General features: G+C 47.3%; 1 protein-coding gene, 2 long non-coding RNA genes and 1 pseudogene across 3 annotated transcripts; 3 read left to right on the top strand and 1 right to left on the bottom strand.

Moving 5' to 3' along the window:
- Window positions 1-7,314: 7,314 nt before the first annotated feature.
- LOC118009977 lies at window positions 7,315-18,985 on the bottom strand. The gene is made up of 3 exons (XR_004679066.1): window positions 18,881-18,985; window positions 10,402-10,506; window positions 7,315-9,840 (listed from the first exon to the last, which is right to left on the bottom strand). It is a non-coding gene; the product is annotated as an uncharacterized LOC118009977 (long non-coding RNA).
- An 18,012-nt stretch (window positions 18,986-36,997) lies between these two features.
- Window positions 36,998-38,353, top strand: LOC118009835 (annotated as a pseudogene).
- Window positions 38,354-43,034: 4,681 nt separating this feature from the next.
- Window positions 43,035-48,080, top strand: LOC118009976. The gene is made up of 4 exons (XR_004679065.1): window positions 43,035-43,086; window positions 43,925-45,319; window positions 46,867-47,018; window positions 47,181-48,080. It is a non-coding gene; the product is annotated as an uncharacterized LOC118009976 (long non-coding RNA).
- Window positions 48,081-57,942: 9,862 nt separating this feature from the next.
- ZNF703 (zinc finger protein 703) lies at window positions 57,943-61,059 on the top strand. The gene is made up of 2 exons (XM_035004056.1): window positions 57,943-58,459; window positions 59,477-61,059. The coding sequence occupies exons 1-2, from the start codon at window positions 58,217-58,219 to the stop codon at window positions 61,007-61,009; spliced, it is 1,776 nt and encodes a 591-aa protein (XP_034859947.1). The 5' UTR covers window positions 57,943-58,216; the 3' UTR covers window positions 61,010-61,059.
- The last annotated feature ends 5,299 nt before the right edge of the window (window positions 61,060-66,358 follow it).

The following is a 66,358-nucleotide window of genomic DNA, read 5'->3' as shown; positions in this document are numbered from 1 at the left end:
ATGGATGGGTGCATGGATGGATGGATGGGTGCATGGATGGATGGATGGGTGCATGGATGGATGGATGGGTGTGTGCATGCACCGACTGGTGCCTTCACTGACTGGCAGGATTGGAACAACAATTTGTGGGCTCCAGAGTTATACTGGGGTTGTTACCCTATACTTGGCGTTTGGGTGGGGTACTGGGCTCCAGGGCCCTGCCCTGGACACCCTATTCTGGCTCCCAGCCAGAGGGGCTGTGCCAAGGATCCGCCTGGCGGCCACACACAAACTGGAAACGGGTGGTCTAAGAGGCCCGTGACTCCAAAGAGTTCCGATGCCCTCATCCATAGAGGGCAGGGGCTTGGGATTTGAGAACCAAGAATAAACGTCTGAGGAAAGTTCCAGAACAGCCTTAGGTCACACTTTGAGAATCGGAGTAAAGAACTTATTCGTTTGTATTTTAATTTTAAACCTCTTTCTGATTATAAAAGTAGTCATAGAAAATACCAAAAGGCAAAGGCAAATATAGGTGTAACTAGTATGCGTATGTGTGTGTGGGTGGGGGGTGTGTGTGACTACTGTTAACTGTCCCCACTTGTTTATCTTAACATAGTTGAGATCAACCTGTATAAAACATTTTACATCTGTTTTCCAGTTAATGTTACATATTATTATACAATTAATTTCCCATATCATTAAAAACTTCGTTAATGACATCACCTTTATTGACTCCATAAACACTCCCTCAGTTGGAGACCACTAATTTATTTAACCATTCTACTCTTGGCCATTTAGGTTGTAACCGCTTTCAACCCCAACAAACTCTGAAGCACCTTGAGGTACAGTGCCCCTGCCCAGAGGTGAGGACTCCGCAGACTAGGGATCTCAGGTGTCTCTGCCCCCACCCCAGCTTCACGATGGGGCCATGCTGTAATTACAGGATGACGGGCAGGAAGCTGCCTCCAAGCCACCCCTTTGCCCACTTTTCCAGAATTAACATCTTCACGGCGAAAGAGCAGCGCCACGATTCTCACGGACATAATTCTAGTCGATAAGATAGGCTATCTAAATTGTAAGGGAATCAGTTTTTACTAGAATTCTATAAAGTTTATTGAATGAAATACAGCCCATAAATCTTTTCTTTTCTTTTTGTCTCACCTTTGATCTGGACTATCTTAGTCCCAAACTCTTCTGATTGCAAGGATCAGAAACCACTCAAACAAGCTCAAATAAAAGGTTGGGGTTATTGCAAGGGTACACGGAGGCCCTGAGGGAAACCAGGAAGTATTGAATCAGACCTCAAGAAGGACAGGAACCAGGGATTTGCTCTCCAGCTCTCTTTAATCGCCCATGATTTCTCTGCTCGTCTGGGTGCCCCCACCCTCCCCCTCTCCCTCCTGACTGGCTTCTCTGAGTCCCAGTTCCTTATACACTCAGCAAGTACATAGTCCCAAAATGGCTGCCCTTACCCCACCTCTACGTGGCCTTTCAGTACACGTGCCCAGCATCAGCCCACAACGCCCTTCTCATCCCTGGTTCAGATTCCCCAAAGAAGGAATCTTATTGGCTGAGAAGAACATTGTGTCCCAATCCACAGAAGCTGCTGATTGGCCAGCCCCTAGTCAGGCTACTCCTGGCTCCCATGTCAACATCTGGCCCAATCATTGGTGACAAGGGAAGAAGGGTGACATGAACCCTGCTCACTCAGCAAGGCCTTGGGAGGACCACAGATTCCCTGAGAGGGGCCAACAAGAAGCTCCCGTGTCTAATTCCTATACCAAGGACCATAAACCGAGTCAGATATTTTATTTCCACAGAGGTTCTAGAAACATAGTCTTCAGGAAACTGCCAACTAATGCTATCTCTTCCCATAATCAGGACAACAAATAACATGGTCCCTGGAAATCATAAGCCCTGGGTACCGTTAAGTGAGCCCCTGATTCCAGTCAGGAGCCTTGATCCGCCAGCAGGGTCTTCAAGTCAGCCAGAGCCTGTCTTACCTGCAAGCTCAGGGGCACTCCACACGCATCTTGGGATTGGACTGGGGGTGTCCTGACAGGCACACGGCTATCTTGAGTCTTCCCCAGGATGCTCATCACGCACCCCAAAGATTTCATAAGTCCCACACAAAAAAAGGCATGAACAATAAGAGAAAGTGTTGATAGATTGAACTATGTTAAAATTAGAAACTTCTGTTCGTGATAATATAATAGTAAGAGGGTGAAAATGCAAGCCACAGAGTAGGAGAAGGCGGGTACAATAAATATATCCAGGGGTGCCTGGGTGGCTCAGTTGGTTAAGCGACTGCCTTCGGCTCAGGTCATGATCCTGGAGTCCCTGGATCGAGTCCCGCATCGGGCTCCCTGCTTGGCGGGGAGTCTGCTTCTCCCTCTGATCCTCCCCCCTCTCATGCTCTCTATCTCATTCTCTCTCTCAAGTAAATAAATAAAATCTTTTTTAAAATAAATAAATAAATAAATAAATAAATAAATATATCCAACAATCTATTGCAGTTAAAATATAAGAAGAACTCTCACAGATTTTTCTCAGTGCAACAGAAAAATGACCAAAAGACTTAAACCAGCACTTCACAAAAGAGGATTTTTAAATGGCTTACGAATGTACAGAAATGTGCTTAACCTCAGCAGCCACCGGGGAAATGCGAATGAGAAAACACCATGAGACAGCACTGTGCTTCATCAGAGAGGCAAAAAGAAAAGACCGCCAGGACCCAGTGTGGGAAGACGGGAGACGCAGAAGCTTGCGCACTGCTGGCTGGGGGAGGAAGTTATATAAAATTCCATGACAATGCCTATGAAAGCGGAGCCATATACTTTCTATAGGACTTGGCAATTCCACCCTTAAGTGTGTGCCAGAGAGAGATCCAGGCAACAGAACACCAGGCAGAACACCAAAAACTAGAAACAACCCAAATCTCCATCAGTAGCAGGTGGACACATCAGGCTATAATCGTACCGTGAAATAGTATATAGTAAAGCAAATAGATACACAACCACTACGTGCGGCAACAGGGATGAATCTCACGAGCCAAACAAGCCAGACACCAAAAAAGTACATGTTGTATGATTTCGTTTTCTAAAGTACAACAACGGGCAAAACTAATCTATGGTGCTGGTAGACAGGATCATGGTCGTTTTGGAGGAGGAGACTGGGGAGTGGCAGGGAGAAGGCAAAGGGGTTTCTGGGCTTCTGGTGATATTCTAGTTCTTCATCTGGGTGGTGGTTACATGAGTGGGTTCCCGTTGGGATAGTTCATCAAGCTCTATGCTTATGCTCTGGGCAGTTTTCTGAATGCATATTACACATCAGTTTTTTTAAATATTCATTGTTTAAAAGGTAATTACTGTACAATGTGATACACGCAACTATCCCCAAACCTTATTGTCTTCCATACATGTATATGACTCCTGTGGACCAGAGAGGTTAAGTGATTTCCACAAAGTCACACAGGTAGTTAGTTAGTGGTGTGCAAGTTCACCCAGATTTTAAGACTCCAAGGTCAGTAGTCTTTTCTATGATACTCTGATGCTTCCATCTATGTATCAAAACCTCAACGCTACCCCCTTTCCTGGCAAGACTGATAAAATATGCCTCCCACCTCACAGAAAGAAGAAACAACTGATATTCAAGACATCCTTTGAGTCATGAACTAACCTTGTTGTAATGACAGCTCTCTAGTGGGCATTAGCCAAACTCAACACTCAATTCTTTTGCCTTGCGTATATAAGTCATTCCTGCAGCAACACCTCTTCAAGAAGGCACCAAACCCAGGCGGCCCCCCTTCCAACAGCCTGCCCAGACAGCTCTTGTGCTGCTGACCTCATGTCTGATTATTGAGGCTTGGGGCCCTGTCCCATAACTGCTCTTCCCAGAGCCACTGTCGCTTTAAGGATTGGTTAGGTTCAACTTAAAACAAAAACAACAAAAACAAAGGGAAGAAAGAGAGAGAGAAAATGTAAAATTGCACTGAATCAAAAAAGGACAGAGCGTCAACTCACTGGGTTGCACCTGGACTCCATGTACCTCTTGAGTTTGTGGTATCCCATGGGAAAAAAAGAACAGAGAGCTTTGTCCCAAGAAGAGTTTAACATCACAGAATTCATCGCGGTTGAAAAAGACTTTTAAAGTTCATCTTCTAAGAGCAGAGAATGATAAAGACGACACATGGAGAGCATTTTACAGGCTCTAAAGTCTTTTCACATGTCTGTCTTGATTCTCCGGGCAATCATTTTAGGAAAGGTACTATTATCCACCCCCTCTCCCCCTTTGAGAGACAAGGAAATCAAAACTCAGGCCATTTGCCCAGGGGCTAAGTGGTGGCCTCCTGTTACTGGTCTCGGGTTGGTTGAGTCCAAATCCCAAGCTCTTCCCACCCCATCACACTCCGCCCCATAAACCACACAATGCTCTGTCAGAACACCTGAAATGTGTCCTCAAGATTCTCGAGAAACCTTGGAGCCAGAGAGCAATAGGGTTCCAAGACAGCCAACTAAAGGACACGTTAACCCAAGTCTGGTTGCTTCCATGCTGAACGTCGGTGGATTTTTGCAGAGCTGTCCGTGCATCCGTAACACACTGTGCTTGGACAGAGTATCCGTCAGTCAGCTCTCCCAGTCAGTAAGGTTTAACCCCTTCAGAGGACTTACCCAGTTTGGTTGCGGCCCAGGTTTGCATTAAGAACATTACAAAGTTAATGGAGAGCAAGTGGGCTCTGCATAAAGGATGCAACCCTAACATCCTTTGTTACTTCTCCCCGTAGACGCAAATGCTGCCCCCAGGAAGCCAATATCTGCAGCTAACAAAGGAGCCACTGTGCTCTTGAGCGAAGCCACAGGGCACAGCAGTCAGAAGGCATGTTCCAGAAGATGGGCAGTGAGCACACACACCCCACAGGTCCAGGATGAAGGCCTGTCCAGAAAAGGGATGGGAAGGTCCCACGAATTCCCCACTGCTCCCCCAGAGCACCTCAGAGCTCTGCCTCAGACCAGAAAATTCTCTGCCCAGATTTCTCCGCAGCAGAAAAGCAAAACCACCAGGAGCCCATTAAGAGTTCCCTCACCCCCCATCACCATGCACCCTCCAGGGGCAGGAGCCTGCCCTGGGATGAGGGAGGCCTACAGTGTATTTATAATACGTGGGGTGTGGATCAATGCAAAAAGCAATTGCTTTTTAACAGTGAGCTTTCTTGTTCACAGTCTAGCCCTAAACAACAACCAAGGTGAAAGAGACTGCTGTTTACACAGAGGAAGGGGGACTCAGAACACTGTCCCTTGTGTTACAAAGCCGGCAGCTATAAAGAACATCCTGTTTCCAGGATTGCCTTGCGTGGCCCACATGGTCCGACTGCCCAGGACCAACTCTCTTCACTGGGCGAATTGGAGACAGGCAACGTTTTAAATATTGCTGCAGCTGCTGCTGGGCTGCCCCCACGACCCAGGAAAGAGGGCCCGCGGAGTCAGTGTGCTGGGCATGGCCGGCTGGCTGGAGGCAGGTCAGGCCAGGAGCCAAACCCCAAGTAGCCACTCACGGCCTTTCCCTCACTGAGTTTCTGAAGTTCTGATTGTGCTCCAGAGGCCCCAGCTCTTCCTGGATGGATCCTGAACTCACCCAACAGCCCTGGGCATGCCACGGGCTTGGCAGAAGGGGCCCCGGTGAACTAGTGGGCCTGCTCCCGTGGCCAGGAGAACTGGGCCAGGCTGGCTTTCAAAGGAGCTTGGGTTCCAACCCTTTGAAAATCTTCCCTATAGCAAAGTGACCGTGGGCTGGTGATTCCCTTGCCACCTCTGCCTTTGCAATCAAAAGGAATGAAAATGTGGGCCTAGAAAAGTAGTTGCTGTGGGGTCCAGCCCAGCCCAGGACGGCAGACACCCAGACCTCTGTCAGGAGCGAGTATTGACATTTATTGACTGTCTGCAGACAGAGGCTGGATCAGGAGCTCCAGGGGTGATCGACGATCAGCCAGCTGATCGGCGATCAGCCCCAAAGAAAGGCCCAGGAATACCACATTACCTGCGCAGAACATTCTTCAAACCCTAGCCTGTGCCGGGCTTGAGCCTAAAACTTCCAGTCTTACCAGACACAGCACATATCCATCAGCCAACAGAAACACGTACCACCATCAGGCAGGGGTTCCCTGGTCCAGGGTTCTCAACCAAAGCCATGCCCACCCCCTCCTGGGCCATTTGGAAACTCGGAGAATAGAGTCTGGGTTGTCAGAGTACCTGAGGGATGCAACTGGCCTTTAGAGAGTAAGCACCAGGGACGCCAAGCCTCTGGCAACGCAGGAGACAATACGGCGCTAAGAATTGTCCTGCCCAGAACGCCGACACCTACCATCCCTCAGACTTAATTCACAGCCTCATCTGTCTTGTCTCCCTTGAATAAACATCACGTGGTGCCCTGTAGGTGGGGGGGGGGGGTTCAGTGGGGCAGCCGTGGAGAAGCTGTTTCTTCAGGTGTGGTGCCAGTGGGCATGAGGAGCTGTGTGGTATCACGTCATAAGCGGGGGCCTCGGGGAGCCCTCGACGTTAGGTCCTGCCTGTGTGACCACGGTCAGCATCCCATCTGTACGTGTGGATAAGCACCTGCTCTTCCTTCATAGACTTGTTATGAGGGGTCGGTGAGATCATGTGTTTTCAAGACTGAGTTCAATAAGGATAGTGATGTTTACTATTTAAGAACTGAATTTGTCAGTAGCAGACACAGTGTGGTCAAGTGGAATGAAGACTGATTGAACTTTAGAAAATCTATCAAACCCCAGATCTACTTTTTTACCTATAATGTCTTAGGCCAATCAGTTGACCTCTTCAGAGCTCCATCTTTTCGTACCTGAGAAAGTTCTGGAATGTTCCTAAAATTAGGAACCAAGAGTGATTTACCTGCTGTAAGGAGCAGTACAAAGTACCCACCACACATTTCATCTGTGGAGAAGCATCTAAAGCTAGACTATCACACCCATAGGTCAGTGTTTTCTCCTTCACTTAGGATGACGTCATTTCCTCCGTGATTAAAAGTAATCAGTGCAAAAACATACAGAAAGATGTTCAAGCTCACTAATAATAAAATATGCATATTAAAATATCAAGAGACCATTTTTCATATAACATATTGGCAAAGATTCAAAAGGCAGATCATGCTCAGTGTTGGTGAGGGAAACAGGCTTCTTATATATAAACACTGTGGGTGGAAATATTAATTGATACAATATTTCTGGAAGACAATATGGCAAGACATAACAAAAATTATATATACGTATGCATATATACACACACACATATATATATATAAAGGAAATAATTAGTACTTACAAAATACTGTACAAAATGTTTATTGCAGCATTCCCTCCAACGGATAAAAACTGGGGATAGTCTGAATGTTCTTTAACTGGAGATTGGTTAAATAAATAATGCCACACCCATTTATTGGAATATAGGCAGTCACTACAAAACATAAAATAGAGCTATATGCAGTCTCGTGGAAAGATGTTTAGATTAGATTACTAAGTGGTAAATAGCCAATTATTGGACAGTAGTAACTACAGTACATTCCCATCGTGGCAAAAAAAAAAGGAGGGGTGGCTTATAGCTATATTTCACAAGTCTGAAAGAAAACACACTAGATTCGTTGGTTACCTAAGAGAAACAGACTAGGCATTGGGGGCAGAAAAGATTTTCAATTTCTATCTGGAGGTGCATTATATTTAGAGGTACATTCTACCTAAATGCCAAGCGGTCAAGGGTTAAAATTCAGGCCAAACCCTACACATAATTTTATATTTCAACTTTATCCCAACTTTGATTAAGATTACAGTGAAACTTCGAGGGCTCACATGGAGTACAGAAAGCCTGTTTCTGGACAATCAGCTTAGAGGGACGTCTGCCACCCTGTCGCTGCCCGTTCATGTCACCGAGGAGATGGCCACTTTCAACCGAGGTAGGGCAGAAGCAAGATGCTTTGAAGGGAGTGTCTCACTTTTCTCTTTTTCTTCGATCTTCTCATATTCTCTATTATGTCTGCATCAAGGATCGTTGATCATAGATGCTGTACGTGATTTTGGTGTGTTTCTTCCTTTTGAAACGTTAAGGTGGTAAAGCAGCCGTCCTGTCTCTTATTCATCCTCACGAGATGTGCAGCCTTCGCAGATCAGGCTTTTTCTTGAAAGATTTGTGGCCTAAAGAGAAGTAAACATTTCCAAGTTAAAACTGTTCTGAAAGGTTGTTTTGTTTAATGTCATGAATGTTATTACAACAAAAAATTCTAAAAAATGAGACTTAATGACGATCTAATTATCTTCATCAACTGCTATCACAAATTACCATAGACTTAAACAGCAAACATTTCTTTCTCACGGTTCTGGAGGCTGGAAGTCCTAGAGCAGGTTGCCAGCAGATCCCAGGTCTTAGAAGGGCCCTCCTCCTGGTTTGCAGACAGCCCCTCTTGCAGTATCCTCACTCAGCACAAAGAGAGAGCCGGGTCCCTGGGCCCTACAAGGGGAGCTTGTCCCAACATGGAGCCCCACCCTGGTGACCCTAAGAACCTCCCAGAGGCCTAACCTCTAAAACCACCACACTGGGGGTCAGGGTCTCCATGTATGAATTTGGGGGAAATACAAACATTCAGGTCATAGCACTAACCTACTTTTTTGTCTTGTTATTTTTTACATTTTCATAAAATTGTTGGTTCCCGAAAAGGATATAAGGATATACTGGTTTTTTCCCAAAGTCGTCTAGCTAGTCTATTGTCTCCTACCCTGCACAGGAAGTATCAGCTCTTTCCCTATTTATTTAACTATTCAAAAGTTCATAAATTTGTGCATAAAATTAATAACTTCCAGTCTCGTGGTTACTATAGCACTTCGTTTTTACAATTATAAATGCACATTTGTACTTCAACTGATAGATAACATTTCAACATATAAAGTGCAAAAGGGATTCCCACTCCAAGTTACATCTAGAGGGCTTGCCTCTCTTTCAAAGCAAATGTGCAGCTATTAATAAATGTGAATGCCACGCCTTGTTCATAGCACCGCTGTTGTTGTGATTAGATACGAAGGAATCCCACAACCGTCGATCACACACAGGTTTGGGGATGCCAGAAATGATGCTGGAGTTGGCATCAACTATCCGGCCCTCCAAAGGCCAAACCCAAAGCTGACGCCAAATAGCATATTTGGACCAAATACCAAGGCCGAAGTTGGCCTTGAGCGCATCTCAAACTTATTCTTATCTGCAACGTTTGGTTTTCTTACAAGAAGCAAGTATTTGTTTTATGAATGAACAGATATTTCTCTTAAAATCAACTAGTTCCCCATCCCTGAAAAAAAAAAGTATGGGTAGGTAGCAATATTGGATTAGACCTCCTAATAGTTCCCAACCTTTTGAATAGCGGTTGTTGTTAGATTATTATTTGGTTGTGGATACAATCTTAGGGCTTGCAGTCTCCCCTGAGATCACCACCACTCAGAAGTTCCTCATGGGGGCAGCTCTCTGCCCATCACCACTGTCCCTCACCACCCCCCTCCCCTGCGCAAAACTTCCTAGGACTTCTCTCACTGACATAGAGCCTAATCCTTAGGGCAACAGCATCTCCCAAAAGATGGCCCCACCCTACGTTTCCCAGGCCCCCCTTCCCTCGCAGACCATGCTCCCAGCACCCTGGACTCTGTTCCTCCTGCTGCCATCCCCTCAGCGCTGTCCCCGGTGAATTTGTACTTATCCTTCAAGATCCCGGGTCAACATCACCCCGTCCATGAAGTCCTCTTCCTCCATGTTCCAGCAGAATCCATCTGTCCTCGTGGCCAGCATGAACACAGTGCCCACCCCACTCATCTGCAGATTCCTGAAAACAGGGACCACATCATGGCCACCTTCAAGACCCAGCCTCCCGCACAGTTGTAGCAAATACGTCCTTCCAGCAAACAAGGATCTCAGCAAATGTGGAGAGAAAGAATAAATGAATGAGCAGAGATAATTAATCCCAAATCTTTGTGTGAATTTTACACCCACCCCTTCATATCAATATGAATGTTCCGAATAGGTTGCCAAAGCCAGAGGTGGAAATCACTGGGCCATTGGTTTTCTTTTTTTTTTTTTTTTAATTTTATTTATTTATTTAACAGAGAGAGACACAGCGAAAGAGAGAACACAAGCAAGGGGAGTGGGAGAGGGAGAAGCAGGCTTCCCGCTGAGCAGGGAGCCCGATGCAGGGCTCGATCCCAGGACCCTGGGATCATGACCTGAGCCGAAGGCAGATGCTTAACCATCTGAGCCACCCAGGCGCCCCTGGGCCATTGGTTTTCAAACCTTGTTCGCTGGAGACTGAGCGCTGCTGTGGGTGCCGGGAGAAGCAAAGTGCCCTCCTCACCCACTGTGCGTAGAGCAGAACCTCTGGGCTCCTTACCTCCAGATTCCTGGTGACGGTGGTTGGCAAGGGGGGAAATGTACTGCTGCCAGAAAGAGGCTGAGAACCACTCTTTGGTGACCAGGCCTGATCTGAGAAGTTCACCTATAACGCAAGAATGTCATTGAAATAAGAGGTATTGGCTTGAGAGTGAAATTGGAGTTTCCTCTGAAACCAACTGTGTGTCCTTGGGCAACCTTCTGCCTCGGTCTCCCCACATATAAAGCAAGGCTACCAATGCCTGCCCGTGTGTGACTGTGAGTGGGGTAAGGGGGAAAAGACCAGGTGTTACAAATACAAAGCTTGTTTGGGGCCTGGGTGGCTCAGTCGGTTAAGCGTCTGTGACTTCGGCTCAGGTCATGATCTCGGGGTGGTGAGATGGAGCTCTGTGTCAGGGCTCTATGCTCAGCGGGGAGCCTGCTTCTCCCTCTGCCCCTCCCCCTGCTCATGCTCTCTCTCTCATATACATAAATAAAATCTTTTTAAAAAGTATGAAGTTCGTAAAGGGCACTAACCTTAAGTTTACAGTGATGGGTTTAACTTCCGTATACCCTGGGTCATCTCTACTCAAACCAAGCCATAGAGCCATTCATTTCCAGCACCCGGCAGGGCTCCCTTGCATCCCTTCCCACTGTGTCTCCACCAACCCCCCAACCCCCAGCCAAAAGGAAGGACTATTCTGACTTCTTTCCCCACAGATCAGTTTTGCCTCTTTGTAAACCTCACATAAGTTGATCCTACGGCATGCATTCTTTAGAGGCTGTCTCCTTTAACTTAACATAATATCTGGAGTTTAGCCCATGCACCTGTACGTTTCCTTTAGTTTCTTGGAACAGCCAAATAGAACATCAAAGAAGAAAAGAACTGGGAAAGCATAAAACACAAAAATAGGCAAGGCGTAGTATCAGTAGCTGAGTCTCAGGCCGTCTGTGACTGGAAGCTTCCCGAGAGTGAAAATGATGTCCTGTTCCTTTTTTAGTATTTCCAGCCCTCAAAATTAGGCCTGGCTCATAACTGGGGCCGGACACATTTTGCTTGACTTGAAAATTGTTATGACTTCGTCGACCATCTAGTCTTTTCCTCGCCGTGGGTTTTTTTACCCACAGCCCAGTTGCACCCCCAGCTCCCCAGCGCAGTCCCACCGCGCTGGACCCTGCCCTTTGTCTCTCCTCCCACGGGCTGTGTGAGGAAGGTGTCCCTGTTTTCGGCCCGGCTGCTTCGCTCTCCAGACACTGGCATGACTCACCCAGTGGAGAGAGGGAGCGAGGAGGGAGTGGGGGTAAGCGGCACAAGGTCCTAGACAGAGAAGTCTCTCCGGAGAGGCTCCCTGGCCAGGCCTGGGGAAAGAGCTGGAAGCTGCAAGCCCACATGCAGTGTTCAGGGGGGCCACGGTGCCCCCCTGGTCTCCCTCTGAGGCCCACGACCTTCCCCCCTCCGTGGGCTCCACGGCCAAGTTTAGAGCTCACGGCGGCTGCTGGGTCACACTGTCACTCCAGCTGTTACTGAGCAATGGATTCCTGTTGCCAAGATATGGATTTGGTTTTAATAACAGTTAGTGCAAACACTGTAAATTTACTGCTGCGAGAGAGAGTTTTTGAAAATGTCCACTCTGGCTATAATTTTTCAGCCGAGCCAGCTGTTTGTGCTCAGCTCATACCTGACATGGTGCTTTGAAATAGCAATCACTGTATTTATAAGAAGGCAAGGACTCATAAATATGTCACAAGTGGAATATACAACGCCATATTTCACCATTCTCTATTTTAAAATTGTGAGTTATGGCTGCAGAAATGCACACCCATTAAAGGTGATATGATGTATTTTCTGCCCTGTTCAGGAGTCCATCCATCATCGAGACAATAAAGAAAACCGCACTTACTTTTTTCCTGTCGTCTGTAATTTATGATCCCCAAAAAGCTGTAACCTTTTGGCAGGCTTTGCAGAAACCACTGCACTGTTAGCAACTAAATAACCTTTTATAAGGTTTTAAATGTGTTGCTACAGTCTCAATGCACTTGCTGTATTGATCCAGAAGATCTTGCGGAAAAAAAAAAGAAGGAAAGGTAGGGGAGGAATGGAAGATGATCTATAACAAGATCGATAACGGCATATAGATTGTTGAAAGATGCTTCTAATGATTTTTGCCAGCCATCATCCTTCAGCACGCCACGCCCTATCTCTTAGGCTTTAGTCTGGGCTGGAATTGATTGACCTTGCTTTCCTGCAGCCTCCTCCCTCCCTCCCTTCTGTCGGGCAGCCAGACAGGGAGAAACAGAATGTATTGGCCACCACAGGCTATTTGCAGGAAAGCTCTGAGGATCACAGAGCTGGAAGGGGCTGGCAAGACTACTTCAGTATCCAGATAAGGAAACTGAGGCCCAGGAAGTGTCTGTGACTTGCCCAAGGTCAAAAGGCAATTTAGGAGCAAGAGCTCAGACTCGGATTCCTGGTTTTCAGTATACCCTGTTCCCCAGTCAACCATTGGCCATCTCATGTTTGCCTCACAGGAAGAGGGCATGCACCGAGCAGGTGGATGCTTTTCTGATGAGTTTGGCAGTCCCAATAAATCTGCCTTACAGTGAGGCGTAGTGGGAAGATGACAAGCTCGGGAATCAGATAAAACCAGGCTGAATCTAGATTCCCCACCCCTCCCACTCCTGTGGGCAGTAACTAACCTGTCTGGATCTCTGCTACTCCACTTGTAAGATGCCAATCACAGTCTACCTTGTAAGGTGGTGGAGAAGATTAGATGTGGTGTCGGGGTAACATCGAGCTCAAAGCAATTGGCTGCCATTCTGCCCCATCACTAGCGTTTTCTGGATTCTTTTTCCTTCCCCTTTGCTCCCCCCTTATCCTCCAGGACAGTAGCAACGGAAACTTCCAGGCAAGAGCCAGCTATGGAGGAAAGTGGACCAGTCTTTCCAACCAAAAAATCTTTGGTTTGGAGGCATTTCCTTGCTCATCACAGATGAAGGCAGCTAAGGTGAAAACGATTTTTTCCCTCTCTCTATGCATAAGCTGAGCCAAGCCCTGGGAAGTATGGAGACCAGGTCTAGGCAATTCCCTTTGGAGGAGCCCTCAGGAGGCCATGGGTAATTGAGCTTTTAACACTATATTCTTGGTAGGGAAAATTTGCAGGTAAAAAAAAAAAAACCATTCTTGTGAAGCAACCAGACTATGGGGCAATGCATATATCTCCTCCAGACAGCCCTGCGTTCTTGAATTCAGTGCTCCTAGCCCTGGGGACATGCTGCTTTGGAGCAGGAGTTGACAAGTTATGACCTGCAGGATAAATCTGGCCACAGCCTGTGTTTGTAAATAAAGTTTCATTGGCACGTAGCCACGCCCATTCGATTATATATTGTCAAAGGCTGCTTTCAGCTACACCTGCCTAGGTGAGTCTTTCCAGCAGAGACCGAGAGGCACGCCAAGCCTAACATCATTACTAACTAGCCCTTTCTGAAAAAAAGTTACAAACCCCTTATCTAGAGTCCACCCAACAAGGCTGTGTGCCAGAGGGAGCTTCCCAGTAGAAGGCCATCAATAATTATGATCTGTATGGCAACTTATAGTTTACAAAATCTTTCACAAACATGATCTTGGGTGAATCACCCAACAATCCTGTGAGATGGAGATTCTGATGATTTTCCCAATGGTACAGAGGAGCATCCTGAGACTCAGAGAAGCAAAATAATTTGCCCAGTTCATACAAACTGCCAGAAGCAGAGCTGGGAACTGAGCCCAGTCTGGATGGACCTAAGGGGCCAAGCTTCTCCACCATTCCACCCTGAAATGGGAAACCCGTGCCCCTCCCGTGCAGCCCCCCCCCCCCCCCCCCCCCCCCCAGTGCTACAGTTCACCAGCCAGTCACCTGGGAAGGTCACTCAGCCCCTCTGGACCTTCTCTTTCTCATATCCAGAATAAGGAATCACTAAAATACTCATTTGGAAAGATGCTAAGGGACTTTCCAATAACACAGGCACTTTGTGAAACATTTCCTAGGGCAAAAACACTATTTCCTTCACCCAATCTAACTCCTGTTCCACCCACAGACAGACCATAGGAGAAGATAGTGAGGCAGGTCTGAGGTGGGAAGGAGGGGGGAGAAGGAGCCCACTATACAGACCAGCCTTCCTAAAGCCTGCTGAGTGCCCCTGGATCCCACGCGCCACATCAGGGGCAGTAACTGCAGGCCCAGAGAGGCTGCCGAGCACATGCAAGACTCTTCCCTGGCTCCTGACCATTTGGCCTCCAGAGAAAGAGCAGTGTGCAAGGCCCCCAAAGCCCCGGCTGCCTAGTGCGGGGGTGTGGGGGTGTGGGGTTGGGGGGGCAGGTGTTGCCCCTCACACCTGGTGGGAGTGTGGGTCAAGAGCAGGATAACAGAGCTAAGAGCAGTCACCCCTCTGCCACAGGTCCCGCCATCTGTGTCAAAGTCTCTCTCGCTCTCTTCCTGCGCTCTCCCAGAGCACCCCCCAAATCATTATTAACATTATAAATAAAAACGAAAGGCAAGTTATTAAATGTAAAATATGCAGAGTTCCTCCCAGAACTCGCCAGGCAGTTCATAAACGTGACGGCTTAATTTTGCTGCTGATCCAGGCATCTGATGAAGCATCTCCAGCTCCTGGGCTAATTGAAGCTGTTAACGAAGTAGAGGAGAGAGAAGACTGTGGGCGGCTTCTGTCCTGCCTGCCGGGGATCAGAAGGGCGGCCTTGGGCCCAGATGGAGCCCGCAGTCTCCAGCATGTCGCTTCGGCTACCCACACCAGGGGCCTAGGAACTCCCAAAAAGGGAGCCCCTTCGCTGCATTGACATCTCCACTCCTCAGCTGAGCCCTCAAAACATCCACCTGGAGCCCGCTTGAAGAACCAAGAGGAGTTCCTCCTTCTTACCTGGAGAAAAGTATTTTCAAATAAGATCTAGATAAGGTTGATTTTTAGGACAACCCAGTGATTCTGGCCCTAGGATCCTTGTCCTCAAAACCCAGGCTGAGTGGAAATGACCCAAACCTCCATCAACAGATAAATGGTGAATAAATTGTGGCATCTCCATACAATCCATACAATGGAATATTATTCTGGCATAACAAGGAATAAAGTACTGACACATTACCACAACATGGATAATCCTTTGAAATCCTTGTGCTAAATGAAAGAAGCCAGACACAAAGTCACATATTGTGTGATTCCATGTATAAGAAATATCCAGAATAGGTACATCCCTAGAGACAGAAAGGAGATTAGTGGTGCCAGGGGCTGGTGAAGGGGAGAACAGAGAGCAACTGTTTAGAGCAGGTTTTATATCCATGAAATTGGCTCCTCTTCATGGGTTTCAGATTTTTCAATCCAGAAACCCATTCGACACCTAGCTCCATGATCCTGGCTCCCTGTATGGAAAGGGGTGACCAGTATGCCTCCAGCTTCTACCTCTTCAACCTATCCAAGCATAAAAAACAACAGCCAGCCTTTTGTCCCACGTAGGGCAGGAGCAAGGGAGCCTACGGGAGAGAGAGCTCAGTATAGCAGAGAGAACTAAGCATCTCAAGTCAAAAGAACTTCACTGCAGTCCTGGTTCTACCATGGTTGAGCTGTAAGATCTTGAACAAGTCCCTCACATTCTCTGATCGTCAGCTTCCTCCTCTAGAAAACAGGGCTGTGACGGCCTTGCCTTCTTCACAGATTTGTTGAGATACTTTGTATTATTATCGGTAACTCTTTAAAACCCAGTGCACTGGGACACCTAGATGGGACAATCGATTAAGCAGCCGACTCTTGGTTTCGACTCAGGTCATGATCTCAGGGTCGTGAGATGGAGCCCCGTGTTGGGCTTGCACTCAGCACAGCGTCTGCTTCAGATTCTCTCTCCCTCTCTCTCTCTGCCCCTCTCACTTGTACTTTCTCTCTCTCTCTCAAACAAATAAAATTTTTGTTTAAAAGCCCAGTGTACTTACAAACAAGTATATATTAAACAACTACCAAACTGCTAGCAGTTGGGCCAAGTAAGGGGAAGCCAGTTGGGTGAGGACTAGATGGGGTAGAGAACAGGGGTAAGAAGGATTGCCCTCCATATAGGAACGCAAAACCAACACAAATGACACCATTGGAAAGCAAAGAACAGTGATATACAGTCAGTGGGGGTGCATTCCTGAAGGAAACATTGAGAGCCCAAAGTCCTGGGTTCTAGGCATGCTCTGCTCCCACCCCTATGGGCTACTTGAGAACCACTTCAATATGTTGGTTTTAGTTTCCTCTTTTCTCAGATGAGAGAGTCAGTCCTCAAAGATTTAGCTGTCAAGTACTGATACTAAGCAAAATTAAAAGACAAAAGACAAACAGGAAATACATTTTTAATACCTATGTCAGAAGACAGATGTGCTTAATATGTAAAGGGGCTTTATAAAACCAATAGGAAAAAGATGAATACCCCAAAAGGAAAAAAGCAAGTAAATAACACACGACTTTGTACAAAGATTTTCCTGCTAATTATAATAAAGAGAAATTGAAAACAGTCTAAAGCCAAAGCAATAAGAATAGTTTTCATTTTAATCAGGCACAGTCATATTGCATAGTTACTGATAATCATATTTTTCATAATATTTCATGATAAAGTGTTCATAATAAAAGAAAAAAGAATGAAACTTTCAGGATGCCAGTTTTATGTTTTGTCTTTCCAAAAAAAAAAAAAAAAAGACAGTTACAGAGAGATGATAAAGAGTCTAGAAGAACATACACCAAAAGGTTAACAGTAGTTATCTCTGAGTGTAGGTTAATAATTTTATTTCTCCTTTATACTTTTGTGTTTTTCTGAATTTCTATAATGAGCACATTATTTTCTAATTTAGAAAAAATACGCTTAATCTATGGTGCAACAGAATAGCAAATTCAGGGTTTTACATTCAGCTCCATTAAAATTTTATTCTAGCACCAAAGTGATAAAACCTTCACTAAAATAAATTTTCAAAGGTTATTAAAAACGGCCTTTATTATTCTGCTACTGTTTCTCTGTAACAGCATCTATCTCACTTAACCGCTGATTAACCTGCCTCTATTCTCAGCTATTCATAAAATTTCTTGAGGACAGAAATCTAGTCAAATTTATTCATAGCACCAAATACTATATTAGGTGCTCAATAAATGTTTGTTGAATAAATGATAAGAATGCTGAGATCATTGGTCTGGAAGAAATCGGGCAAGAGGCAATAGAAAGTGAGGTGGGCCATGGGGTGCCTGGGTGGCTCAGTCGGTTAAGCATCTGACTCTTGGTTTCAGCTCAGGTCAGGATCTCAGGATGGTGAGATCAAGCCCCACACCAGCCTCCATGCTCAGCAAGAAGTCTGCTTGAGATTCTCTCTCCCTCTTCCCCTCCCCACAACTCACGCTCTCTCTTTTTCTCTAAAATAAATAAATGAATCTTTTTTTTTAAAGATTTTTTTTATTTATTTGACAGAGAGAGACACAGTGAGAGCGGGAATACAAGCAGGGGGAGTGGGAGAGGGAGAAGCAGACTTCCTGCCCAGCAGGGAGCCCGATGTGGGGCTCGATCCCAGGACCCTGGGACCATGACCCGAGCCGAAGGCAGACGCTTAACGACTGAGCCACCCAGGCGCCCCTAAATGAATCTTTTTTTAAAAAAAAAAAAAGGTGAGGTGGGCCTTGAAGAATGGAAGCAGCGGAATATTTATAAATTCATCCATCTATTCGGTGAGCCCGGTGGGCCCTAAGCACTGTGCTGGATCCTGAGGCTGCTGAGTTAAATAGGACCCAGAGCCTCACAGGGAGGAACTCACAGCTCAGGGATAGAGGCAGCTGCATGAAAAAATGATGGGAATAAAAATAATAAAGTTAGACCATGATGCACAAAGGAAGAAGCTGTCCGTGCTGTTGGTGCTCCAGAGCAGGAAGAGAAGCAGGCGAGAAGAGACGAGGCCATGAGGACAGTGTTCAAGGGACAGGGAGACGGAGGGCAGCAATCAAAACCAAAGCTGGGACAGGGAGAGAGGGGCAGGCGTGGGCGACAGTGCACCCCTTAACTCCACAGCCTTCCCTGTCACCCATGCCCACACAGAGTTCACGGGTGGGGAGCCAAGGACTAGAAGCGTGCACACCTTCACTTCTGCATGGAAGGCAAACCTGGGTTGGTGTCCCAGCGACTGAGCCCAGCGAGCTCTCCCTGTGACCAGCTTGGCAGGAATCCTTTTCCCCCACATGCTGGTCTGGGCGTACGTGGAAAATGATTTTAACTTTGAGAAAGGGTGGTCCTTAAACCGGGGAGCCCATAACCATGCTGTCCGCATCACCACGCCATCACCTCATGGTGAGAGAAAGACAGAGGGGGATCTTCCTTTCGTGGTTGGCTCTCTGATTCTAAGTGGGTTTACCCTACAAGGTGAGCTGGAGGAACTTCTCCCAGACAGCCCTGAGAGCACACCCAGTCTCCTGCACACCAGGAAGGGGGTTTCCGCCATCCAGGAAATGCCTACCTCAGGGTCTGGTCCCAGGCTGTGAGCTGGAATGCATGGTTGGAACACAGGCAAATGTAAATTAATGTAGTCTTCAAGCTGGGCTTCTCAGCAAGGTAACAAAATGTTGACATCAGCCTGAAAGTCAAATTAGGCTTTGCATTATGTGGTGCGACCTGAGGTGTTGACACCCTGGCTGTCTGCCTTCCGTGCTTCAGGAAAACATGTGATTGGGAACAGAGCTCATGACTTCAGCTGCTTCCCAGAACACCCCTAGACAGCGAAGAATCCTCAGTGAGCAAATCTGTGATGTTGCTTTAGCCTCTTACAGGAAATGTGCATGATGATGCATTTAGTCATTCTTCCCACCATCACTGAATATCTACTATGTGTCTGATACTGTGATAGGTAATGGGGGGCAGCAGGTGACCTCCAGAGGTAGAGCAGATAGAGACCCAGCCTATGAAACCTTCCCAGGACCATGGTGGTCTCTAGCTACCGCCCCAGAGCTCTCCTCCCTTTCCTGGTCAAGTTCGTTTTACCAGGTGTCCTCCCTGCTCTGCCTCCCAATCACCCCTCAGCCCACCATCAGCTGCCTCTACCCACACCTGTCCATGGAAACTTCTCCCCTGGAGGACACCAGAATCTCCTCACTGTCACACCCACGGATGGGACTCATTCCTCAGGTTACCTGACCTTCTCTGAATGTTTGAGGTTTCATTTTTGAAATTCTTCCCTTTCTTGTCCCTACTCCTTATGGTTTTCCTACAACCTTCCTGACGTAATTCTCCTTAAGCCCCCAAAGGCCTCCCCATGTCCTACAACTGTAGAACCCACGCTTGCTGGTAGGAAAACCTCTTGTGATCCAGCTGCTGCCAGCTTCATCAGACTCCTCTCCACCTCACTCGCCCCTTCTCCCCATACCCGATGTTACAGCAGCCCCAAACCACGCAGGATACCCCTCCCAATGCCATGCTCCCTCCTCCTCCCCTGGAATACCTTTTTCTTCCCCACCTGGCGATCTACCTGGTGAACCTGGGCCGTTACTCAAAACCTAACCATCTGCCACTTCCTTGGTGAGGTCTTCCCTGACCAGCCCCCACCCCCATGGGTTCCAGAAAGAGTCCACTACCCTTCCTCTGGACCACCTCTGCCCCCTGCACTCATTTCCACTGTCATGCTTATCCCATTGTATTGTCACTGTTTCTGTGTCTGTCTCACCCACCAGGTTCCAAACCTCCTCAGGGTAGAGATGATAACCTACTCCTCTCTGTATCTCCAGCTCCTGGCACACTGTCTAGTCCTCAATTGAATTTTGAAAAATACTTATGGAGCAACTTTATGGAGCTTTTTGCATAGGGAAAAGATGCCATTAGCACTGATTTCTGAAGAATTTAGATTTTAGACACAAAAGACATGGGGGATCCAAGGGCTGTAGCAGGAGGAAGAAGCCAGGAGAAAAGCCCAGAGGCCGGAGGTCCTGCGAGGAGATGGAGGTATGGGCCGGTCAGTGTCTCCCCAGTGTGGAGGGCACAAAGGTGTACATGGGGAACCAGAGGAGAGCCCTTGTTTCCAGGCTCCTCAGCCCCTACCCAGCTGAGGGGGCACCCCATTCCTCAGGAAGGTCGGCACTTCCCCAACAACTTCCCTCTCATCCCACAACCAGACTCTGATCTTCTCCCATGAATTCACTCCCTCCCCTGCACTGCAAGCCCCTGGATGGGGCTTGGCATTTGGTGCCTGGCTGGTTAGACAAGACTTACCCACAGGAAATAATGAGAGAACAAACCAAGACAACACACAGGATAAGATCTAACTGGAATATCACTGAGTGCCAAATGCATCCGTTAAGCGATAACGGCAATGGGAGACTGATGAAAGGCGTCCTTGCTGGCTGCACTTTCAGGGAACGTTTATGGAGTTGCTGGGACACCAGCTGTTCTCTGAAGGAGAATGCTTCAGAAATAGATGGAAAGCGTCCAAGCAGGGGGTTCACCTGGACCAAGGCGCAGAGGAGGAGGTGGCTCAGCACCATGGGCCCTTCAGGTGCATAGGTAGTGGAGTGTGGTTTCCTCAGCCAGGAAAGTCTGTCCAAAGGCTTCCCCTTGTTGAAGGGGGGCTACTGGAGCTCTCCCAGCTTCTCCCTGGAAGAAATGGTGTGAGGTCTCTTGCTAAACCCACTTAGAACTCTTGCTGTTGGCAATTTCTCGAGGTGATAAGGAAAACCTGAAATAAGAACATTTACCTTCCATGGAGCCTCTTGGGCAAAATTTGGACTGTGGGACAGCATCCCTTTTGAGCTGCGGGCAGCCACCTCTGAGAGGCTAATCCACTTGGAGCACGTTGCTCTGTTTTAGAGCTGAAAGCACCGCAGTCAGAAAGAGGCCTGATCACTAGGCACCCAGGTGGCCCTTCCAGGCACTGTTTGGATGCCAAAATAGGAAACAAATGAGAAGACTCACCAGGGCATGTCTAAGGACAACTCAGGGTACTTTTGGTCTTGTGTCCCAACCTATTTGGACAGGACAAAGGGGGACCCTAAGGTCCCAGAAAAAAAGTAGGATCACCCAGGAAGTGAGTTAGTTGGTGAGCAAGGAGTCCATCCCAAGCCCTAAAATATTTGAGCAGAAGTGGCGAAGGTGGGTTACAGATTTCTTTGGCGTGGCGGTCACAGTTCCGTGCACAAGATGGAAGGCCGAATTTTGGTCGAGTTACACCAAAGAGCTCATATTTTGTCTTCATTTCTATTTTCTATCTTGACGAAAATTGTGTTTGTTCATTTGGTTTTTTACCCTGCCACAAGATAAATAGAACCATGACTTATGTTTCACAACTTGCAATGATTTTATGTGCATTTGAGAGTTGGGGCATGTGTCCTGCTCTGTGATTTTTTTCCCATCTGGAAAGATGGAGGGGGGTTGTGTTCATGTTCCCCGCCACTGTGGCACTCCAACGTCATGTCTATGCCATGCTCATTCTCCCACCTACCCCCCAGCCCACTAAAGGGCGTAAATCATAGAGGCTAAGCACCATTTTCACATCAGTCCCTGTCTACCCCCTTGGGGCAGGAACTATTAAGAAATAAAACCAGCTGTGCTCAAGAGCCCCAGTGTATGGAGGAATGGACCCTCTTGCCTTAGCCACACTAACACGTCCTTTTTCAAACCTCCTTAAAAAGGTAAAACCCTGAGCTCTGACAAGAGGCCAGATGACCGGAGACTTGAAGAAGGGCTTTTCAAAAGTGACATGGGAAGTGGGGTGGGGGGAGGCGGGAAGTGGAAGAGAAATGTAAGAGCCCAGTGCATAATGTTATGTTTTAAACCACATGCCTTTTTCCAGACTGGGTTATTAAATTAATTCAGAACTTATGCTCACACTTTAAAGATTTCTGTCATATTTTATGAACACGATGATCTCAGAGTAATTTGCACTGGAAATGTGTCATATTAAATCAGGGGCACTAATAAACTTTATTACTGAAACTCCACATGGATCAGACATGGCAGATAAACCATCCTACTTTTGCACTCATATTCATGTCATTGAAATATGGATCTTCCTATGGGAAAACATAAATAAACTTGCTAATATTCCCTCTGCCCCACCATAAATGTATCCATCCAACCTAGAGGTGTCACTTGCCCGTCCTGCCCTCCACACAGGAGCTTGTTCTAAGAGTGGGACAGATTGACCCAGGCAGAGATATCTCTTTGGGATTTTAAAACACTTTGACTTCCGTGACTTTATCACCTTCCATTCACACTGGCATGGCCCTTATGCTGGACTGTGTATAACTGCTAAGAATTGTTTTACAGGTACAAGTATGGCATAAAAAGTACCGAGTGGTGGGCGCCTGGGTGGCTCAGTTAGTTAAGCGACTGCCTTCGGCTCAGGTCATGATCCTGGAGTCCCGGGATCGAGTCCTGCATCGGGCTCTCTGCTCGGCAGGGAGTTTGCTTCTCCCTCTCCCACTCCCCCTGCTTGTGTTCCCTCTCTCGCTGTGTCTTTCTCTGTCAAATAAATAAATAAAATCTTTAAAAAAAAAAAAAAGTACCAAGTGGTGAGTTACAACACCTGAGTTCTTCTGGTTCTGCTACCAGCCAGCTCTGTGATCTGAGCACAAGTCAGACAGGGTGGTATAACAAGGAGCCCATAGGCACTGGGATCAGAGGTTTATTTCCATTTAACAGAGGTTTTTTGAAAGCCTAACATGGTCCAGGCCAAGTACAAGGCACTAGAGATGCAAGAATGAATAGGAATTCAGTTAGAATCCCAACAGGATTACTTGAGAAACTAAATTAAATTATCATAAAGTATGTACAGATTTGTACAATTCCATAGAAATACTTGGTGCCTTTTTTAAAAAAATTTATATAAAAAAATTAATGTCTGAGAATAGCCAAGTAAATTCAGAAGGGTGGGAGAAACTTTGCCTCACCAGATATTAAATACAAATCCAAAATGTTCCAAATGATGTGGTGTATGCAAACTTTCAACCAACAAACCCATGGCTATGAGAACCAAGGTGGAAAAAGAGAAGAATTGGAAGTCTGTATAAGGAGTACATGGACTTCCCAGCAGTCCTCGCCAGCACAAGCAGTCAAGCATCTAGTTTCCTGACTATGCAAGGAAACTGGGAGTCTTTTCTCTGAAAAAAAAAAAAAATTAACCAAAGAGGTCTGATGAACCCAAAGGACAGGAGCTAGGGACAGAGTAAAAATAGGGAAATTCAGTGAAGGTCTACTCTTTACCTGGTGAGGCATAAGACCTTCTACCCTTTCCTGCTGTGTTTCTAGAAGGTAAACAGCCAAGTACACCCTGATACACACCAACAGAACTGTGAAGCAGGAGACTGGATGACACTTCTCTAGTAGGGAAAAAAAGACCCCCCACATGCTGACACCGGAGGGATGTAGTGCAAAGGGTCACTGCAACCTGATCTGCACCCTCCCCAGGGAAGCCCCTCCCCCTCTCCACAAACAGCATCCACTTAAGTGTGAACAGAGAGCCAAGGATCATCAGACCCTTAAGGAAATCCTTCTCATAGAAGATACAATCAAACACAAACATGAGAAAAAGAATTTCGAAGAAAAGTAGACCAAACAATAATATCCTCAAGAGAGAAGATGATTTTTCAACCATAAAGCAAAAGTAAAATGCTATTCAAAAGGCCCAACTTGAAAATAAGAAAGAACTCTCAGAAATTAAAATTGAGAACCAAAATAACACTATTCAAAAGGTCTAAAATTAAAAGTTAAGGAAATCTCCTATAAATTAAAACTAAATGACAAAAGAGTAGAAAATAGAGATAGAAAACATATGAAAATCTGGTGTAAACCCAAAGAATGAAAAACCAAATAATAAGAATCTTTAATAAAGGTAGAAGAGAAACATTTATAGCAAGAAAAATACTCATGGAAAAACTAAATAAAATTTCCCAGAACCAAAGGATGGATACTCTGAGTGATTAGCATAGTGAATGGGGGGTAAAAAAAGATCCACATCAAGGAACATCATTGTGAAATTTCAGAACTTTCAAGATAAAGAGATAATCCATAAAAATCCCATGGATCAAGGTGGGAAATGAAGGGAGCAAGTGCATATAAAGAAATGGGAATCAGAATGGGTCAGACTTCTCAAAAGAAATTTTAGATGTCAAACGATAGTGGATCAAAGCCTTAAAAGTTACAAGGGCAACAAAAATATCAGTTGTACCTCCATACGCTAACAATGAACAATCCAAATAAGAAACTAAGAAAACCATTTTATTTACAATAACATTAAAAAGAGTAAAATACTCAGGAATAAATTTAACCAAGGAGCAAAGGACTTGTATACTGAAAGCTACAAAACATGCCTAAAAGAAATTAAAGAAGATACAGGGGCTCCTGGCTGGCTCAGTCAGTAGAGCATGCAACCCTTTATCTCAGGGTTGTGAGTTCAAGCCCCATGTTGAGTGTAGAGATTACTTTAAAAAAAATAAATAAAATAAAAATATTTTTTAATTGAAAACAAGAAGACACAAAAATGGAAAGACATCCCTATTCATGGACTAGAAGACATAATAATGGTAAGATGACAATATTGCTCAAAGTGTTCTACAAATTCAGCACAATCTCTATCAAAATCCTAACAATGTTTTTGCAGAAATAGAAAAATCTATCCTAAAATTCATATGGCATCTTAGGGCACCCCAAATAACCAAAACAATTTTGAAAAAGAACAGTGTTAGAGGAGGTCTCACACATTCTGATTTCAGCACATACTACAAATCTATGGTAATCAAAACAGTGTGGCACCAACATAAAGATAGACATATAGACCAATAGAACAGAATGCAGAGCTCAGAAACAAACCCTAACATATTGGTCAGTGATCTTTGACGAAGATGCCAAAACTGTTCAACAGTCCAACAAATGTTGTTGGGAAAACTGGATATCCACATGCAAATTAATGAAGTTAGACACTTACCTTATGCCATATACAAAAATTAACTCAGAACAGATCAACAACATAAACAAAAGAGGTAAATCTGTAAAACTCTTAGGAGAAAACATAGAGGGAAATCTTCATGACATTGGATTTGGCCATGTTTCCTTGGCTATGGTACCAAAAACATAGGCAACAAAAGAAAAAATAGGTAAGTTTAATTCATCAGAATTAACTTTTGTGCATCAATAGACACTAACAACAGAGTGAAAAGAGAATCTACAGAATGGGAGGGGCGCCTGTGTGGCTCAGACGGTTAAGCGCCTGCCTTCAGCTCAGGTCGTGATCCCAGGGTCCTGGGATCAAGCCCCACATGGGGTTCTCTACTGAGCAGGGAGCCTGCTTCTCCCTCTCCCTCTGCCTGCTGCTTCCCCTGCTTGTACACTCTCTCTCTCTGTCAAAAATAAATAAAATCTTTAAAAAGAGAGAGAGAGAGAACCTACAGAATGGGAGAAAATATTAGCAAATCATATATTTGATATGAGATTGATATTCAGAATATATATAAAGAGCTCCTACAACTCAACAACAAACCCAATTCAAAACTAGGCGAAGGACTTGAATAGACATTTCTCCAAAGCAGATCTACAAATGGTCAATAAGCACATGAAACATCACCAATCAGCAAATCAAACACAATGAGATACCACTCTAAACCCATTTGATGGCTATTATAAAATAGAAGTTTTTTTAAAAAACAGAAAATAGCAAGTGTTGGCACGGACAGAGGGAAATTGGAACCTCTGTGCCTTGCTGGTGGGAATGTAAAATGGTACACTTTTTCCTCAAAAAAATTAAACACATAATTACAATGTGATCCAGCAATTCCACTTCTAGGTATATGCCCAAAACAAATGAAAGCAGCGCCTCGAACAGACATTTGTACACTCATGTTCATAGCAGCATTATTTGCTATCGCCATTAATGCTATAGCCAGCATTATTTGCTGAAAGCAGAAGAAAGCCAACCATCCATCAACAAATGAATGGAAAAACAAAGTGTAGTATAGCCACACAATGGAATAGTTTTATTCAGCAATAAAAAAGAACAAACTACTGGGTATTTACCCCAAAGATACAAATGTAGTGATCCGAAAGGCACATGCACCCCAATGTTTATAGCAGCAATGTCCACAATAGCCAAACTATGGAAAGAGCCTAGATGCCCATCAACAGATGAATGAATAAAGAAGATGTGGTATATATATACAGTGGAATATTATGCAGCCATCAAAAAATGAAATCTTGCCCTTTGCAATGACGTGGATGGAACTAGAGGGTATTATGCTAAGCGAAATAAGTCATTCAGAAAAAAACAAGTATCATATGACCTCATCGATATGAGGAATTTGAGAAACAAGACAGAGGATCATAGGGGAAGGGAGGGAAAAATGAAACAAGATGAAACCAGAGGGGGAGACAAACCGTAAGAGACTCGATCTCAGGAAACAAATTGAGGGTTGCTGGAGTGGTGGGGGGTGGGAGGGATGGGGTGGCTGTGTGATGGACATTGGGGAGGGTATGTATTATGATGGGCACTGTGAATTGTGTAAGACTGATGAATCACAGACCTGTACCCCTGAAACAAATAATACATTATATGTTAATCAAAAAATTTTTTTAAAAATAAGACAATATGGGTGAATCTCAAAAACATTATGGAACAATATGGGTGAATCTCAAAAACATTAGGCTAAATTAAAGAAGCCAGGCATAAAAGAGTAAATGTTATATGATCTCATTTACATGAGATCTTTATTTCTAAAGAGGGAAAATCTGTAGAAACAAAGTAGATCAGTGGTTGACTGGGGCTACAGGCGGCTGTGGAGGCTGACTTTAAATGGGCACTCATTCATTACTCATTACTGAACTCATTCAACTGTACATTTAAAATGGATGAATTTTATAGTATGTAAATTGTGCCTCAATAAATCTGTTTTTTATTTTAAGTGTTATTCTTCCCAACACCTACTGTACTTCCCAAAAAGCTTTGTTCACTTTGTTCTGAAATTCTGAAAGTGAGCAGGGAGGGGTTGCAAGGGTGAGGGAGGCAAAATGAAAAAGATTAAATCATCCCCTCTAGTACCTAATGATACCCAGAAGGAAAAACTGCAGGCTTTGGGGGCTGCCATGTCATGAGGCGTCAAGAAGACATATGGTGGAGCCAGAGCTCCTCGTCGTACAATGGGAACATGAAAGGCAACAGTGCCTTGCGAAACTCAGGTGCTATTTCTCAAGCTCCCCTTGCGGCATCAGAACACTGGCGCAAAGTGAAGTCAGCCCCAGGAAGAGGGATAGGTCTTCTCCTCACTCTCCCATTGCCAACTTGCAACTTGAAGAAAGAAGAGAGGAGTCTCTGTCATAAAGTAATAAGAGTGAAAGAGGGGAGCCAAATGTGTATGTGTGTAAATGTGTGTGTGTGTGCCTGAGCATACAGCTAAACCCATCTACACAGACTCGTGTGTGTATGTGACATAAAATACAAAGCTGCATCACAATTACATTACATATTTTTAATTATAGGGGAATGCAAAGATGGCAATGCACTCAAATGCTATTCTAAGTTGCTAATTTTTAACTAGGAAGTTAATGTTACTAAAAAAAAACTACCCTTTTTACTTGGTCCACATGCAAATTCACGGTTTTATGTAATGAAATTAATGCTAATACAAATAAGATTTTTACAGAGCCTAAAATGTTAGTTTCAAAATTATCACTGTGAAAGAAGGGACATACTGGAAAACAAGGAAACAAATGATAAACACAGTCAGTGGGTTAAAACAAAAACTTTCACCAGCTTCATGAGTCTGGAAATCCACGTTCTCTAACACAACCAGAGGCTGTGGTTGCTATTGTCGCTGTTGAGTGTGCAAGATGAGGAAGACCAAAGAGGCAGAAGTAAACTCTGTGCGGAGGAAAAACCTAAGTAACACAGGTCCCCAGAGATAATTCTTCTGCTTGTATTTCCAGAGTGGCCAGTTCCATAATCGGATTAGGCACACATTCACAGAATCTCTACTTTCCCATTATGCTTTACAGTCATAACAAACGGTGTGATTCGTTTGTATGGAAAAGTTCACCGAAAGCGAATGTAGAACTAGGTTTGATTCTGCTGCTCACGGGTGGTCAAGCTAGGCGTGGACCGGCTTATGCATGTGTGAGATATGAAGAATAACTCTTACCTCTCAGGATTGTCTTGAGAATAAAATGGTGCCATTGCCATTAAGAAGCCACCCAGGAAAGGGTGAATCTTCCTCCAGTCCATTCCACATTGCACCCGCGGCTCACCATCCTGCGTGACCGCGCACGCACACACCGCACAGGTCTTACCCTGAGAAGCTTCGCGAGCATTTCCCATGCAGAAAAAGAAAGGGACCATTTTTAAGAAACCCAAACAGACACACACAAGGTTAGCACGGGAAAGGGCATTTCTGCCCAGGAAAGAAGAGCTGGTTACTGGAAGCAGCAAAGGACACTTTATTCCCCTGCCCTGCAGGGTTCTGAACAGGATTAGGGGGCGCCGGAGAACCCAAATCTGGCTGGGAATCTGCTGAGTGACGGGCAGGGCCTGGTGAACGCGGCTGATGATGAGGTCAAGGCTACATATTCAAGCCCCATAAGGAGATTTATCCTGGCAAAATCTTCCTCCTGGCCCGACCAGCGCATACATGTGTCCCATTGGATGGAGAAGGTATGTCTGGGGGTTGGGAGGAGAAGCAGCTAAATGCAATCTGTTCCCATCATCAGGAAGGAAAAAAAAAAACAAAACTCAAACCACTGGCCCTACTGACAGCAAGGCCAGATGTCCTTTTCAAATATCGGTATCTGACAGGGGCTGCAACTGTATTCCTTAGAGAAAACATTCAGCTGCTATAGTAAAAGTCCCAAAATAATGGTGGCTTCCTTGTGATAGTTCACTTCCTCCACACCTAAGGATCGAAGTGTAAATAATCCGGGACAGTAAGGCAGAGCCACAATATACGGACTCCAGGTTGCTTCAAGCATCCGGCCCTCACAGACTCAACATGTGGTTTCCATTTTGTAATTTAAGCTGGCTACTGTGGCTCCTCCATTCTATGTACATTCCAGCCAGAAGAAAGGGGAAAGAGCAAGGCAAGGAACCATTTTTCCCTCGTGTGTAAAGGTACAACTAGAAAGTTGTGCACATCACTGGAGTTCACATGACTAGAACCAAGTAGTAAGGAATGTCAGTACCTAGCTGCAAGGGAGGCTGGGAGATGTAGTCTTACATTGAGTGGCCGCGTGTGTAGCACAATTTGGGGGTATATTGGTTTCCTAGGGTTGCCATCACACAGTACCACAAACTGAGTGATTTAAACAACAGAGATTTATTGTCTCAAGGTTCAAGAAGCCAGAAGTCCAAAATCCAGGTTTTAGCAGAACTGGTTCTGGAAGCTCTGAGGGAGAAACCCCCTCATCCCTCTCCCTAGCTTCCAGTAGCTGCTGACAGTCCTTAGTGTTCTTACCTTGTGACTGCATCACTCCAGTTTCTGACACCACGGTCACATGGCCTCTGTGTTTCAGGATCCAAACCTTCCTTTCCTTTCTCATATAAAGACACCGGCCACCTTAATGTGAGATCATACTGCTAAGACGCTATTTCCAAATAGGGGTGCATTCACAGGTACCAGGAGTTAGGACTTGGACATATCTTTCTGGAGGCTACAATCCAATGCACTACAAGGGGTTACTGCTGAAGGAAGAGGAGAATGGGGGATATTGGTGAACACCTGCCACAATACACTGGAAAACTGCATCGGGGGGCATCCACTGTGATGCCAGAACTCACTTTCCTGGTCTAGTCTGTCTAGAAGTGAACCCAACCAGCATTCCTCCTCTGCAGACCCTTCATCTTCTAGACAGTTCGCATGTCTTGTGTCCCCCAGACTCATCTGTTCTTCTCCCACAGATCCACCTCTGGGAATGCCCTCCATGCTTCTCCCCCCAGCCCAGCTCCATCCCAAGGCTTTCTCCTCTGCCCAGGGGACAGTAGCAAACAGCTGCCACTCTGAGGAGGAGGGCCACATATGGCTTTTGCGGAACCTAGATGCTTTGCATTCATTTCCTCTATTAAAAAAGAAAAGTTAACTATTAAAATGTGCATTTAAATGTTTATATTTTAAATTTTTATTTTATGAATTTTATATAATATATTTTTATAATTGTATATGAATATATGAATATATAATAATATATAAATTATTTTATATAATTTAAAAATTATATTTTTACTATATTGCTATAAAATTAATGTATTGGTTATTATATATTAATGTTTTATATTCTGTATTACATATTAATATATTAATTTTATATTATATATTAATATATTAACATGCATATTTAAATGTTTATATTAAAATTCTATTTTATGACTACATTGCTATAAAAATTAATGCATTAATATTATATATAAAAACATTTCGGGGCACCTGGGTGGCTCAGTTGGTTGAGCGACTGCCCTCGGCTCAGGTCATGATCCCAGGGTCCTGGGATTGAGCCCCACATTGGGCTCCCTGCTCCATGGGAAGCCTGCTTCTCCCTCTTCCACTCCCCCTGCTTGTGTTCCCTCTCTCGCTGTCTCTCACTCTCTCTCTCTCTCTGTCAATTAAATAAATAAATAAAACCTTAAAACATTTTCTTCAACCGAAAAAATTTTTTCTCATATTTCAAAAAAAATTAAAATATGTTCATGAATCCTTAAAAGTATGTAGACACTAGGCACTGATCTCCTTGCTTAATGGTAAGTCATGCCAACTGGAGAGCATGCTAAAAGGAACAGCAGAGAGAGCAGCCACCAGATCTGACCACAGACTTCTGATCAGAGAATGGGAAGTGCTGTCCACCACGTCCCCCCACCCCTTAACAAACTGTTAACTTTATTTGCTCTCACAACAACCTAGGAGCATACAATTAGGCACCAAACAACTCATCATTAGTTCAGAAAGGGCAGCTTCCTTTCAGAGCTAAGAAACAAACTTCCTCACTCCAACTGTGTTGCACCACTGTTGTCAACCACAACACGAATTGGAAGAAGCGTGCCCACACATACAACATGGTGGACACAAAGCCCTTCTTGACGGGTGAGAGAAACTGCCCACTCTACAACGTCATGAACTATTCAATTCTGCACCACAAATCTGACTAATCCCCAAATACATTTCATCCCACACTAGTCAAATCTAGTATTTCCTGATGCGTTTAGTTTCCACTCATAAACTGACCTAGAAGATATATTTGCTAGGGTGACCAACTCATCCACTGAAACTCGTGTATCCCACAAAATCCCTCAGTCTCAGGCAAACCAGAACAGCTGATCAACCCATAATGATATCTAAGTGTCATCATCCTCTACTGACATTTATGTGTTTAGACCAACAAAATGAAAAGTGCTGAAAATTTTTTAAAGTAGTGATTGTAGTTCTGGAAAGTTCAAGTAGAGAGTCCAATGCCACAGCTCAGCAAGATGTTTGTGGGCAGTTAATGTGGCCAAACCAGGTCCCCCTGGCTTTCATGGCATCTTCAGTGTGGAAAGGAATGACTGTGAGTCAGCTCCCTCTTTTCTGGGCTCCCTGGAACAGTCTCTTCTAGAAATATTTTAGATGAATTGCCAAAGGAGAAAAGAGAGTTGGGCTGTGGTTCTCAAACCACAGTACACTTAAGAATAAGTGGAACTTGTTAAAAGTATGCTTTTTTGAGCCCTATCCCCAGAAAGTTTAGCTTGGGAGAGTCAAAAAGCAGTCTTTTTAAACAAGAACACTAGCAATCCTGATGAACATAGTTAGTGGGTGGACCACACTGTTTCAAACTCTGGAGCAGTAGGGAAGCCCTGAGAGCTGCTCCGTGTCTCAGCCAGTAAAGCAGAACCGTGCACTCATGAAAAGGGAGGCACTTAGTGGTAGGACTGCTGTTATCTAAAAAGCACATTCTTGTAAATCTTGAGAATGTTGCAAAGCATATCTCGGTTAATCAAGGTAACTATGTTCTATACATATATACATGTGCTGTGTCGTACATTTACCTATAATGTATACAATGACGTAAATGAGATAACAGCCACTAAAGTGACTGTACGAGAGTATTTATTCATAAATATATGCCATGGTGATGTTTTTAACATATACCTATATCAACAAATCCATAGTCCCATTTTGACCATGTTAAATCTGAGATTAACATGGCCATAAGATACCCAAATACACTTGACAAACAGGCAGCTGGATATAGGAGCCTACAGCTCTGGAATTTGGTCAGGGGTCATGTTAGGGCTAAAGATTCAGATTTAGAAAGTGATCCACATAAAACTTCCAGCGCTTCAATAAAGCACAAGCCATGGGGGCTGGGGTTTTAATGCTAAGTCAAGGTCAAAAGCCCCATGACCTCACTAGCATGAGCTGGGCTCTCTACATGAAACCAGGAACCAGTAAAGCTTAGGCTAGCCATAAACAGAAATTAGAATGTTTATCAGCTCAGGATATAGTTCCAAGGCCATGTGTGGAAGTCCTTTGCCTCTTGAGGTAAAAACCCTAATTCATTTATAGCTCAGTACAGAAACTCATGGGCCCTAGGCAGAGGCAAGCACAGGATTATCCCACAACCCAAGACATCAACAGGAAAAAAATTCTCATCCCCAAGGGAAGATGCACTCAGGCCAAAATCACAAAATACATGAGGAAGGCCAAAAACAGGGCAAGCAATTTACAAACCCCACACTGCCAAACCCATCCCCAAAAAGAGGGAAGAAATTACATCTGCAGAGCTAGAGATAATAGAACAATCTTAAAGGAACTTTGAAATTGGTTCAGTGGGAAATAGAAAATCATTTAAAGGTTGTGAGAAAAAGCTGTACAGGCTGAAAGTAGTGTTTTAGAATTACTAGGGTGGCAATGACATAGAGAAGTTTGAGACTGGAGCAGCAGGAATACCAAGAGGATTTATACCATCTACCTACAGGTAGTGTTCTCTTCCTCTTCTGAACTCCCCTGAAATTAACTGGCACATCTCTTATGACCTTATGACCTCACCACTTTATTCTGTGTTTTATAGCACAGTGGGTGGACCACACATATATAAACCATATAAAGGAACTCGCCAAACTCAAAGCTCCTTTGCAGCAGGATAGATGATAGATATGATAGATACATAAATGATGATAGATAGATAGATAGATAGATAGATAGATAGATAGATAGATAATAGATAGATAGACACTTTTCTATATCCCCACAGCACCTAGGACCTGATTGGATCCTAAACTTGTTCTCTTCTTAGCCTATGTGTACATCATCTGTCAGTGTATTTAAAAGTCAGCTGAATTCAGTGACAGCTTTAAACCCTATAGCACTGATGAAAATCTTTTGCAATGTGTGGATTTCCCTGGTGCAGATTGCTATGTTACCTGTCTTCCTCTTCAAATTGATTGTCAGTCTGTAGACATTTGACTAATCATTATAGTAGGCCTTGCCCTAAATCTGACTACCCCATCCCTAATTAGTAGAACCTTTCTCCTTTCCTCTTCGAGGAAAAGGTCCTATGTAATGGCCAACGCCTAGAAAATAGCAATAACTTAGGAACTTATATAGGGGCACAAACTGGCTACATTGAAGAGCATAATAGCAAAGATTTTAGGACTTCCTGTGAGGCCCAGAGCCATGCTCATCTCCAAAGCTTTCCTCATTATGGTGGTCATGATTGATAATAATGATGATGACAGTGATGCCAATGACACAAAGCTATCTTTTATTGAACATCTGATATTGCCAGGCATTATACTAGGCATTTTCCATACAATTTGGCATGTAATCCTCACTAGAATCCAGCTAGGAAGGTACTAGCATGTTTACCTTACAGATGAGAAAATTGAAGATGAAGAGGTTAAATAGATCTTGTGGTAAAAATCTAGTAGATGTCAAAGTCAAGATTCAAACCTAAGTCAGTGTGAATGCAGTTTGCATTCTTTCCACTTCCTCACACTGCTCTGCTATACATGCCCATGCTCCAACAAACCCTCAGGGGCATCCAGACACTCTGAATAATTATCTCAAGGATTTCAGATGACGAACATGCATTTTGGAGCTGGAACGGGTTTCCCATGAGACTGGAAGCATGAACAGGCACAAGCTTCCTGAGTTTTTGTTCCAATTCCATTCATGGCTCCTTCAAGAGAAGGACTAAATGAATCTGGTTTTATCATGCTCCCTCCATTTCACTCCACAGAGAATGAACTGATCCAGTCCAGCTCCTGATTTTTGTATCCCCATTGTGAAGGCAACTACCCACCCACATGGCCAAAGCAACTGCAAGCAAACAGCTCTGAAATGTTAATGGACTTCTTTGGGGATACGGAGTAAGGCCATAATAGAAAAATCATATTCACAGCACTTCTAGTACTTACATCATTGAAATAGTCCATTGCCAGTGTGGTCCAAACACATTGTACTGGCTTGCTCTCTAGGTTCAAAGTAACTACAGAATTAATAATTTTAAATGGTTTCAAGAAGCTTAGAATGAGTGATTTTTTTTAATTACTCTACTAAGCACCTGACCATCAACAAGACAATGGGAGAAATAAACTATGGTCAATTCACACTACAGTACTATAAATTAGTAAAAATATATGAATTACAGCTACTTGCAACAACATGGATGAATCTTAGAAACATAATTACCAAGCATGCCAAGAAATAGGATCAACTGACTCAAAATCCAGAGGGGAAAAAAAAAATAATAGGAAAAAACAGTGATGCATATTAATTAGAGTTATCAGATAGTGACTTTAAAGAAACTATGATTAATATGTTCAAGAAAATAAAGGAAAAGATAGAGAATTCCAAAGAACTGGAATCTGTTAAGGGATGAGTCAAATGGAAATCCTAGAACTAAAACAATAAAATTATTGAAATTAATAATTAACAGATGGGTTCAAAAGCAGATTAGATATAGCCAAATAGAAGATAACAAAGCATAGAGGAAAAACAATGAAAAATGAGGGGTGAGGGGGAGAGCATAAGAGGTTTATACCATATACATGGTAAATACATCCAGCATATATATCATTGGAGTCCCAGCTGGAGAGGAGAGAAATAATGAGATAGAAGCAATTTTCAAAGAAATACAGCCTGAGAATTTTCAAAAAATGATGAAAGACATCAAGCCACAGAATAAAGAACTTATACAAACATATACAAAATATGTAATAGCATTGTCTAAAAAATGTACATACTTTAATTTAAAAAATACTTTATTGCAAAAAATGCTAACCATCATCTGAGCTTTCAGGGGTCACAGATCACTGTAACAAATATAATGATAATGATAAAGTTTAAAAGATTGTGAGAATTACCAAAATGTGACATAAAACACAAAGTGAACAAATGCTGTTGGAAAAAAAATGTCACTAATAGGCTTGCTCATCACAGGGTTGCCACAAACCTTCAATCTGTAAAAAATGCAGTATCTGCAAGGTGCAATAAAGCAAAGAGTAATGAAATGAGGTATTCCTGTGCAGCAATACATCTTAAACATAAGGATACAGTAAGAAAAGCTATGTGGCAGGTTTAAAACATAGCCACAAATCCTTTGATTCTCCTCAGTAAAGGTGGGGGTTTAATTCCCCTCCCCAGTTTGGACAGGTTTATGACTCCTTCAGCCAATAGTGTATGGCAGAAGTAACACTCTGGTTTTCAAGGCTAGGTCATAAAGGCTCTGCAACTTATGCCTTGTTTGATGAAGCACTCACTCTTGGAGCTCTGAGCCTCTTTGTAAGAGTGTGACCACCCTGATCCTTACATGCTGTAAGAAAGTCCAAGCTACATAGAAAGGACATGGGCAGGCACTCTAGCAGCTCAGTCTCGAGTTAGCCTGGTCCAAGTACAAGATGTGTGTGTGAAAAAAATGTCCAGATGATTCTAGCCCCCAACCATTTAAGTCTTTCCAATCACCATTCCAGACATTGTAAAACAGAGAGAAGGCATCTCTGCTAAGCTCTGTCCAAATTCCTGACCCATAAAACCTCTGAGTTGTTGGTTAATGCCACTGTTTTGGGGTGCTTTGTTATACAGCAACAGATAAGTGGAAAACCATTGAAACTAAAAGGATGGATGGAAAAAGATACACCAAGCAAAGATTATTCAAAAGCAAAATGGTGTATCTAGACAAGTATCAGACAAAGTAAACTTTAAGGCAAGCAGTTTTATTACATTACATTTCCTAATGATAAAGTGGTTGGTTCAACAGAAAGATATAGCAATATTAAATGTGTGCACACATAATAACACAGCTTCAAAATATATAAAGCAAAAACTGACAGAACTAAGGGAGAAAAATATAGATCTGCAAGTATAGTTGGAGATTTTAACATAGGTCTTTGAGCATATTTTGAAGGACTGACATTATTCAGAGTATATTCTCTGATAACAGTGAAATTGTGCAAGAAATCCAAAATAGATAACTAGAAAATCCCTAGATGTTTAGAAATTAGGAATATACTTTTCTAATTAACCTATAAGTCAATGTAAAAAAAAAAAAAACCTACATTAAAATATCAAGCTTCTAGCCAACAACAACAAAATACCATTAATAAAGAGAAAAGGCAAATCACAGGATGGGAGTAGATATTTGTAATACATATGGAGATTAGAAAATACCCTTAACTGAGTGGCAATAAAAATAACATCAAAAATTATTGGAGGCAACTAAAATAGATATAATGAGAAACAACCCACTATACCCACCAGAATGCCTAAAAAAATTTTAACTAACAATACCAAGTGTTGTCAAGGATATGGAGGAACTAGAATTCTCACATACTGCTGGTGGATATGTGAACTGGTACAACCACTTTGGAAAATTCTTTGGAAGTATTTATTATAACATGTACATACCCTAAGACACAACAACTACACTCCTATTATACCCAACACAATGTCCACTAACAGTAGAATGAATGGGCTCTCTGCTCCTCCACATTTGGCAGACAGCCACTTCTGGTGCAATGCCAGCCACATTCCCCAAGACACAATGGTGAAGGTCCAAGTAAACAGATTTGGCCATATTAGGTGCCTGGTCACTAGGGCTTTTAATTCAGGCAAGGAGAATATTGTCACCATTAATGACCCCTTCATTGACCTCAACTACATGATTTACCTGTGTTGGTATGATTCCACCCATGGCAAATTCAGTAGCACAGTCAAGACTGAAAACAGGAAATTTGTCATCCATGGAAAGTCCATCTCCATCTTCCAGGAGCAAGACCCCACCAACACCAAATGGGGTGATGCTGGTGCTGAGTATGTTGTGGAGTCCACTGGCGTCTTCACCACCATGGAGAAGACTGGGGCTCACTTGAAAGTGGGATCAAGAGGTCATCATCTCTGCCCTTCTGCTCATGCCCTCATGTTTGCGATGGGCATGAACCATGAGAAGTATGACAACTCCCTCAAGATTGTCAGCAATGCCTCCTACACCACCAACTGCTTGGCCCTCTGGCCAAGGTCATCCATGACAACTTTGGCATCATGGAGGGACTCATGACCACAGTCCATGCCATCACTGCCACCCAGAAGAAGTAGTCCCTCTGGGAAGCTGTGGCATGATAGCCAAGGGGCTGCCCAGAACATCATCCCTGCTTCTACTGGTACCACCAAGGCTGTAGACAAGTTCACCCCAAGCTGAATGGGAAGCTCACTGGCATGACCTTCTGTGTCCCTGCCCCCAAAGTGTCAGTTATGGATCTGACCTGCTCCCTGGAGAGAGTTGCCAAATATGATGACATCAAGAAGGTAGGGAAGCAGGCATCCTGGGCCACACTGAGGACCAGGTTGTCTCCTGCAACTGTAACAATGACACCCACTCTTCCACCTTCGATGCTGGGGCTGGCATTGCTCTCAGTGACCACTTTGTCAAGCTCATTTCCTGGTATGACAATGAATTTGGCTACAGCAACTCAGTGGCAGACCTTATGGTCTACGTGGCCTCCAAGGAGTAAGAGCCCCCTGGACCACCAGCCCCAGCGAGAGCAAGAGGAAGAGAGACACCCTCAGCTGCTGGGGAGTCCTTGCCCCAACTCATCCCCCAACACACTTAGAATCTCCCGACCTCTACACAGTTTCCATCCCAGACCCCCTGAAGTAGGGGAAGGGTTTGGGGAGCCCTATCTTGTCATGTACCATCAATAAAGTATACTGTACCCAGCCAAAACACACACACACACAGTAGACTGAGTGAGTAAATTGTATGATTTATTCATACAATGGAATACCACTCAACCATGGAAAAGAAATGAACTACTAACACATATAACAACATGGATGAATCTTGCAAAGATAATGCTAACTGAAAGAAGGCAGACATGAGAATACATACTTAATAATCCAAAAACTTGTCTATGGTGATGTAAGTCAAAACAGTGGTTACTTTGCAGTGAGACTGGGGAAAAAATTGACTGGGAAGGGATATGAGGGAAGCTTCTAGAATACTAATCATATGCCATATCTTGATCTAGATACGATTATATAAGCGTATACTTTGTAAAAATCAGTCAAGCTACTCACTTAAGATTTGTGCATTTTACTCTTATTTATGTTAGACTTTAATTTTTTTTAGTTTTTTAAAAAGCAAAGGGATAATAGACACAAAATTCAGGAGAGTGGCCACTTCTGAAGGAGAGGCCATGGAATGGGATAGGGAAGAAGTATACAGACACTTTAACTTTACATTCGTGATGCATACAAATACTCTTTTGTATATATCAAATATTACATTAAATGTAATAAAAATTCTTTTAGTAAAAACAAATTATTCAAATAGTTTAAACCCATGTGCTAAACTCAGGAAGAATTTTTTTTTAAAGATTTTTTATTTATTTATTTGAGAGAGAGAATGAGAGAGAGAGCATGAGAGGGGGGAGGGTCAGAGGGAGAAGCAGACTCCCCGCTGAGCAGGGAGCCCGATGCGGGACTCGATCCCGGGACTCCAGGATCATGACCTGAGCCGAAGGCAGTCGCTTAACCAACTGAGCCACCCAGGCACCCTCAGGAAGAATTTTTAAGGTAAAATTAATATAAATGACTTTCAGTGATATTCAAATACAGGAAGACAATGCATTAATGTAGTGAGTGTCTTCCTAGCATGGTGCTGGTTGTACCTTCAAGAGCTCCCTCTGCATGAGCTAGAGCAGTAAGAATGGCAGGCATTCTTGAGCATGTACTGTCTATTGGGCACTGTTGTGAATGCTTTACATGCATCTAATTGTCACACAACCCTATGAAGCCATACTGTTATCACCCCAATTTAACAGATGGGGAAACACACACAGGGAGTTCAAGTGATTTGCCCACGGCCTCACAGCGGGCAAGCCAGAGAGCCAGCATTTGAAGGCTGGTTTGAATTGCCGTCTGGTTTCAGAGCCTATTCGTTTCACCTCTGCACTGCTCTGCCTCTTGGAAGAAGCATGTCCCCGATTTCTGAAAGTTCTCAACCGTACCCGACTCCTGACAAGGCCTGAAATCGAGTTCCAGAGTTTTATAACACCTGCCTCAGAGTGAGGGGTGTTGTGATGTGCCTGTAATGACAACGACAATGCATTACAGTGTCATTACCGCCAATAACAATAACAATAAACATTAAGCCCACACGGTATTACATTACAGAATAGATTTAGAAGTTGCCATGATTGAACAGTTACCGTGTTTCTTAATTTCAGACCTTCGCTAAGAAAGAAGTAACCCGGATAAATTACCTTTTCTCTCTGAACTCTCTCCTGTCCTTTCCCGGCTTATGGCCCCCACCACTTTAAACGATGCATCCGATTTATTCATGATGTGTGTCTTCCCTCTCCTCCAGGAGGATAGGATTCGTTTTTGATTCTTCCTTGCCTCCTTGTGGTACACATTACTTAGACGTAGTAGGTGCTTAGCAAATATCCCTGTCGGGAGTGTATGCATGACAAATAAATAAAAATTAGGTCAAACACCCCAGTACTTTGTAAAAGCTTCCACATATCTCTTGACCTTGCCCATCATATTCACTGCTATATTCCCAGGGCTTCGAGAAGAACCTCTAAGTTGTAAATACTAAATACCTGTAAATGTTGGTTGAATGAATGAAAATATGAAGGATAGATAATTCGCCCACATTGTAAAGTAGCTGTAAACCATTCCTCATCTCTGTGAAAGGTCTCACTGACACTCTGGATGGGTGGTCGACACGTCTATCAACTCAGAGGAATAAGGAATATGCTGCTGCACTCTGCTGCGTCTTGATGATGGAATGAATGAGTTTACAATGGAGCAATGGGTACCCGGCTTGAGAGAAAACTGCACACACTGGCCCAACCACGTGGCAGTGGTGGTGGTGCCCTGTCCACAGGAATTGCAGCAAGCAGTTCTTATCACGCAGTCCTGGAGAGGATGAGGATGAATGTACATGTCTTGAACGTCTTTGAGAATTTTTTGTTTTCCAGCTTGGTTGAGATATAATTAACATACTACATTGTTTCAGTTTAAGGTGACGGACTTACCTATTACAAAATGCAATGTATACCACCGTACTGTGAGCTAACAGCTCCATCTTGTCACTTCATTACCATTTCTTTTGTGGTGAGAACATTTAAGACCCACTCTCTTGGCAAACTTCAAATACACGATACAGTATTTTAACTAATTGTATTAACAATAGTTAACTAACAGCATTTTAATATGCTATAAATTAGATCCTTAGAACTTATTCATCTTATATCCAGAAGTTTATACTCTTTGACCAGTATCTCCCCAATTCCCCGACTCTGCCAGCCCCTGTAACCACCATTCTAGTCTCTGTTTTTATGAATTCAGCTTTTTTTAGATTCCAGACATACATGAGAGCATACTTCATTTGTCTTCTCTGTCATTTTTTTTACTTAGCATAATGCTCTCAAGGTCCATCCATGTTGTTCCAAAGGGCAAGCTTTCCTTCTTTCTCATGGCTAAATCATATTCCATTGTACATATATATATACACCACGTTTTTACCCATTCATCCACTGATGGTCACTTAAGTTGTTTCCACATCTTGGCTACTGTGAATAATGCTGCAATAAACAGGAGAGTGAAGACATTTCTTGGAGATCCTGTTTTTATTTCTGTTGGATACATACCCAAAAGTGGCACTGCTGGATCATCTGGCAGTTCTATTTTTAATTTTTGAGGCACCTCCATAGTGTTTTCCACACTTGCTGCACCAATTTACATTTCCACCAACAGTGCCCAAGGCTTCCCTTTTCTCTACATCCCCCCTCCCCCACCACCACCACCACCAATGCTTGTTATGTCTTGTCTTTTTGATGATGGCCATTCTAACAAGAGTGTGGTCATATCTCTCATTGTGGTTTTGATTTGCATTTCCCTGATGATTAGTGATGTTGAGCATCTTTTCATGTACCCGTTGGCCATTTGTTCGTCTTCTTTGGCAAAATACCTATTCAGTTCCTCTGCCAATTTTTTAATTGGATAGTTTGGGTTTTTTTATTGTTGTTGTTGGTTTGGTTTGGTTTGTTGTGTGGGTTTGTTTGATTTTGGGGTTTTTTTGTGTGTGTGATAGAGCTGTCTGAACTCTTTTGGATATTAACCTCTTATCAGATATACGATTTGCAAATATTTTCTCCCATTCAGTAGGGTGCCCTTTCATTTCACTGGTGGTTTCCCTTTGCTGTGCAGAAGCTTTCTAGTTCGATGTAGTCCCATTTGCTTATTTTAGTTTTTATTGCCTTTGCTTTTGGTGTCAAATCCAAATAAAATCTAGGTCATGGAGCTTACTCCCTATGTTTTCTTCTAGGAGTTTTAAGGTTTCATGTCTTACATTCAAGTCTTTAATCCATCTAGTTGATTTTTTCGTATGGTGTCTGCTGAGGTCCTGTTTCATTCTTCAGAATTTTGTCTAGTGAGAAGTCATCTAGACTGGGCGTCAAGGTCCATGATAGGGTCAGAGGAAGAAGTTCTCTTCTTCAGTCTTTCCTGCTCCACTTCCATCTCTTGATTTCTTTGGTGTATTATTCTATCAACTGGGAAAGCCTGTGATGGCCCTTTTAAATATGAAACATCACCACTCAGAGTGAGCTCTGCCTTGGGGCGGCTCTGGAACAGCCATTTGAGGAAAGACTGTTCTTTCCTTCCTTAAAAAGCAGGCCTTGTTCTCCTGGGCTGGAAGCTCCACCTTCTTCCTGACTCCTCCCCTGCCCTTCACCTCCTACCCAGCTCCTCCTTCCAGCCCAAAATACAGCTGTGTCGTCTCCTCTTCTCCCTACCCCGCCTTTCTTTCTGGCCTGCAGTGAGGGGAAAGCCAGAGTTTGATCTCAGAGCAGAAAGAATCCACAAAACAACCCACAGAGCCTAGAAGAAAAGCGCTGGAACAAAGTGTTTCTTAGCGACTCGCTCAGGACAGTGATCAGAACCTGACACCCTGGTCCAGTTTGTTCGTTCATATCCTTTTGTTGCAGAAGACCAGGTTCTGACCAACCTGTATTTTGAGGTCTGACCCAGGGCATCGCTTAGCAATGCCCTGAGCTTCTGCGCCCTCCCTACCACCATTCCCTTGGCTAAGTGACATTCGGGGGCTGCCAGGGGGCATGCGAGGAGAGCTGGGGAAACAGCTCACTCTCTGGGACTCGGAACCCAGTGTCCGAGAAATGCCATCCAGAACACCTCCTGGTGTTCTCGAGGCGTCTATTTGTTCGTAACATTCTGGGTGAGTTTTTAGGGCACCTGTCTCAACCAACTTCGGGCCTCTTCTTCCGGTGCCTTCCATCTTGGTCTGTCGTCTCAGGCTCTCGCTCCCTCCCCAGCCCTGGGCACCGTGGCTCCGTCGGTCACTCGGGAGGTCTACCTCTGGGCGCCACAGACCTCGCGCTCCGGCCGCCCAGCCTCGCGCGCGCTCCCGGGGCCGCGGGAGAGGCCTGAGCGCGCGCCCGGCCGCGCCGGCGCTTTCATCCCGATCCAGGTGGCGGCGATCCAGTACAGGATTTACGGGGCCCTGACCCTGAGCCGTCAAGAAGGAACAGCCAGATTAATGGGGTGGGCGGGCTGGGGTAATAATCGTTTGTTTGATGTGACAAGCCTGATAGGCGTTGATTTACTTACAGACTGATGGGCTTTTAATTGAGCACCTCCATCCCAGTCACTTCAAAGGCAGGGGAAGTTGACAAGGGGCCCCTTTCACCGAGGGTTCCCGGTGACTGACAGCCCCCCTCCGCCGACGCTCGGCTCGGCCCAAGATTGGGCCCGCGGCCCCGGCCCGGCCCTCTGGCGAAGTAACACGTTTTCGGTGTAACTCAGAAATGGCCTTGTCTGCTGCCGGCGGGGGCAGGCCCCGCTCGGCGGGCCGCGCGGCTCGCGGGCGGGCGAGGGCCGGGGGCGGCGGGTGGCCGCCCCGCTCTCCCCGCCCGTCGCCGGCCCGGCCGGCCCCCGCCTCCTCCCGGCCCGCCCCGCTCCCTCCCTCTTCCCACACCCGCGCTCCGCTCGACCCTCCCGCCCCCTCCCACCCCTCCTCTCTCGCCTCCCACTTCCTCCTTCCTTCTCCGTCTCAGGAAAGGCCCGAAAAGTGGAGTCGGCGCCTGCGGTCCCTGGAGGGGCCCGTGAACACCGGTCCCCTCCTGTCCCCCGGACAGCCACGCTGCCCCTGTCGGGCCTTCAGCTCGGGGCACCCTCGGCCTGGGAGGCCAGGCCTCCAGGGAAGGGGCAGGGGCCACAGACCTCCGTGACGAAGGTCCAGCAGGACTTCCAGCCCATTCTCCTTTGGTCCAGAAGAGGCTTTCATAATTTCGGCTTTATTCTGCTTGAAATACTAGGAAACGTCCTTTATCAGGGAAGTTCTGTCAGAATGGATTTGTTTTGGTTTTGTTCGTTTGCTTTGTGTTGTTAAGTCCTGATTTCCTGGCTGCTGAACTTTTCTTGGGCGGGGAAGAAGACATGCCCATAGCCCTCCCGCGATGTCTGCTCACCTGCAGCTGCTGGGCTGGGGTCCAGGGAGAGGGCGCCGGGAGTAGTGGGGGCTAGGACCCCACCCCCACCCAGGGGGCCGAGTCCCTGAACTCTAAGGGTGGGGCCTCCAAGCTTCCTCACTGGGGTGGGGGGGGTGATTGAGACCCCCTTGGAGGAGGAGCTTCAAGTTCTAAGTCAAGCCACTCTAGTGACTGCCCAAGACTGGGCAAGGCCCCTCCCCTGTGTATTTCTCTTTTTCCCCTGGAATGACATGTCCCTTTAACTGTGTGAGGTAATAAGTGTGTTGTCCTTATGCCCATGTAGACAGATGATGAAATTGAGACTCAAAGGATAATGTGCCCCCAAGAGGCAAAATCACGTCCCAGATTCAGGTATCCTCCCTCCAAGTCAGCTCCTTCGTTCACGGCACCTCGCTGTATCCCAGAGACTCTTGTCCCATTCCTTTTGAAGCTGCTTTTGTGGTTAATTCTTGTTTCCCTCCCTTGTTTTCTCTTTTCAGGCCCTCCCCTGGCCCTTTACCCTCCTGGTCTGGGTATCCAAGGACAGAGCCTCCAGCCTAGCTTTGGGAGGCCAAACATCTCCCTTAGTCTCTGCCCCAAAAGCCACTTCCAAGCCTTCCTGAGAGCATGATGCTCCCTTAAGATCTGCTGCCCCCAGCTCTCCTCCAGTGTCCATATATGAAATGGCCATAGGAGAGGCCCCTGTGCATTGTGTTCTCCACTATTCAAACCCATTCACTGAAGTTGTCCACTGCCTATCATCTCGAAGCCAAGAAAGCACGTGTTTCTCCTGACCTGCCGGAGGGGTAGTTGGTACTGCGAGCTGAGCCCTAGGACAGAGGCTTCAGAGGAACTAATCAGCTCTCCCTTCTCTGCCTCTGTGCCTGGGAACGGATTTCCACCGATGCACTCTGATGAATACCGCAAGATGTGGTCTGTTTACAGTCGGTGTCCTCACTGGAGTCCAGTCCTCTAGGACAAGTACGCATCTTTTCATCTTATATCCCCAGTGCCCAACACTGAAATTTCTTTGAAACGTGTGTTGCTGAAATGGTTGTCGAAAAGCAGTATAGAGTCGGGGTGACATCAGATAGCCTGGGATCACATTCCCAGCTCCACTGCTTGTCAGCCACACAGCCTTCAGAGAAGTCATTTAAATTTTCTATGCCTCCATTTGCTCATCTGTAAAATGGGACAAAAAGAGCACCTACCTTGTAAAGTTATTGTGAGGGCTGAACGGGTTAATAACATATCTCATCTAATCCACAATGCACTGGGATTTTAGATCCAGCAAGGAAAGAAGAAAAGGCTGTGACATGATGCTTTATATCAATGTCAGAGATGTTTAAAAATGTTTTAAATGTCTACATGAAACCCTTAGAGGGGCGCCTGGGTGGCTCAGTCACGTAAGCGTCTGCCTTCGGCTCAGGTCATGATCCCTGGGTCCTGGCATCAAGCCCCGCATCGGGCTCCCTGCTCAGTGGGGAGTCTGCTTCTCCCTCTCCCTCTCCTCCTTGCTTATGTTCTCTCTCTCTCTCAAATAAAGAAAATTAAATTAAAATAAAAACACTTAGAAGAGTAGCTACTGCCATTGTTGAAATGCATTCTCCCAAAAGCCCCATGATGAGTGAGTTAATCCTCACTTTACAGATGAGGAAACAGAGATTCAGAGAACTGAAAGAGCTTGACCAAGCTCACAGGGCCAGTGAACCCTCGGCAGGCATTTAAAACCTGCCTTTGAGGTGCAGTAATCCACGGTTATTACAATAGCTGGCAGTCGCCCACCACGCTACCAGGGAGTTGGGAGCTGGGTTTTGTTCTCAATTGCATTAGCTTTCCTTAATCTAAATTTCTTACCCCTCTGGTATAGTAACTCTGCTTCTTCCTCCCCCTCCTCCTTCGTACTTGGCTCTGATCTTGTTACTTTTCTGTTAATGGCTTCAGGTTCTACTGTATCTGCGATTTAAATTGTAAGCGACCTCCTATCTTTTATGGAGGTAGGAGGGGTATAAATAAATATAAAGGTCAAAATTAGCTTTTGAAGATGACATGTAGCAAGAAACAGTGAGAGAGAATATGGCCACCATCGCACGTGGGTATGTATATGTGGACACCTGGGGGACTGCCCAAAATGCTCCCTCCAATGATTCCCCAGAGAGACTCTGATGCTCGGTGTCCTGATGCAGTGCAGAGCTCAGCGGGCCCCTTGATGTGGCGGATCTGTCACACCAGACTCTGTTTTTTCCCATAACCCAATGAGACACTACCGAGTGGAAAGGCAGAGGAGCTTGGGAAGCTACGGGGGCTGGAGGCAGTGAACTTTTCTAGTACCTTCTCTGGCTCTCCTTGGTACCCCCCCCCCAAAAAAAGAAGCATCTACTTGAAAGAGTATAACTTTCTAGCTCACTATTGCAATGAGTCTGAGGCAAAGGAGAGCATCCAATGAGCTCCTAACCAAAGCAATGTAAAAGGTGTATCGCTGCTTTCAATATCAGAAAGGGAACCACCAAGATATATTTTGTTTGGAGTTTTGCAGTCTCCCCACAGCCCTCGTGGCAGCCCAGGATCCACAGCTGTCAAGGTCACAGAAAGATGCCACTTGCCACTTCTGCCCTCCATTTCCCTACACGAGGAACCCCAGGATTCTACCTCTTCTGCCCAGCTCATAATACGTTAAAAGGTAATGGTTAGAATAGGGCATAGCATCGTACTGGGGTTTTGCTTCCCAAGTAGGGAGGCCATGGGCCAGCTAGAGGGTCATATTTGTGAATTTGCTTGGGTTTTTCAGGATGGGATCTGGGTGGAGAGGGCTTTTCCAAAACTTCTCTCAACTCTCCCACAGGCTCTGAGACCTGTTGGAGCAGAGCAGAGCCGAAAGCTGGGTGAGCAAGGGAGTTTGAGAAGGACGATTGCATGGGGAGCTTCGCTGGCGGCGGCAGGGAGAACATGCCATCCCTCAGTACCCCTGAATGGAGCCTACTATTCTTCCTCCAAGACTGAATAAAACGTATTCTGTGCTCAGATCCACGAGACAAAGAAGGAACATATCAACAAAGGCGGGGAAAGACGAAAATGGTTGTTCAGCGATTCATTCACGCAAGCGTAGTTCATCTTATGGCGTCCAAGGAAGCAACTGCGCACCAAATCCCTTCCAACGCTGTCTGTATCTGAGCCTCCTGTGAAATAATCCTCTTAATGGAATATTTAAGAAATCGGATATAAATCACCAACCTTTTATCTCACCTGAAGATCCACACTCCATAGGGCGGATGGTGTATACGTCTATCTGCATATGGATGGTTGCAGGTGCCTTTGTGAGTGGATGTTGCTATGTTTTTAGGCTCCTTATGCTTTTCAATATCTAAATCTTTTTTTTTTTTCTGAAATAGGGGTGTAAAATTATAAATCTTAGAGATCAGAGCCCAGAAAACAGCTGCACCTAGAGACAATTAAAACACACATCCCTAGGAAAAACCTTTTTTGTCATTTGCAACCAACAAAAATGCCTATTATTATGACGTGCTCATAAATAACTTGAGTTTGGCGTATGCTTTTGTACCAAACAGAAGATGAATAAATTAAATTTGATTTACAACCTTTTTTCATTTTTATTAGCACTGCTCTGAAGAGTTTATGTAAGGGACTTGCCAGAGCAGTTATGCCAAATGTTTTAAGGCGTTGATATTGATATTATATAAATTAAGGTGTTTTAATTTGCATTCTTTAATTAACTAAATACTGGCAGAAAAATAAAACACAAGGGCAGCCCTGACTTATTGCCTCTATTAAACTGCTGACATCTCTGAAAAGATGCTTTAAGTAATCCAATTCATGCAGAGCGGGGGAGGAAGGGGTATTAACACTCTGATTTAGCAAAATACATTGGGGTTTAAGAAACCAATATCCTGCTTTGCTTGCACAGTGGTTGAGGTGGTGCGTGTGTTCTAAGAAGGTCTGCATCCGTGTCCCCAAGGAAGAAGGGGTCAATATTTTAACTCTGCATCCTGCCCAGGTCTGAGCTGAAGGGTCAAGGGGGAGCCCAGCCCTGCCACTGGGTATAAGCAAGCTCCTGGGTGCAGGGCCCTGCAGACCTGGGCTGTATCACTGCCGGTCTAAAAAGAGACAAGCTGGTTGAATTAATCCAGTGGATCCCATGTCAACATGATCATGTCCAAAAACCAAGGAAAGAAAGAGTCAAAGATCCTTCAGCACAGTAAGCTGCCTCTGATCCATGCTTCCCATCACACGCAGGCCCCAAACAAAAACAAAAACAAACAAACAAAAAGTCTTTCTAAAAAGATGGGCCAGGAGTATTTCAATTCCTTTCCATGCTCTGGGTCCTGTCGCCAGCTCCAGAGACTTTCTTAAAATTCACTCTTAGGGTGAGGACAGTAGCTTCTTTCTCGTCCAAGTTAGAATGAACTTTTCCCTAATTTCCCTTCTTTGCTCTTAATTTTTGCTCTCTGTTTCTCCTCTCCTGTAGGGTCAGAGTCAACTGTGGTAAGGTCTCAGCTTCTGTGATTCTCCCTCCAGACTTGTAGGGAGGAACAGCTATAAGAAGGAGATCAGTTTCCCGTGTTGGCCGTAGGAGAGAGATTTCTCCTAAAACACAGGGGAGAACATTTTCTTTCTCTTCCCTAAACCCACAGGAAAAGAGCCATCTGTACAACAGCCCATACTGTTCTCTCGCCATTCTGAGGGTGTCCAACTTGCATTCTCTGCCTGGACTGCAAAGCATCATGTCCAGGGCGGGGATCTTGGGGCCTCACAGACACCCACTGAGTTGACTAGAGACACCACACAGGGAGAGGTGGGGCTGGGGAGCAGAGCTCAGCTCTCTCCTGGCCCCCACACTGCCTGTCCACTGGCATACAGCACCGTGTCTTCTGAAAGCCCAGTAAGAAGCAGGTCAAGGGCAAGCCCGAGCAAGCCAGAGCAAGCCAGAGCAAGCCCAATTGTACAGGCCTCCGAGTCCTGTCATTATGCAATGTCCCTACCCCAGTTTTCTTCCTCGAGGCTTTTCTTGAATTGCTGCAGAAATAAAGGATGAATTCCAACTTTTTTTTTTTTTTTAGATTTTATTTATTTGACAGGGAGAGACACAGCGAGAGAGGGAACACAAGCAGGGGGAGTGGGAGAGGGAGAAGCAGGCTTCCTGCTGAGCAGGGAGCCTGATGCAGGGCTCGATCCCAGGACCCTGGGATCATGACCTGAGCTGGAGGCAGACGCTTAACGACTGAGCCACCCAGGCGCCCAAATTCCAACTTTTAATAAGGAAAATACCATTCTCCTTTGCCAGCATCCAGTCCCCCCGCCCCACCCCCTCCAAAAAAAAAAAATCGCACTTTCTTGTCGTTTTCCATCTTGCAGCTCTGTCAGTTGTTTTAAAACAACTGTTTTAAAACATGTCTCCTGTCACAAATAAGATTGTCATCATGCATTTTGACTGCAGTGGTGAAAAATTCACCCAGCTTAGAGAGAGGGGAGGGACCTCTGAGAGCCCCTTCAGGCCTGCCGCAGGACAGGAATGAATGAAAGGAAAAGGACACAGTCTACTCATGGTTTTGAACTACTGTACTTTTTCTGGCTGTGGCCATTTGGGCTGTTTGTTTGGTTTTTGTTTTGTTCAATCATTTGTTCATTGATTTCTTTATTTAAGGAAATTAATGAGAAAAATGAAGACAGCCTGGCAGAAAACTGGTTGTGTTGAACTTATCAATGACAGGCCCCTGGAGACATGTGAGAGCTGCCTCAGGATACCTGAGGAAAGTTCTTCAAGATGTTAGAATTTTACTTTAGACCTCCTGGAATGTAAATGTATCCCGATTCCAAGAGCTTATCAACACTCTGCCTGGTCCCGACGGTTCTCCCATCGCCACAGGGTCAAGGTTACTAAGGAAAAGTGAGCTTTGACTCAGAGGCCCAGGCCTAGGACCACAAGTGAGGGGACCAGAGTAGTGCTCCTGCTGGGATTCTTGGCAACGAAACGCTGCAACCCTTGTTGAGAAATCATACGTGCATGCCCTTTCGTACCTTTGAATTTTGCAGGTAATACCTCCTCAAAGATAAAAAATAAATATAAAATGAAAATGAAAACTGCCTTGGTGAGCACACGACTAACAGTAATTGTTGATTTCATGATTTGATGTCTTGCAATCCTTCACAGTCCTCCTTCTGGAAATTCATGGTTGGGTCTGGAGATAAACCTTGACTGATGCAACCAAAACCATTTTATGCATTGTCTTTGACACAAACCTTTGCCTTTCAGTGAGCATAAACAAGAAAGGTCTAGATGATACACAGTTCTTATTGGGGCTCACTAATTGGAAAGTTGGCTGTATTAAAAGGTGTATTTGCCAATATCTTGGATTCTTTCAGGCCAGACTTGAATATTCGTCTCCTCCTTTTTCTCCTACTGAACGAGGGAGAAGGTGGGAAGGGGAGGAGGCAGGGTCATGAGAAGCATGCTTGTTTTGTTTTGTTTTTAAATCCAAAGATGGAAATGAGCCTTTCAAGTTCTCCACATGAATGTCACCAGAAGGTCCTGGAGGTGTCCCCCATGTTTCCTTGGCTAAGTGTCTCGGCTGAACTTCTAATTCACCCCAATTGTCTCCTTCCAACCCTCTTAAATGGAGTGGGGTTTTTTTGGGACATATGTAGTTTTTGCCCCAGCAATTCTACTCCTAGGAATATCACCCTATAGTTCTATTGGCACACATGGAAAATGATATATATTCTATATATACCCATATACTTATATCTGATAAATCACTGCAGCAGCAAGATTAGAAAGCATCCAAATGTCCACCAGGAGGGGACCAGTCACATAAACTGTGGCACATCTGTGTAACAAAGCCAGGAAACTACAAAATAAATAGATATGAGGAAATCTCCAAAATATATTAAGTTTTTTCTTAAAAGCAAATGCAGAACAATTTCTTTAATATGTCACCTTTTGTGTACTAAAGAAAGAAGGAATATACACGTATTTGCTAATATAAATACAAAAGATCTCTGGAAAGATGGGCCGTAAACGCCTAGCACTGATGCACTGGGGAGAGAGGCGGGCTGGTGAGAGGGAGGTATTTTCACTGTACATTCTCATGGCTTTGGAATTTGGCGCCATGGGAATGCACTTCGTCATAAATAAATAAATGCATTTTTCAACAAAATAAAAAATAATTTAAATCACGTTCAGAGGGAGTTCATTATGTAAATCCCCACTCCCAAATGGACCACTCGAGTTGGATCCTTCTGACCTGGCCTCTTCGGTTTCCTTCTCTGAGCAAGGCTGGCAGAGGGCCACCGAAACAAAAACGCCTTGAAATTGTTCTGACATCTTGGAATTTGGTTTCATCAAATACAACCAGTGATAAGTGGCCACTGCTGGAGCAGCTCACCCTTTTTTCTCTAATCGTCTCCGTTGAAATGAGTCTGAAGCAGCTCATCCCAGTCGTGGCAAGCGCAGCCCAGAGAGGTGCACACTTCTGGCAAGTTTAAAGGCTTACCTGGCAGAGGGGAGGGACCGGAGACACATCATTCTCACAGTCTGCCACCTGCCAAGCGAGGTCCTCTGGAGGGCCTGGGGTGCCCACTGGTTCCAGCTGGTGGAAACTCAGCAGGCACATTCCCTGCATCTCCCTCAGGGGCCTTCGCTCTACTCCGGGACTCCCCTTATCACTAAGCAAGAGACGGCGCCTGAACACACCTAGGATGGTTTACAGTGGCACCAACAGGTGCTCACTTAATGCTAGTGGGTCTGAATGTAACTTTGAGTAAATGCACTTAAGAACAGTGGGTAACTCAACTACGGGGGACTGAGCAGGATTAAGTTCAGCCCTCCTGACTTCCTTTTTTTCATCAGCAAAGAAGCACACAGATCCTTTCCTTCAGAAGCAAGGGCTGCCCGGCGTTTCAGGAGCTGTGGACTGTGCGTGCTGGCTTGCTCTGGACCTCACCCACCTTGGGGGATCACCTCAGGCCTGTGCCTACCAAGTGATCAATAAACAGTCATTGAATGGATTAATTCAATCCAGTTTCATTAATTAAGTGAATGCTCCCCTCCCTTCTTTCTCTGCCTCCATTGCCTCTCCGCCATCTTGTCCTTCCTAGGGATGAAAGGGAATTCCTGATTAAGAAGACCAGAGCTCTGGAAAACAAGTAAAGTCATTTGTTTTCAGTTTCTCCCTGCTAGAGGCCTCCTTCTCCCTCAGTTCTGCACACAGTAGATTGGCCCAGGAAGCAACTACTTGGGTTTGAATCCTGGTTCTACCACGTTCTAGCTGTGTACCTGGGGCAAGTTACTTCACAGCTCTGGGCCTCAGCACCTCGCCTATCACACAGGCATAATAATAGTGCCCATCTCAGAGAGTTATCACATGCAAGGAGCTCAGACAGCGTCTAGCACACAGTAGGTGCTCAATAAATGTTATTATCACCCTGGGTGACACACTCACTGTCTGCTAATCATAACTGATGCATTGGCTGACTAGTAAAATAGGAGTATTTGTAATTTAAGAGGAATCCCCAAGAAATGTGAAGGCCCAAAGTTGCAAAGTAGTCAAGGGTGAATGCCCAGGGCTGAGGCTGCTGTATGGGGTGTACGGGGCGGGGCAGAGGAAGGGAGAAGAGCTTCAAAAGCACACCTACTCCCACTGGTCTCCCAGGCCAGCCCTGCCTATCTCCCTGGGGGCTGATAGGAGATAAATGAAACAAACCACTTCTTCAAAGCACCCTGCTCAAGGACCCGGATCAAACACCAGGGCTTAGAAGATAAGCTCCAGCCTACATTTCCTTTGTCCATTCCTTCCCACCACATCTCCAAAGGAAATTCTAGGGGGAGGAAAAGTAGTTAATTCCTCTTTCTTTTATCAAAAGGAGTTACCTCCCCACTACACCACAATGGGCCCTGATAGGAGAAGGGGGGGGTGCTTTTCTCGGGGGGCTCTGCCAGGGATTCACTGTGTGACTTTAGGCTCCCCCATAAAATTCTCGGTGTCCTGTTCTTCATCAGTCCAAAGGGATGAAAACACCTGCCCAAAATAACTCAGGAAATTGTTGGGGGGGCGTGCGGAGGGGGGAATGATGAACACGGAAACACAGATTTGGGAAAAGATACTTTCACAGGTTTGTATAGTTGACATTTTGAAAAACACCAAGTTATCCACCTTGAATCTTTTTGGGAATCCAGTGAGGTGAGATGTAAACAAATAGCACTCTACAGGTAAAATTCTCATTCATTCAGCAACAAACATTCACTTATGACAGATGGCCTAGATTCACTTCCCAGCCCCACGTCTCAGGAGCTGGGACTTCGGGCAAGTGACTGAACCCCCACATCCTCCTCTGTGAAACGGGGTGAGAGAGGACCCATCTCTTCCGGCTTCTGCAAGGATTAGATGAGATACTGCGGGCAGAGTGCTTGTGGCAATGCTTGGCTCTCGGTGCTGGCCACTGGGAAGCTATCGCTAGGCAGTGAGAATACAAAGAGGCCGCGGACAATTCAGAAGCAGTCACAGTCCAATGGGAGAACGGGCAAGTCGACAAACAAGGGCAGATGCTGAGTGAGAAGCGTAATCATAGGACACAGTAGGCGGTGAGAGCGCAGAGGAGGGAGCTCCTTGGGCAGGCTCCCCACGAGGCCGGTTGTCCTCGCCCCTCGGGCCCTCTCCTGCCCAGGGCTGTGTCTGAAGCTGGGGATGGGGCAGACAGAGGAAGTGCCTTGAGGGCCCTGAGCGCAGGGCTCTAAATCAGGGCTCCCGGCCAAGGCGGTAATTGTCAGCCGCTGAAAGATATTAAGCGCCAGGGAGGAAAACCAAGTTCTCTATGAGGCAGACTTTTCAGAGTTCTTACAGCTTGTTAAAAAAAAAAAAAAAATGTAAATAGTTACCCAGTGAGATATTATTTCATGTTGTTGCCATTAGGGTTTGAGTGTTATGCAGAGAGAGGCGATCATTCAGGCAATTCTGCCTCAGCGAGGACTGAAAACTCCACATTAACCCCCACACAACAAATTCACCACCTCTAGCTCTCAGCCTGACTCAGGCATTTTCTCCTGGGCGGTGAATTTTATGTAAATTGAAGTAGTGAAAAAAAAATCTATAAATATTCAGAATTTCCTAAAGGATTTTCTTGATGGCTTGGGGGGTGGGGGACATTTTTTAAGAAGACACATTTTGACTGGAGGCTGGGGGAGGGCTACTCTCATTACGGGTCGAATTCTGGGACGGCTTGGGTCTTGCGGGCGGGGGGTCCCCAGTGCTAAGAGGCTCCAGATCCAGTTACTGCCGAGACTGGTCTCCAGAGTGCCAGCCCCACGGATGCATGCATCACAGCCATCATTCACCTGAGACTCCCCTTGTGCCAAGGGCTGAACATGTGGACACACGTTGTCTGCTTCTGGCCTCCTGACTCTTGGAGGCCACTCTTACATTTCATACATGGGGAAAAGGGAAGGGAGGTTGATTGCCCTGGCCCAGGCCCACCACAGCAGCATGGTTCGAAGGCCTGGCTCTGAGAGACCCGATTCCAAGTGACCGCTCTGCCACTCACCAGTCAAGTGACTTTAGGGAAGGGACTAACCTTTCCAGCCTCACTCTCTTCAGCTGGAAATGGGGAGAACAGTACCTAAGGCTTATGGAGTGCCTGACACACGGAATGGCATGGGGCATCCTCCAGCAGCCTTCACCCCATCCTATCTTAATGGTGCTGCTCACTCCCAGGGCAACCTGAGCAGGTCCTGGAGAGAGGGAGGCTCCTTAACCATACATCTGCCACTTTTCTGCAAGGCCAGGACAGGGGCCGTATGTCCTGTACAACATCTTGCAGGGACTTTTGAACCACCCCTACAGCGCCATGGCATGTATGTCATGCCTGAAATAAATATGGCCCAACTCAATACTGAGCCTCACTCTCTCCCAGGTGGCAAGCCATTCCTCTGAATAATGCCCTCGCTGTAGGCCACTGGGGCCCCTGTTAGGACTCCATAGGTTAGGGCTTCAGCTAAGTGAATGTCAAATACCGATTGCAATAATCGTCTCTTCGTGTTTTAATTAGGCCCCTGGTCTAAGTGTGGTATCCCATTTCCTCTCCTAAGGCAACTGGGTGGATTCAGCCAGAGGAGAACTGCTGCTCTCACCAGCACCCTGAAAGGAAAGGTGTCCCCATTCCCTTGCTAGCACTTTCCAGGAGAGGGGAAACAGGCCTGGTCTGGCCTCAGTGCTGTCAGGCATCCACTGTTCCTATCTGTGATCACTGCTGTGAGCTAAGAATGTGGGTGGGGTTTTGTGGGCATGTGCGTGTGTGTGTGTTTAAGGACCATATATTACTACTGAGGCAAACTGCTCACCTCCCCCACCCAGAACCTGCCCATTCTATCCTCATCCCCACCTTTCTCCTTTCCTTTCAATCATTCACTACCTTTTTCTTCTCTTTTCCTCTAAAGATTCTGTCGTCCTCTATCCTCCCCTCTCTCCTCTCTGCTGCCTCCTACCCCTCTTTTCCTTCCAAATTCCTCTTCTCTCTCCCCTCCCCTTTGCTCCCAACTGATTTCCCATTAATCATCCCTAGCACACATCTGCTTGGGTCCTGGAAGGATTTTTTGGCTGGCTCTCACAGCTGGGCTGGTTACAATAATCAAGAAGGAGTCTTTCATCTCTCTCTGCCTCCTGGGTCTCCTCTCTTCCCAGCCCGTCCTCCTCCAGGGTGCCTATGGAGGCCCACCCTTTTCCAGTCTGTAAGGCTTTCTTCTGTTCTCGGTCTGGGTAGCAATTTCCCCAAAGCCAAATAGGCTTGTAGGTTGCAGCAGCTCTGCCATGGACTTTTGAATGAGGTACTGGCATTGGCAGTGAAGTCAGAAAGCACAAAGGCTGGCATGGGGGGGGCGAAGAGACCACCACATAGATGGGATCACCCCCCCCCTTCTTGCACCCCTCTTGCTGCAATATGGAAGATACCTCACAGCCCGGGCATCCCTTAGCATTGGTTTCAACCTGACTACCAGGATTAAAACTGGGGTAGGCAGAGCCTGTGTAATTTCTAAGAGGTCTATGCATACCCCAAAAAACAGCAGGGATGCAGGGAGTACATTTAGTTTAGTGTATGATTGATATGGCCTGGGAGTGGTGCCTGCTGCCTCCTTTCCTGAGCATGATAAATGGCCGGGATTGCTATTTGTTATTTCCGAGAGGGTTCTTTCTTTCCGTTTGGAGAACCCCTCTGAAATCACCTATCCCCATCTTGGGTTCTCATGTTGTTTCAAGGCGTAGATCAACGCGGCAGAGTCAGGGAGGGGTAGTCCCGGAGCAATATGCCCCGAGTGACAGGCCTGACAATCAGCGTGATGGATTGGGTCTGAGAAAGTGGTACTCGAAGGGAGGCAGTGACACCAGCGCGCCTCCACTGGCCGCTGAGAGCACGGGAAAGTAGTCTCCCTAGAGGCCGGCGCACAAAGAACCAGCTTCACCTTCTGATGATCCGCCAACCGGGAACTTTAATGTCAGTACTTATGACTCTAAAATCTCTGCCTAGCGCGAAGCCGGCAATACACACTTAATCTAAAAGGCGGGGGGAGGGGGGGGGTATTCTTATTTTTAACAAAAAGTTTTTATTCCAAGATTCCCCTGGGAAAAGCTAGTGCATTTTCCCCCACGAGAAGAGAAGACGGGAATGGGAAGGCGCAATTCTGGAGTCTGTATCGACGTGCAGCACGTAGAGAGAGATCCCGCCCCCCCTCTGGGATACTGGCCTCTCGAGTGATCCTGGGTCCCCCCCAAAATAGCAGCTAGGCACGCTGCAGTGAGGGAATTGTGCGCCTCTAAACAGACACTGTAAGAAACCTGAAACACACCCAGGACCGAACCTATAAATCAGTGTGCAGGCAAGGCTCGCCAGGCGCGTCCGGGCGGTGGGCACAGCCTAGGACACCGCGCTTCGTCGCGTCCATCTCACCACGGAAGGGAGTCCTCAAACTTACAGGCTTCGGACAGGACAGGCTCAAAGTAGTTGGAGCGGCGACGCCGCGTCCCGAGAGCCGTGGACGCCTCCAAGGCTCGGGCGCTTCCAAGTGAGCATACCAGGGAGAAGCCAATTAGGGAAGGAGAGGTGGACCGGAGCAGAGCCGGAGCTGAGCCGGAGCTGAGCCGGAGCAGAGCCGGGAGCAGGGCCGAGCTAGGCTGGCGCTCTGGAGGCGTGGCCCGCCCCTAGGCGGCCTCCGGGAGAGGCTGGGACTCCGCTGCGACGGAGCCAGCGCCTTGCGCCCCTATCCCCCCCCGCCCCACCCCAATCCGCCCCACCCCAGACACACTCGGCTGGCGGGTGACTGACCCGGCCAGCACCACCCCCGGCGGTGTGAAGGGAGAGGGGAGGGAGACAGGAAAGCCAGCGGAGGCTAGGGCGCGGAGCCCAGGGTCCTGGAGAAGTCTCGTCCTCTATGGGACCCCGGGGCAAGGGCGGCCCGGCTGGGGGGAGGGGAGGAGTGCGGCGGGTGGTAGAGGCCGAGGCTGCGGCGGCGCGCGGGCGAGGCCCCTTTAAGTTTCTCCCCTCCCACCGGCGGCGCCGGCCTCCGCCCGCCGCTCTCCCCGCCCCGGGGTCCCGGCGAGAGCTGCGATTGGGCGGGCGCGGCGATCCCTTTGAAGTGTGGCTGCCGATCGCGGCTATTTGACGTGCGGCTCGGGGAAGGCGAAGGTTTTTGTGTTGCTCGCCGGGGCTAGCGGCGGCGGCGGCGGCGGCGGCTGCGGCGGCGTCGGTGGAGGAGGGGTGGAGGCGCAGCGACTGCTGCACCGCGCTCGACGCTGCGGAGCGAGCCCACCCGCCCCGGGAGCTCGCCTCCCTGGTGCTCCCCCTCCCTCCCCGCCCCCCCAGTGGCGCTGCCTCCTCCAAATGAGCGATTCGCCCGCTGGATCTAACCCAAGGACACCCGAAAGCAGCGGCAGCGGCAGCGGCGGCGGCGGGAAGAGGCCGGCGGTGCCGGCGGCGGTGTCCCTCTTGCCCCCGGCGGACCCCCTGCGCCAGGCGAACCGGCTCCCTATAAGGGTCCTGAAGATGCTGAGCGCTCACACCGGCCACCTCCTGCACCCGGAGTACCTGCAGCCGCTGTCCTCCACTCCCGTCAGCCCCATTGAGGTCAGTCTCCTGGTCGCTGCCCGCCCAGCGCCGGCCCCATTCCACCCACCACTGCCGGGCCCGCGGCCCTACTCCCTGCGCCCCGGGGCTCGGTGTGACGCCCAGGTCCTGCCACGCCGGCGGACGGGGTGAGGAGGGACCGAAGGAACAGGGATCGGAGTCCACCGGGTTCTCCCCAGGCTTCTCCGTGGAAGGTTTCCCCTTCCACGCTCGCCTTTCGGAGCTATGTGTTTGCTTTTGGATTGGGTTTGCTCTTGGAGTCTCCACTGGGTCCTTTACTTTTCCTCTGGCACCCAGTTTCCAGGCTACAGATGATCTCTCCTTTCCTGCCTTCCCCCCTCCACCACCCCCCCTCCCACACACACCGGTTTGGTCTCTTTGAAGCCGGATCGCCCCCGTCCCACTCCGCCTCTGTCCCATCCGGTTAGAGCGCACTACGCCCCGGCACTCCCGATCCCAGGTCTTTCTTCCTCCCACTTCCCTGGGTGCCCTCCCCGGGAGGGAGGGGCTACTAGGAGAGCGCCAACGGCAGCCCTAGCTTTAGAATGCGCTTCTCCCGGCTCCTACCTCGCGGCGCCACGGCCAGAAACCCGTCCCAAGCGAAGTTCCCCAAACTGAAGGAATAAGTTTTCTCCTGGGCACAGGGGAGGGGGAGATTAGAGGGTAGGGGGCGAGTCACAGCCCCTCCCCCAGCCCCGACTCCAGACCAGTCACCTGCTCCCGCGGCGGCCTCTGGTGGACCACTTCCCCTGCCCCATTTCCCCGGGCCTGAGCCGCGCTCTGGGACCCGGGGAACGAGGGATCCCACTCGGGCTCTGCGAGCGCAGTTCCAGCCTGCTGCGCCGCCCCGCCCGGCCCTTGCTCTCAGACCCTCTCCCCCAGGCCTTCCCGTCCCGTCGCGCCGCCGCCGCCGCCGCCGGGGCTCTCCGCGCCCACCAGCTCCACAGACACCCCGCTTGCTCCGTCGGTTTGCCGGTCTCACCCCCTTCTCCCTTCCCTTGCCGCTGTCTCCCACAGCTGGACGCCAAGAAGAGTCCATTGGCGCTGCTGGCCCAGACTTGCTCGCAGATCGGCAAGCCGGACCCGCCGCCCTCGTCCAAGCTCAACTCGGTAGCGGCGGCGGCCAACGGGCTGGGACCGGAGAAGGACGCCGGCCGCTCCGCCACGGGCGCCGCCTCCGCGTCTGCGGCCCTCAAGCAGCTGGGAGACTCCCCTGCGGAGGACAAGTCCAGCTTCAAGCCCTACTCCAAGGGCTCCGGCGGCGGCGACTCCCGCAAAGACGGCGGTTCCTCCTCCGTGTCCTCCACCTCTTCCTCGTCCTCCCTGTCCCCAGGAGACAAGGCGGGCTTCAGGGTCCCCAGCGCCGCCTGCACGCCCTTCCCCCCGCATGGAGCGCCGGTCTCTGCGTCGTCGTCGTCCTCCTCGCCTGGTGGCTCCCGGGGCGGCTCCCCGCACCACTCTGACTGCAAGAACGGCGGCGGGGGTGGCGGCGGGGAGCTGGACAAGAAAGACCAGGAGCCCAAGCCCAGCCCGGAGGCTGCGGCCGTGAGCCGCGGCAGCGGTGGGGAGCCCAGCGCACACGGGGGTGGCGCGGAGGCTGGGGCCTCCGGGCGCAAGTCCGAGCCGCCCGCGGCCCTGGTGGGGGCCGGCCACGTGGCGCCGGTGTCCCCCTACAAACCGGGCCACTCCGTGTTCCCGCTGCCACCCTCCAGCATCGGCTACCACGGCTCCATCGTGGGCGCCTACGCCGGCTACCCTTCTCAGTTCGTGCCTGGCCTGGATCCTAGCAAGTCTGGCCTGGTGGGAGGCCAGCTGTCGGGGGGCCTGGGCCTGCCACCGGGCAAGCCCCCGAGCTCCAGCCCGCTCACCGGGGCCTCCCCGCCCTCCTTCCTGCAGGGATTATGCCGCGACCCCTACTGCCTGGGAGGTTACCACAGCGCCTCGCACCTCGGCGGCTCCAGCTGCTCCACCTGCAGCGCGCACGACCCCGCGGGGCCCGGCCTGAAGGCTGGGGGCTACCCACTGGTGTACCCCGGGCACCCGCTACAGCCCGCTGCGCTCTCGTCCAGCGCCGCCCAGGCCGCGCTTCCCGGCCACCCGCTCTACACCTACGGCTTCATGCTGCAGAACGAACCGCTGCCACACAGCTGCAACTGGGTGGCGGCCAGCGGGCCGTGTGACAAGCGCTTCGCCACCTCGGAGGAGCTGCTCAGCCACCTACGGACTCACACGGCCCTGCCGGGCGCCGAGAAACTTCTGGCCGCCTACCCCGGGGCTTCGGGCCTGGGCAGCGCCGCCGCGGCCGCCGCGGCCGCCGCCTCCTGCCATCTGCACCTCCCCCCGCCCACCGCCCCCGGCAGCCCCGGGTCGCTGTCATTGCGGAGTCCACACACTTTGGGGCTAAGCCGGTACCACCCCTATGGCAAGAGCCACTTATCCACAGCTGGGGGCCTGGCCGTGCCCTCCCTCCCCACAGCCGGACCCTACTACTCACCGTATGCGCTGTACGGACAGAGACTAGCCTCAGCCTCCGCACTGGGATACCAGTAACCACAGCTCTTGCACCCACCCGCCGCTCCTCTCCTTTCCCCCCCCCCCCCCCCCCCCCCCCCCCCCCCTGCCTCGCCGCTGCAACTTCCACTTCTGCTTGTCCCTGCCGGGATCCCCCGCCCAGACCCTCCCCACCGGACTGTGTATTTATTTACTATAATGTTAGCTTACAAGCTGGGAATATAAGTGCATTAACGGCCCACACGAGTCAATGGTATGCAAAAAGTCTGTGTTCCCCAAATAATAATATTAATCACACAAATAACTACATGTTCCCCGCCCCTCTTCCTTTCTTTTATTTTTTTTTTCTTTTTCTTAGATGTAAGGTTCTTTTTTTCCTTTTGCTTGGTTTTTTTTTTGTTTTTTTTTTCTTTTTTTTTTTTGATTGGTTTGGTTTTAGGGGGAGGAGGGAGTGTTGGGGTTCTGGGGTTCTTCTATTTGTTTTCCCTTCCTGGGGAGTTTGTTGCATGCTTCCTAACCGTTAAGACTACATTTCCCCCTTCTCTTTTTCCCTCTTTCCCCTTCATTTCTTCTTGTTTCCTTACATTTGAGGTTCTGTTTTATCCTTTGTACAAGTAACAGAGAGGAGATATTTTTTGTAACGTGTTTGGGGGGTGCAGGGATCCGCCTTGGTGGCAAGAGGTCTTGTGTTCTGTTGACCCAGAACTCTGCCCTGTGATTCGTCCCCTGCAACCCTCTCCTTCTGGGGTCCTTGGTCTGCACCCTGGCCCCCAAAATTAGAGCCTTGCTCCTCTGTCTTGCTCTGAGCACTGAGAGCCCTGACCCCACCAGGAGGCTCCCCCTGAGAGAGAGGCCCAAGTGACCTCTGAACAGCCTTTCTACCTTCCAGACTTTTCATGGCCCCAAACACCCGGTAGTCACACTGCCTGCAGGTGGGGGACCTGTAGGGCTCATCTTATTCAATTAGAAGTCCTAGGAGGCCCTGCTGGTGTGAAACTTTGCTCTTTATATTTTGCAAAGTGCATTGATAGTCCTGTTTTATTCTCCATTATTGGGGCAGTGATCCCTCTCCTGATGCTAGGGGTAGGGTCAGTGATTCTTGCTAGATCCCTCCAAAGCAGACCAGTGGTGATATCAGAGGGCAATACAACCTTGGTAGCTCCACTGGGGGACAGTTGGGGAGTCGGGGAGTACACGGATCACAGTAGCCCCATCACCCCCTCCCAGGCCTGACCCAACAGAATCCCCAAAGTTGGCCGTGGGCTTCCGTGGGCTTCCGTGGGCTCCCTCAGTGACTGGGATTGAAGACTGGGACCCCTGGGTCTTCTCCCCACAACTTCCCTCCCTCCTGGTCTTATGCAGCAGTGCGGGGGGGAGGGCTGTGGGGCCTGTTTGGGATGAATAGAGCTCTCCCTTGGTAAGACTTATTTTGTTAATAAATGGAATACTTGGCTATATTCACACCGTGGTGTGTTTCTCTCTTGCCTCACCCACTGTCCCACTTCCAGACACCTGAGCAGATGTCCTTCTTTTATTCTTGTTTAAATACCTTATGGTTTCTTTCTGAGATTTCCGTTCAAGGTCGAGTTTAATGCCTTTCCTCAAGAAAGGGGTGGGGGAGGAAAAAAAACAAAACTTCTGCCAACGCATTACAAATAACATAAAACTGCCTTTATGGTTTTTTGTTTTGTTTTGTTTTTTTCCTTTTCCACTTGGTTATTTAGCTCCCAGGCTCCCTTCAAAGTCCTTGACATTTCCTGGGGACTGGGTGGAGGGAGTGTGTAGATGCGGTTTTTCCTCTGGGCCTAGAGTCGAGGTACAAGGGGCTGGGAAAGGAACCAGGACGCGGGGCTCAGGCTCCTGGCAGCACCGGCCCCAGAGCCCTGCAGGTATGCAAAGTCGACGTGCCTCTGGCGCCACCTAGTGGCATAAAGACGAGTGACGGGTGCCAGCCCCGACGACGCCTTCCGCGCTTCCCACTCGAAATGCGAATAATTTCCTCTTCTTGACTGCCTTTTATACACCTTGAAATCAAAGAGTAAATGCGCCTGCTAAGACTGGTGTTTTGCAAGGCCTGGGGGCTCCCCAAGGCCAGCGCTGGGATGTCGACCCCAGTCATTTGCGCCTCCAGAGACTTCTCTGGAGAGGGTTTGGGGTTTTGCTGAGAAGGCGCGGTGATTACTCGGGACTCTGAAGCCACTCTCGGTCCCTGTTGTCTTGAAATCATACGACTGACACTGGCTTGGGCATCCTCGGGCAGGCGAGGATGGGGCGCCGTTTACCAGGATTCTGGGACCAGGGCCGGGCACCTCCCCACTGCGCGGGGACTCCGCGAGCCCGGAGCAGAGGACGGGCCACCTGCACGTCCATCCCCGGCGGTGAGCCGCCAAGGCCGCCAGCTCCGGGGGCACCCGGCCGGGGCGCGCGGGCTCTCGGCCTCCAGCACCTGGGACGCGCCTGGCCACCTGTTGGGCGCACTTCAAAGTGGGCTGCCTCGCCCTCTCCTGGCTGCTCTCCGCGTCGGCCCCGTGCCGCTTTGGGATCGGTTGTTCTGCTGTAGTTTTGCTTGGCTTTTTCTGTGAGGATTGCGACTTACCGCGCAGTTGGTGCGAACTGCGTGCCTCCGAAACGTCGGTAGACCTGAGGTCAAGTGCGGAAGGGCGGCGTGGGAGGGATGCTCTCTCCGCCCCGCCGCGTTGCTTGAGACCACGCCACACCCCGCTAGAGAATCGCAGGAGGGCCTCGGGACTTGACAAAACCTCAACGTTAGATGGTTTTGGGGGCGGGGGGTGATTACGGTTTTTTGAAGTTTTGCCACTATATCTTTGTTTCTGGACAAAATTCCTTCATTAATCAAGAGAACCTCAGGCTGCTTCTGCAGAAAATGTCAGTGCTGGCCACCGTAAGAACTTATGTGTGTCCCCGGGGAAGGGACCTTGGCTGCTGGTGTCTTTGGGCACGTGGGGGCCGCAGGGGGAGTCAGGGAGAAGGGCTGGAGAATGGGCTGGAGAAGCCGCCCTGGGACCAGCTCAGGGTCTTCCTGGGGAATTATCGTTCTCCGAGTTCTCAAAGTTCAAATTGGCCAGAATCTTTAAAAGCCCTGAAATGTTACGAGTAGCTTTGTTTTTTTCTTTCTCTCTGTTGTTTTGTTTGCTGTTGGTTATTTCCCATCTTCCCTTCCTCTCAAGTCCTTCCCTTTCCTTCAGATACCTTTTTTTTTTTAAATGCCTGCTAAAACTGCTGGAAATTGCTCCCTCTGCAGGAAGACTTGAACTTTTCTCTTTCTTAAACTTGGCCGTCTCCAGACCTCCCTAGCTAAGTTCCTCTTGTTGGGATAGAGAAAGAAATAGATTCGCTGTCTGGAAGAGTGAACTCTCTGTATAGCAAAAGTCACGTTTCTAGAGCTGCTTGGCTCACCTGGAGCTTAGAAACCCCTCAGACTATTGAGTTTCCCCAGAAAATATATTGGTGGTCTTTACAGACTGGGAAGGATGCTGTGTGCCTAGTTGGAACGGGCTGTCCCCAGCTACCATTGTGACATCAAAGGGCAAGCAGGGTAGTCTGGAGTGGCCCAGTTCTCACCCTGAAATGTCAGCCCTCTTCACCAGAAATGGGTGCCAGTTCCTAGGAAACGTGGCTGTTTTAATTAGCTGGTGGAGAGTTGGTTACTGTCAATAGCTAAATTCTCATTAAACAAAGTTGCTGTTTTAATAGAGATAATACTCCCCCCCAACGGCTTATTTGCATAATTAATTCATCCAGCAACTCTTTTCTTCAAGAATCACCTCCACCTTCTATTTCTCCACCTCCTTCTCTTCCTAGCCCTCCTCCCCACTCTTCCTCCTAATCTCTCCCAGGCACCAGAAATGGGGCCTGTGTTCCCAAAGCACCAGGAAGGGTGGAAGCTCGGAGCTGGAACTTGAGACACTGGACGTTCCTGGCTCCGGGTCAGATTTTCACACCTCTTGCCCGGTTATTTTTGTGGCCTCGTGGGCAGCAGTGGGAGGAGAGGGAGGAGAGGCTCGCTCTCGGATACAGGTTTGACACAAACAGAACAGCGTGGTGCTCGGTTTTTAACTTGCCAGTCATCGTGCCCCCCCGCCACAAACCCACCTCCTGAGGAATCCGCAGCCGAAGGGGGAGGCTGGGGCCACCATAATTGCCTTGCCCTACCCAGCACACTGTGACGTGTCTCTCAATATATGCGCTAACTCCTGCCTGATGTATGTCTGGGTTACCGTGGAATTCGTCTTGCAATAATCCTGAGGCTCTGCACTTTATTAATCATTCTGTAGGGGAAGCTGCTCTCCAGTTTTCTGTTTGATTTGATTTCATTCATCCTGTCTTTTTGCAAAATAGATGGCTGAGTGCATCCGATAATGTATGGTTTAATTTGGAGCACTATGGGTTTGAATTACCATTTTCATAATGTGCTGTGCATTAATGTGGTACATCATTTATAAAGAGGAATGTGCTGGGTTTCACACTTTCTCCGGAAAGCCAAAGTCACCTAAAGGAAACAAAGCCAAATCACATCGACCCATCTTCTTACCTCGCTGCCAGAGAAACTCCTGCCTCCCCAGCCCGGTCTAAATCTGCCAAAGCTCATAAAACCCAACATGAGGCTTTTGTGCTCACATAATGCAGGTGGGTGTCGAGGTTTGGGGGGAACTCGCACATGGCCGCCCGGGAGCCGTCAATGGCGATACAAAGCTCCCCCTCATTATTGTGTAACAACAGCTTTGCAGCCAACCCGGTTTGAGGAGACCTCCAGTGGATGGCTCTCCGTAGACCCTAATCCCAGCCCTCCCTCCCCAATGGCTGTAATAACACCAGCTGTCTGTTACTCAAACTCTGACTGAGGAGGAAAAAGCACTGATTATCCAAATACAGTCATTAAAGGGGAAATGTGTTTTTAGGACTGTCAGAGTGATTAATGAGGGCTAGCTGTCTTTGCAAATGCACTTGTTTAGTCTAACTGGCAGCTTCTATTTTCCTATTGATTTATTGCAGCCGTTGCCGGGCCCTGGTGTGTGCGGAGTCAGGGCTCTTCACAACTGTGCCCTGTTTAAACAGGAAAAGCATGCGCCATTTTGTCCGGGAGGGAGGGAACAGCCTCGAGTCTCTCCCTTCAGGGCAGTCTCCCGGGGCCCAGACCAACAAAGGACACATTACAACCCTGCAGCCTAGAGAGGGAAGGAAGCTGCCTCCCCTCAGTTGTCCCCAGTCACTCCATTCCAAGGTCAGTGGAGACTCACCATGGCCCCTGGACAAAGCCTGTCCTATTGTGACACTCAGCATGCCCACATTTCCTCCTCCAGTCCCCCCAGACCAGCTGTCGGCCCCTGGGTCCGAGCACAGGAGGGGAAGGCTGCACAGGAGAGGGGT

The sequence above is a fragment of the Mirounga leonina genome, unplaced genomic scaffold, assembly GCF_011800145.1.
Source record: "Mirounga leonina isolate KUSES-001 unplaced genomic scaffold, KU_Mleo_1.0 Mir_128, whole genome shotgun sequence".
NCBI lineage: Eukaryota > Metazoa > Chordata > Mammalia > Carnivora > Phocidae > Mirounga > Mirounga leonina.
This window is presented reverse-complemented; position numbering and strand designations above follow the sequence as displayed.

Bases quoted from the DNA above. Each gene is read 5' to 3' on its own strand.
- ZNF703 (XM_035004056.1), top strand. From the start codon at position 58,217: ATGAGCGATTCGCCCGCTGGATCTAACCCAAGGACACCCGAAAGCAGC. The intron at 58,460-59,476 runs GTCAGTCTCCTG...TGTCTCCCACAG, and splicing joins CTCCCGTCAGCCCCATTGAG to CTGGACGCCAAGAAGAGTCC.